The sequence below is a fragment of the Lithobates pipiens genome, unplaced genomic scaffold (genome assembly GCF_037356315.1).
Source record: "Lithobates pipiens isolate NorthernLeopardFrog02 unplaced genomic scaffold, aLitPip1_a1.2 Scaffold_16, whole genome shotgun sequence".
Lineage (NCBI taxonomy): Eukaryota > Metazoa > Chordata > Amphibia > Anura > Ranidae > Lithobates > Lithobates pipiens.
The window spans coordinates 538,041,387-538,113,475 of NW_027507748.1; the positions used below are offsets into that span (position 1 = coordinate 538,041,387).

Below are 72,089 nucleotides of genomic sequence, written 5' to 3' on the forward strand. Positions count from 1 at the left end.
TTGTCCGCCGGCGGTGGTGGGGGGGCAGTCTGGTGGGGGGGGGGACGGCTCAGAAGGTGTCGGTGACGACGGAGACGCAGACGGAGAAGGACGCCGGGGGTACTAAGCCGGGATCAGAGACGGGGGACAAGGATTTGGACAAGGTGCGTTTGGCGGATGCAGCGCGCTGTGAGGTATACGTGTGTTTTGAGGGCCCATTGGGGGCCCACTTGAAGAAGGAGGTGCGGGAAAAGATTTGGAAGGACGAGTTTGTGGAGATTTTTTCCCTGCTCCCCTTGGAGAAATTTAATTTAGATCAGGTGAAGCCGGATGAGAGTAAAAAGGATGAGGAGGAGAAGAGGAGGTATAGGTTAATCCCGCGCACATTTGCAAACTGGCTGCAGGCGTTTGCGATTTTTGCAAGTGTGATCGGGGAGAAGGCCCCGGAAAATTGCTCCGCACTGTTTTGCTATTTGGAGGCGATCAGTGAGGCGCATAGGGTTTATGGGGGTTTGGCATGGCTTCGGTATGACGAGCAGTTTCGTCAGCGGAAGGCTGTTCGCCCCTCCATCAGATGGGATCACAAAGACATTAGTCTTTGGATGAAGCTGATGACATCTTCGAGGGGGTCGGGGCAGTTTTTTCCAGGGGGGGCCGGCGGCGCTTCCTCCGCGGGATCGCCGGCCCCTAAAAAGAAAGGGGTCTGCTGGCAGTTCAATGAAGGAACTTGCCGTTTCGGCTCAGCGTGCAGATACAAGCACGAGTGCTCAGGCTGCAGCGGGAGCCACCCCTTCCTGCGTTGCTTTAAGCAGGGCAAGGGTCGGCCAGGGGACAACGCTGGAAAAAGAGATGACGCCGGTGAGTCTGTTAAGGATGCTTCCTTTTCTAAGTAGGTATCCGGACAGGGCGGCGGCGCTGTTTTTGGAGGTTGGCTTTAGGGAGGGGTTTAGGATTCCGAGTATGGTGCGGGAAGTGCCACCGCTCTCGGATAACTTGAGGTCGGCCCGTCTCCATCAGGAGGTGGTGTCGGCCAAATTGGCCAAGGAGGTGGCGTTGGGGCGGATGGCGGGCCCGTTCGTGGATCCTCCGCTGCCAGGTTTAGTTGTTTCCCCGTTGGGAGTTGTTCCAAAAAAGGAACCGGGTCAGTACAGGATGATTCATCATCTGTCCTACCCTAAGGGCGGCTCGGTTAATGATGGTATCGACCCGCAGGCATGTGCGGTTACCTATACATCATTTGATGCGGCAGTAGCGTGGGTTAGAAGATATGGTAGGGGATCTCTGATGGCGAAAACCGATGTGGAATCGGCCTTTCGTTTGTTGCCTGTACACCCCGAGAGCATGTGTTTGTTGGGTTGTTGCTGGCTGGGGGAGTACTTCGTGGATAGGTGTCTCCCGATGGGGTGTTCCATTTCTTGTGCGTATTTTGAACAGTTCAGCTCATTTTTTGACTGGGCAGTGAGGGAGGTTGCGGGGGTGAGTTCGATTATCCACTATTTGGATGATTTTTTATGCATAGGCCACCCGGATTCTCGTTGTTGCGGCATTTTGCTCGGGACGGTTCAACATTTAGCGCACAGATTTGGGATCCCCCTGGCGGCGGATAAGACCGAAGGCCCCACATCGGCCTTGGTTTTCCTGGGCATCACGATTGATTCGATGGCCATGGAGTGTAGATTGCCGGAGGACAAATTGGTGGCATTGCGGCAGGAGGTGTGTATGGCCAGCGGCAAGCGTAAGCTTCGCATGAAGGAAGTGCAGTCCTTGCTTGGCAAATTGAATTTTGCTTGCAGGATTATCCCTATGGGGCGTATTTTCTGTAGACGATTGGCGGCGGCGACGGCGGGGGTACGCATGCCGAATCATTTTGTGAGGTTGACGAGGGAGTTACAGGAAGACATGAAGATTTGGGATTCCTTTCTGGCGGAATTCAATGGGCGGGCCATTTGGCAGGTTGGGCCGGTCGGCAATGCTGATCTGGTCCTGTTCACGGACGCGGCCGGTTCGGGTGGCTATGGCGCTTACTGTCAGGGTAGGTGGAGCGCGGGTCCGTGGCCGGAGAGTTGGAGGGAAGCGGGTTTTCTCAAAAATTTAGTATTGCTGGAGTTGTTCCCCATTGTTTTAGCTGTGGAGTTGTGGGGGGAGGTCTTTGAGAACAGGAAGGTGCGATTCAATTGCGACAACATGGGGGTGGTGATGGCCATTAATAACATCTCGGCCTCTTCTCCCCCGGTGATAAGGTTGTTGCGCCACTTGGTGCTTTGCTGTTTGCGCATAAATGCGTTTATATATGCTGTGCATATCCCTGGGGTCGACAATGGCTTAGCGGATGCTTTGTCTCGTTTCCAGTGGGACACGTTTCGCAAATTGGCACCGGAGGCACGTCAGGAAGGGGAATTGTGCCCGCAGGAGCTGTGGACGGTTGCATTGGAGTCGCCGCAGGATTGATCAGACAGTCTCTCAGCGCAGGAACGTGGAAGGCTTATCAGAAAGTTTGGCAGGAATGGTTGGTCTTGGTGAATGAGGTAGGAGGTATGGGGGGCCCGGATGGGATGGAGTTGCTGGTGTTGATCTTTGTATGTGCTAATCATGCAAAGGGAGTGTCCGGGGCAGCCATCGGACGGAAGATGGCTGCGTTGGCCTTCTGGTTTCAGGTGGAAGGTAGGGTGGATGTCACGAAGGCATTTTTGGTCCGCAGGGCTCTGCGGGGGTACAGAAGGGGTTCCCAAACACGCGACTCCAGGCGCCCTGTGTCTTTTGCGGTGCTGGGGTCAGTTCTGTCAGTGTTGGGGGAGGTGTGTTCCACGGGTTACGAGGTAGTACTGTTTAAGGCGGCGTTTGTGCTGGCGTTCTTTGGGGCTTTTCGGATTGGGGAGCTGGTCTCGCCGTCCAGGAGGATGGCTGGCGGACTGCGGTGGAGTGATGTCCAATGCTCGGGAGGCAAGGTGAGGATCTGGATTAGGAAGTCGAAGATGGATCAAGAAGGAAGGGGGGCCTGGGTGGAGTTGTTTCCAGGGGTGGAGGAGCAGCTTTGTCCGGTAATGGCTCTGCAGCGGTTTTTGGCACTCCGCCCGCCGGGGGAAGGAGCATTGCTGGTGCATCGGGATGGATCCTGCCTGTCCAGGTTCCAATTTTCTGCGGTTTTTCGGAGGTGTCTGGAGGCAGCTGGTCTTCCCTCGGGTGAGTATGCTTCCCACTCGTTTCGGATAGGGGCGGCTACTGAGGCAGCTAGATGGGGACTTCCGTCGGAAGTCATTCAGAGGATTGGTCAGTGGGAATCGGCTAGGTACCGGTTATATGTTAGGCCACAACTGTTGTGCTAAATTGTTTTGTTGCTTTTGTATATTACTGATGTTGATGGGTTTGCATGGTTTTTTCTTTTCTTTTCAGATCCCCCAAGATGTCTCGTTTGGATAATGGGACATTCTTTTGTTTTTTGGGGGGCCAGGAGGGCGGATGTCAGGCCTGAAGGTAGACAACTCAGGGTGGCCAGGGAGGAAGGCACGGTCAGGTGGATTGGGATCCCGGGTATGATGTGGCATAAGGTGGTCCCCGAGGTACATCGCTTTGCTGCCTTGGATCGGTCCCCGGATATTTTGGTGCTCCATGTTGGGGGCAATGATCTGGGGATCCGACCTATGCGACAAGTGATCAAAGATATACAGTGGGATTTCTTGAGGCTCCGTACCGCTTTCCCGGACATGACGGTGGTGTGGTCGGATATAGTGGCCCGCATGTCGTGGAGAGGGGCTCGATCCTGGGAAAAACTGAATAAAACCAGGATTAAGGTCAACAAGGAGGTGGGAAGGTTTGTGGCCCGGAATGGTGGGGTGGTCATCCGTCATTGGGAGCTAGAAGTGGACACCTGGAGGTATTTGAGGGGCGACGGGGTTCATTTGAACCCTGTGGGCATTGATCTGTGGGCCTTAGGGCTGGAAGATGGTGTGCACCGGGCTTTGCTGGCGTGGCGGCGGTCACAAGTGTAAGGTTTCACACTTGTTCCGCGGTGGCGTTGGGTCCTTGGCGATTGCTATATATATATATGAAAATATATATGTAGAAATGCATGGGTCAATTGAAAAAGGTTGGGACCCATGCCAGAGATGGAGTCATTGTGTTTGGGCTGGTGTCAGTCCAGATTAATGGCTAACATATGTTGGGGGTCTGTGGTCAGTTAGTGAGTCCTCGAGGCAAGTTTGGCGGCTGGGGACAGATGCTGACGAAGTGGGGATCACAGGCTCAAAATAATAAGGGGTCGTCAGGGACCAGCCAAAAAGCACTTAGGGTCTTTTGGGTAACTGGAAGTTGTTACAAGTTTTTTGTATTATTAAAATATTTAAAATAAAGTTTAATTTTTTATTGTTATTTAAATAAAGGCCGTTGAGGCCATTTTCATCCAAGCAGGTGTCCGGGTATTTATTTAAGATTAACAGTTAAGGTTTACATGTATTGTTGGGGAAGTAAGTTATCTGGCTACCCTAGTCAAGACATGTACGGAGCTGTATTGAAAAGGAAGCGCAGGACATACATGACAGGGTGCAAGGGAATTACTGGGCTAAAGGAAAAGCAGCGTGGGGGTGGTTTAAGATGCAGGCGTACTTACCCTATTGGTGGATGGTCACAAGGGGGGAGGAGTGTGGGTCCTTCGTCCATGTGCCAGGGTGGGGCAAGTCAGCAGTTGGGGGTCAGCAAGCGAGGAGAGACGTTCCCGCCCGCCCTCCCTAATAATGGATAGTGGTTGGGTTTGGAAGGGTTATCGTTACGAGGGTGGCGTTGGGTCCTTGGCGATTGCTATATATATATATGAAAATATATATGTAGAAATGCATGGGTCAATTGAAAAAGGTTGGGACCCATGCCAGAGATGGAGTCATTGTGTTTGGGCTGGTGTCAGTCCAGATTAATGGCTAACATATGTTGGGGGTCTGTGGTCAGTTAGTGAGTCCTCGAGGCAAGTTTGGCGGCTGGGGACAGATGCTGACGAAGTGGGGATCACAGGCTCAAAATAATAAGGGGTCGTCAGGGACCAGCCAAAAAGCACTTAGGGTCTTTTGGGTAACTGGAAGTTGTTACAAGTTTTTTGTATTATTAAAATATTTAAAATAAAGTTTAATTTTTTATTGTTATTTAAATAAAGGCCGTTGAGGCCATTTTCATCCAAGCAGGTGTCCGGGTATTTATTTAAGATTAACAGTTAAGGTTTACATGTATTGTTGGGGAAGTAAGTTATCTGGCTACCCTAGTCATGCTGTTACAGTGATATATGGCAATGATCCTCTGCGTACTGCAAGGTGCACATCAGCAGACACACACCTTGCAGTACACAGAGGATCCTTACCATATATCACTGTAACAACATATCTGGGCAACAACTGCCTTTCAAATTTCTTGGATAAAAAGCTATATATTTTTTTCCAGTACAAGACCCCAATGGGACACAGATGGTGAAAACACTAGAACTGATGGTACCATGTCTTTGCATATAATACTGATGTATGAACACTAAATCTTCTTGGCAAAGGGTTCCTGTTCAAAAAACACAAGTATGGCCCACATAGTGCACACAAACAAACATATGTTGAAGCGGTAGGTCCCCTAAAGCCTATAATAAGCATACCTCCCAACATTTTGAGATGGGAACGAGGGACACCTATTAGCATAAGTATGTGGGCATAGGAGACACTGCCTGCCACGCCCCCTTAAAGGGGAATTAAACAAGAAAATATTAGCTAAAAGTGATTTTTCTTTCAACCACTACTATTCCTTTATATTGACTTTTAAAATTAACAAATGAAGCAATTTAGAAATTGGATGAAAGGTTTGGCTCTGGGGCAGTGGCGTAGCGTGGGTTGTCAGCACCCAGGGCAAGGCAAGTAATTTGCGCCCCCTAACCTGCGGACCTTTAGCACTACTGAGTCCCTTCAAATTCAGTAGTACTGACTTACCTGATTCCTATAATGACCACTACACTAACCTACTTTATTTCAACACTGACCACACTGACCACTGATTCCTTTACTGACCATTACACACTACACTGACCACTATACTATACTGTCCACTACACTGACCACTATACTATACTGTCCACTACACTGAGAACTACACTGACCACTATACTATCCACTACACTGACCACTATACTATACTGTCCACTACACTGACCACTATACTATCCACTACACTGACCACTATACTATACTGTCCACTACACTGAGAACTACACTGACCACTATACTATCCACTACACTGACCACTATACTATACTGTCTACTACACTGACCACTATACTATCCACTACACTGACCACTATACTATACTGTCCACTACACTGACCACTATACTATACTGTCCACTACACTGACCACTATACTATACTGTCCACTACACTGACCACTATACTATACTGTCCACTACACTGACCACTATACTATGCTGTCCACTACACTGACCACTATACTATACTGTCCACTACACTGACCACTATACTATACTGTCCACTACACTGAGAACTACACTGACCACTATACTATACTGTCCACTAAACTGAGAACTACACTGACCATTATACTATATTGTCCACTACACTGTCCTCTACACTGAGAACTACACTGACCACTATACTATACTGTCCACTACACTATACTGACCACTATAATGACCGCTATACTGTCCACTAGATTATACTGTCCACTACACTATACTGACCACTATATTGTCCACTATACTATACTGTCCAATACACTATACTGTCCACTACACTGACCACTATACTATACTGTCCACAACACCATACTGACCACTATACTATACTGTCCACTATACTGACCACTATACTGTCCACTACATTATACTGTCCACTACACTGTTCACCACACTATACTGTCCACTACACTGACCACTATACTGTCCACTATACTGTTCACTACACTATACTGTCCACTACACTGACCACTATACTATACTGTCCACTACACTATACTGTCCACTACACTGAGAACTACACTAACCATTATACTATACTGTCCACTACACTATACTGACCACTATACTGACCACTACATTATACTGTCCACTACACTGACCACTACACTATACTTACCACTATACTGTTCACTACACTATACTGTCTATACTAGACAGTGACCACTGACCACTATACTATACTGTCCACTACACTGACCACTACACTGTTCACTACACTATACTGTCCACTACACTGACCACTACACTACACTGTCCACTACACTGACCACTATACTATACTGTCCATTACACAGAGAACTATGCTACACTGACCATTACACTACACTGACCATTATACTACTACACTGTCCACTACACTATACTGTCCACTACACTACACTGACCACTATACTGTCCACTACACTATACTGACCACTACACTGTCCACTACACTGACCTGCCTACAGCCCCTCCCCCTGGGGCCAGTAACAAGACTCTCACTCAGCTTCCTGTCCTGGCTTGCATCGGTCCGGGAGAGGAGGAGCGGCAGCTCAGATTTTTCCTTGTCTTCCCTGCGCTCTAGCTGCCATGTTCAATGTCCGGCGGGCCCGCTGTGATTGGGCATATGGGGGGGGGGTCATGTGTGGAGGCGGAACTTCAGGAGTGATCTCGGACAGGTCAGCCCTATGCCTCACATGACCCCCATACACCCAATCACAGGGCGCCAGACACTTAACATGGCGGTCGGAGCACGGGGGACACAGGAACTTGAAATTAGGAGGAGGCTTATGCACTCTAAAGATCCAGCATACCTTGGAGGTCTCCCGCATGAATGCGTGGGAATGACGTTAGCGTGGCCTTGGCTAATCACATAGCCGGAGTGTGCGGACTCAGAAGAAAGATGGGGGGGAAGATGTAAGCCATCTCAGCGGTGACAGTACAGGGCTGGAAATCTTCTTTCCAAGGTAAGTATTTCATAATGTGCTGGTATGTGATGCATACTAGCACAATATGCCATTGCCTTGCAGAGTTTTTTTTTGTGTTTTTTTTAGTTTAATAACGGCCGTGGTTTACTATCACTTTAATGTGTGTTGAAGTGGAAGCAAGTGTAAATGAGCTCTTTAGGAGATATTCACACAGGATGCAGCTGGTGACATCACTGGGGCATGCACTCTGAAGGGGTGCATACGAGGGTTGCCAACCTCCCGCAGCATTTTCTACTGACAAAACATGGAAAATGTACTGGCGGAGCCCATTTTTTTACTGACAAAACATGGAAAATGTACTGGCGGAGCCCATTTTTTTACTAACATAACATGGAAAATGTACTGGCGGAGCCCAGTTTTTACTAACATAACATGGAAAATGTACTGGCGGAGCCCATTTTTTACTGGCCATCTGAGAAATTAGAAAACTCAGATTGAAAACTAACACAGTGAATATTTAAACAGTATAAACATGATATGGAAGCACTGGCAATACCTATAACAACGTCCTTTGCTTGATTTACACTGAAAAAGTCAACACAGCATGAAATTATCAGGCCCTGATGTTTACTGGCAGTTGTAAAAAAAAAAAACAACACAGATTTTTACAAACTGTCAGTAAATTTACTGGCAGTTGGCAACCCTGGTGCATACCGTACCTTCAGAGCTCTGTGTGCATTTGTAGGAGTGATGTCATCGCGGCCCTGGCTATTCATACAGCCGGTGATGTGTCAAATACTGTCCCCCATCGGATAGTCCCCACCCTGTACTGTGCTTGCACAGTATGGGGGACAAGGAGACGCGGAAGGTCTCCGAAGATGAATGGCACCTGCGCCGTGAGTCCGGGTTCAAGCTCCACCATCCAAGTGGACATAGCGTTAGAATAAAAAATAGCCGAGCGAAGAGAGGCCGTGCCTAAAGCGTGGCAAGCGAAGCGAGGCCGTGCCGAGCAAAGTGAGGCCGTGCCCGAAGCGTGTGAAGTGAGCCCGCGAGGAGCCCTGTTGCTATGTGCTACCGTATGTCCACTTGGATGGTGGGGCTTGCACCTAGACTCAGGCGCAGGCGCCGTTCTTCTTCTGAGACTTTCGGAGTCTCCTTCTCCTCTGTACCGCACAAGCGCTGCGTCTGTGCAGTATGGGGCGGAAAACTATCCGATGGCCGGACAGTTTTTGACAGAACAGCGGAGCCTGAGAACCCAGAGAGAATGTGTGAAGAAGCAACATTGAGCCGTGAGAGTGTAGGTAAGTCGCATGTAGGTACGTCTGTCATACCGTGCTAGTATGACGTGTATGCTTGTACATTATGACGTAAATCTGCATGGGAGGGGGGCTTTTTTAATTCATTTTTGTGGGTTTTCTACCGCTTTAAGCCCTAGAGCTAGGGAGTGTGCAGACATGACAGGTAATGGTGTGGAATGAAATCTCATGACTGAGCTCCATCTGGGAGCGCGCCCAGCTGGTTGCACAGGAGAACGGAAGCGCGCACAGCGAACAGTGGGCATGCGCAGTAAGAGCTTTGCCTCTCGGGTTGTGTATACAGGGAATGGCGAGTTTCAGGTGAGCGCCTATCATCAGGCTCCTCCCCCCTCGGTCGCCCAGCAGCGCCCTCCCCCTCTCCGCGGAGACTCAGGCAGCACAACAAAGACAGCCGGAGCCGAGCACAGCCGCTCCTCTCACACTGGGCAGACATGGTGAAACTAGCCTTTAATTCGTCTCTGGCGCAGAAGGACGCCAAGAAGGAGGATGAGAACAGCGAAGTGCTGATTATTACCGACAACAAGGTAAGAGAGGACGGGGCGCCTCCCTGCACCTCACAGCGCTCCCTTCCTTTCCTGACCGCCCGCTAGGGGGCCCCACCATGCACACCACCCACGGGGGACAATTGACATCCTCAGGGGCCCCGTGTGTGTAACATGCCAGCTCCTCTTATGAAATGCTCTGTCATCATTAGAGAGCCCCCCCTCCTCCTGTATATGTGATCCCCCTCAGGGTGTCTTCTACCTGGGCGCCGCAGGGGAATCCCCCCCTCCCAGATCCCCCCAATATCGCCGCCATAGACGGTGTCGGAGCGGGAGGCAAGGCTCATGGGATGATCCAGGAAGAGCCTTGCAGTAAAATGGAGGAAGCTGTGTGATCAGCAGTCAGCCCAGAGATAAGCTCTAGAAAATGGCTGACAGGGGAGAGCTCAGGCTGCATGGAGGAGGAGGATGATGATGAGGATGTGTATTCATACCTGATCTCCCCCTCTGTGTCCTCATCCTCTACACCCACCTACAGGGGGGGGGGGACCCATCCATGACCCCCGGGTGGGGAGTGTCCCATGGTGGGATCATACAGGACAATCCATTACATGGTTTCTCTTTTCCTGCCCTTACATGTGGAGTGACCCTAAATATTCACAAGGATGCAAATAACGCCATCCGTTCCAACCGTATTTTTCCAGCACAACTGATCAACTTCACAATCAAAACTGTCACAATCTGTGTCGCTTTTGTCTCACTCGTTCGATGTCCAGGTTGATTGTTTTGTTGACATCAGTTGCCCAAGAAAAGCTTGCGTCTAAATCTAGCCCCCCCCCCCTTGCAATGTGTGAGTGCTTTTTGCACAGCATCCTATTTGTTTTGATTGGTCCACTGTACCTGCAGGGAAAAGGTCCCCAAACCTTTATTTTACAAAAGCTAGCCGCACAGAGACGCGTGGTGCTGCGGCACCGCGTGCTTTCCCCACACCCAAGAAACACATTGCATGTTCCAATGATTGGGGTGCCTTTTAAGAATTAATGGCACCCCTGTGCATCTGCTAAAGAGTACATTTTGTCTGCAGGTCAGGAACCAGCATGATCCGCATATATGTGAAAAACGCCTAACTATTCTTAAAGCGGAGCTCCACCCAAAAGGGGAAGCTCAGCTTGTTTGCTTTCTCCCCCCTCCACTGCCACATTTTGGCACCTTAAGGGGGATGTGTAAAGGAGGGTTTCACTTAAAAAGACCAAATTGTTGCCAGTAGGGATGAGCTCAGGCATGTTCGCATGGTCCACGTACAGAGCCCGCCAGGAAGTTGGTGCAGTGCTAATTGCAGGCAGTGAGACATTGCCCGATCTCTGTAGCCGCATATCAGGGCAATGTCTCACTGCCTGTGATTAGCGCAGCAATGCGCCGACTTCTTGGCAGGCTCTGCACGTGGGGTATGCGTACATGCCTGAGCTCATCCTTAGTCGCTGACATCCCAAAAAGTAGCATTTGCAAGGAAAGAGTACCCCCCCCCCCCCCCCCCCGAGCAACATGGCGTTTTTAAGGCAACTTGATAAAGAGATCATGAAATATGTATAGAAATTAACAAAACTTTATTGAGTTATTAACTACTAGTTACATACATCACCCATTGTGATATAAATTAGAAGGGGTGGGGGAGGCAATACAGTTGGTATGGTTGAGAACTGTTGATCTTCTCCTTTTTGTGTATTTTTTTTTTCCGACACGTGTTCATTTCATCAGGGGGATTTCTTTCAGGAGAAACTAAACAAATTAACAATTGACTGGATACTGCACTTTTGCACTGCCAGTGTTTTTAAAGTGGAGTTCCGCTTAAAAAAAAAAAATGAAATCTCAGAAGCTACAAATACTGCAGCGGTTGACTTTTAATAATCGGACACTTACCTGTCCCAGGGTCCAACAATGCGTGTGATCAAAGCCCCACTCGTCTCCCCCTCCGCTCGGCTTTTTAACTGTGGGCACCCGGCTGTGGATTCACAGCCAGGCACCCACTGCGCATGTGCGAGCCGCACGGTGTGACTGGTAGCGCAATCATCTGGGACCTGTAATCTTCTTTTCTGCTCCGAGGGAAGTGGTGTCAGGAGCCCAGGCGTTGAAAGAGGCAGATTTCAAGGGACCACAAAAGGCATTATAAGGTAAGTGGGTGGAACTCCACTTTAAGTGTATACGTAGATGAATGTACACCGATGTGTAAGACTTGTACTGAAAGGACCCCCGCGTTGATAATTCAAACAACCAGATCAAAGAACTTTATGGATATAAAGTTTGGTTCTTTAAAAATTCTGAAGGTGTGTCAAAGCTGGAGTAAGTCAAGAAATTTTGACAATCAGCTTATGTTTCTGTAAGTGGGATCCGGTCCACATCAAAGGGTCCTTGCTGTCAGTTCTCAACCATAACTATTCTCCTTCCCCTTTTTTTTTTTTTCTAATTTATATCCTAATTGGTGATGTATGCACATAGTAGTTTTTAATAATACCTCCAATAAATTTCAATTTTTATACATATTTCTTGATCTCTTTATCAAGTTGCCTTAAAAGTCCCATGTTGCTGGGGGGTAGTGTTTTCTTGCAAATTAAGGGGGTGTGGGTACCTGGTTTTGACAGGTACCCACTCCAACTTCTGGGTGACTTCGCCGCAAGCAAAGTCACCCGGAAGTTTGCCGCCTCCTCCTCCTTCTCACGCCGCCGGGCCCTTCACAAAGCCCAGCGCACTTTGCGCATGCTTGGTAGGGAACTGGTTGTGAAACCACAAGGTTTCACTGCCAGTTTCCCCTACAAGAAATGGCAGCAGCAGCAACCAAGAGCCATGGCTGGGGTGAAGACAATGCTGGATTCCAGGACAGGCAAGTGTCCTAAAAAGTCAGCAGCTACAATATTTGTAGCTGCTAACTTTTTTTTATTTTTTCTGAGGAAGCCTGGAGCTCCGCTTTAAAAATGTTCCCTATCTATCCTGCATACATTAAAAAAAAAAAAAAGTTGTTCTACTTACAATTTTTAGTTTGGTCCTGTGATCCCACATCTCTGGCTCCCCTGTGTCAGTGAGTGGCTGCTGCTGCTGCAGGGGAGAAGATGGAGCACAGACAGTGGCTGGTCTGTGGATGACCTCACTGCTTCCAGAATTTCCAACCCCTGAGCTTCCTGAACCAGAGATGGAGGATCGCATGATCTGAGCAGATTCAAAATAGCCACACACCACATGCTTTTGAGACAGAAATTTATTAGGTGATAAACATGCCATGGTGTACAAGATGGTTATCAAATAGAATCTCGATTGTCTCCACATAGGGAGATATGTTTAACAATGTAGACCCAGATTTAAGCTTCCCAGCAAGGAGTCCATTGTGGAGCAGGAACCTTTTAAGAGTAGTTGGGCTTGGACTCTGCATTGTATGGTGGTTGGCAATTATAAGGCTTAATGCCCATGAATGCATTGGCCTATGTTGATGCTACATACAGCTGCCCTTAGACATGAATGGGTAAATGTTGCTGCGTGCAGATATTCTCCGCCACCTGTATGACGTGCTGTCCCAAATGCAGATGGTGTGCACTTGTGACATTACGTCTTTGTGCATGCACTACTTTATGCAAGTAGAAGGCATAGCTGCATACAGCCTCCTTCACCCATTGATGTCTATAGGCATCTGTACACAGCGCTAAGGCACCCCAAGCACCAATGTACACCAGCATGTTTACACTGTATATGCAGAAGCACCCATGTGCATGAAGCAGAGTCCATGACCATTACAATGTGACAGGGACATCAGCGGGTTAGACTTGGCAGTACAAAGGTGGACATAAACATTCTCACTTGCTGTTTGCTGATTACAGTATTGGACTTAAAGTGTATTTCCACTTTTGCAATGGATTCGGGATAATGCCTACTTTATATTCACATAAATTAACAAAATATTTACTTCTCAGTAAAACTACTTTGTACTCTCTATGCTCTACTTGTGCAGTTCAGCCGATGCATATCCTGTATCTCATATATAATATAATTTTTTTTTTTTTTATTTATTTTTTTTTTTCCAAAGAATGAAGTATCTTGGCTAATAATAAAATGCATACCTTATTTATTTATTTATTTTTTATTTTATTTTTTTCTTTCTTCTGAAAGCTGTAAAACAGATGGCCTTTTTCTAAAAGCCTGGTACACGCATTCATTTTTGTTTTGACCAGCTGACTGAAAGGGGGGGGGGGGAAACGTAGGAATCGATGTACTAACGAAGCAATGTTAGTGCAGCAATGTCTCCTGCTATGCCTTTGTGTTCTAACAGGGGCAATCTCTGCTGAACCAGACGATATTTGGACCATGTGTCTATCTCATCCCTGAGGGGCCATTGGGAAAGCTGCAAGCCTCTAATTTTTTGTGGCCATCGCAGTGGTAGCACTATCTTTTGGGTTCTGGCCAGTTCATAGAATTCCTTGGTGGGGTTTTTTTTTTTTTTTGCCGTAGAAGGCATTCTGTGACTGGTCGAGATTGAAAGGCAGTGACTTTCTGTGAATGGTTGCATTATTGCATAGACTGTTCAATGAATGGCAGTAGTTCCAAGCAAGCGACCCCCCCCTGTGTACAATGGGGCACAGAACTTGGAAAATGGTGGTGATCACTTTAATGGCACTGACTACTTCTTCCCCAGCGGTTCATCAGGTATGAGATAGGCACTTTGGATCAATCTGGACCAATGTAGTAATTATGCAATCAAGATTTTAAGAAAGGGCTCAGGCGTGTTCGCAACTCCACAAGCCCACGTGGAAGCTGACACCGCGCATCGCTAATCCTGATCTGCGGAGTGTCAGCTTCCTGGCGGACATGCAGAGTTGCAAACACGCTTGAGCCCATCCTTGGGTAGAATCATACCTGGCGTTCAGCTTTCTGGATTTGTATCCAGACAAGATTTGAACTATTTTAGCACACTAAGCCCCAGCAAAAGTTCTATTTTCTCCAGACATATCTGGTACATACTATGCAAAACTGCCTGCAGAGTTAAATGCAAATAATGCTTTGCCTATGAGCCATCAACAGATAAAAAATAAATAAAAACAACTTTCCATGTGTCAGATCACAGTACAAGGTTCTCTTGTCACATGACACAGCTCTGCTTATGGGGATCTGATTTCATGGATAAGTACTATGGCTCATTACACTGCTTTCTGTTCTCCCACGCTATGTGCTGTAAACCACATACATGTACTGACCAAGTCATCAGCCAACTACACCATGTCAATAAGAAAAGGATGGGGGCGGGGGCTCTGGTTGAGCAGGATGCAGAAGTAGGCCCATGTCAAAACATTAACAAAAAATTAACAGTTTGAGTCCCTACAGCGGTCATGCACATTCACGTGTAAGGACTGAAAAAAACTAGAAGGCAGGAGACCATTATTAGTCCCAGAATAACCAATAGTGGTTTTCCGTTCTGCACTGTGCTCTGGTGGTGATGGGTCAGGCACAGACATATCGCTTCTCCCACTAACCCCCAATGATTTTATAGCAGGGTGGGCACAGACAAGACATTTTTCTGGTGGAGGAGATGAGCTAATCTGCATGTAGTCAGAATTTTTCTTGGGTTATATTTAGCATTCGGCTGTGCCATAAGATCATATCAGTCTTGTTTTACATTCTTGTTGTTTGGCTTAATGTTGTTTACAACTGAAAATGTACAATTTTGTCTTGTGCTTGTTATCTATATCAATAGTTATGTGGCAGTGCGTTTTTTATTTACAGATTTCTTCACTTGCATTATTTAGTACAACCTGCTCTTTTTAAATGAGTCAGCCACTTAATGTATATTTAAAATTTTGGCATGAGATTTGAAAAACATACTGAAATCAGGCTTTCTAGTCTACACAATGACATATTCCATTATAACTGAGAGCCTGTAAGCAGCTCCAGTGGAGTCTGTGCATTGGGGCTCATTCACACAGGCATTGTACTCTGTATAGTGGATGGTTTATGCAGCTAAACACTCCTAGAGCTACACGCAGGCAGCCTATGTTTCTCTGTGGGGGCGGACACAACCACTCATCCTAATGTGTGCGGGGGGGGGAGGAGCCATGAATGTACTGTTTTGGGGCCGCTCCCCTCACCCCGAATGCCTGCCACATTAGGACAAGCGGCTTTGTCTATCTAGAATAAGCCCTTAGACAAACCGTAATTATGTAAGCAACCATTGTTGATCTCCTTTTAGTTGATTGACCTTTCCAGTGGCTTTAATATTTTGAGTTACTGGTTTTCAACAAGTATTAAAACAGTTTTGACCATATTCTGTCCTTTACTGGCTTTGTTGGCTCCAGTGTTAATTGTGGCAGCTAATTTCAATTTAGTTTTAGTCTTAGGACTAAAATGGCATTTTAGTTTTAGTCGATTAAATCTCCAGTACATTTTAGTCGACTAAAACTAATTTTAGTCATTTAAAACCAAGTGGGTGTAAGTAAATTGTAATGCATTAGTTTAAAATTTTTCTACAATTTCCAAATGCCTATACTGCTGGAGTGAAAAATCAAATGTTCTTTATTATAGCATTGAGTTATGAACATGCACTACAGACCAGTGTTAATTTTGAAGTCAAAATTTCAGTATTTAGGCCATTTTAGTTTTGGTCGTAATTTTAGCAATCTCAGCTTGCCATGTTTTAGTTTACTCAAATATTCATTTGGTCAACTAAAATGTTTTAGTTGACAAAATTAACACTGATTAGCTCAAGGCCTGTGCCTCTGAAAGTATGTAGAGACCAACAACCAAGAAATGGGTATTTTCAGAAGGTGGTGTGAAACTGCCATCCAACAGATTGCCTCTCAATACAGGAAAAACGTGATGCCTTCATTGGTGATCTTACAATATGAGGAAATGCTGCATGGAATTTAACAAGTTATGTGTATAGTTAACCACTTCCTGGCCGCCTCACGCCAATATAAGTAGGCAGAATTGCATACCTGTATGTTGCCCTTTAAGAGGCAGCCAGAAGCTCCATGAGTCAGGTCCTGCGGACTCTTATCAGTGCGGGGATACCCGCGATCACCTCACGGAGAGGAAGAACGGGGAGATGCTAAAGTAAACAAGCTTCTCCTTGTTCTGCCTAGCAACAGTGACACTGATCCCTGCACCCTGTGATTGGAGCAGAGATCAGTGATGTGTAAAACACAGCTACACCCCCCACAGTTAGCAACACGCCCCTAGGACACGCTTAAAGAGGAGGGCCGGTTTTAAAAAAACTAAAATTTAAAAGTCAGCAGCTGCAAACACTGTAGCTGCTGACTTTTAATAAGCACACTTACCTGTCCAGGGAGCCCGTGATGTCGGCCGCCCGGGGCTGACCCGTCCCTCGGTCTTGGGTCCCGGCGCCGCCATTTTGGCTAAGGGAAACGGGCAGTGGAGCCTTGTGGCTTCACTGCCCGTTTCCTACTGCGCATGCGCGAGTAGCGCTGCGCTTTGTGAATGGGGCGGTGGGTGTAAACACACAAGTCCATTTATATCTGCCGCTCCATAGAGGTGAATGTAAGGTCTGATTGGATCGGACTGATCGTGTGAAAGGGGCCTGAGGCTGCTTTCACACTGATGCACTAAGGTCTACCCACACTGCAGGCGCAGCACACCTGTGGCTTTCCTGCAGATAAGCTGCACTTTGTCATAGACTTCTACTATATCCTGTGGGTGTGGTGCACTTTCTGAAAGTGCACCAAACTCGGAGGTACTAACAGAAGTCTATGGCTCAGTGCTGGTAACCCGCAGACGCACTGCACCTGCGGATCAGTTTGAAAGAAGCCCAGTAACCATTGCAGAACAGATATTCCCATATATACAATGTGATTTTTAGCAATATACCTTCAATAACAGTCTTCTATTTAGGTATTGGCGGCTGTTGCTGTTCCAGGCAGAGTGCATTTGGTATCACTTTGCCTGTGACAGGAGCAGGCACTATACAGGAAGCATTGGCTTTTGTGACTCCGCTCTCTCCATAGCTGTGCTTCCTCTCCTGCCTGGCTTAATTCACAACATTGATGCTCTGGGATGGCGGGTTGGCAACCCACGATCTGGGCTTGCCAACCTGCCATCCCTGAACAGGGGGTCGCGGGCCACATCAGAGGTCTCCGCGGGCCACTGGTTGGGCACCCCTGCCTTAGACTGTCTGTGTGAGGGTTTCAAGGTCTGGTAAACCTTGAAATCCATGTGTAAGCCATTTTATTTATTTTTACTTGTATTGGTAACTTTTATATTTTAGTTCTGTTGCCTCCAAATTCATTTATTTTATTATGGGTACTTTTATAGTGTTGTCAATTTATGCAGCGCTATATATTACATTTACATGTCCCTGCCCCTCGAGGAGCTTGCATTCTAACGTTTTTTTTTTTTTTTTTTTTTTTTTTTTTTTTTTTAAATATATATATATATATATATATATATATATATATATATATATATATATATATATATATATATATATATATATATATATATATATATATATATATATATATATATATATATATATATATATATATATATATATATAATATATAATATAAAATTTATTTTGTACAGCATGCCAAGGTTGGGTCCTGGATTGGTGCTATGTAGCACCAGTATTCGGATTGTGGTCCATTTAAGGTAGTCACGGTAGACTTCAGGGGCTAACCCAGAATGGGTGAGGAATACCGGGTGTAGTCATCAGGAGAGGACTGACTCGTGGTCCTCTCTCTATATTGAGAGAGTTAGTTGGGACCCGGACTTTAGGGGCTCTGAAGTGATAATGGGGGGGGGGAAGAGCTTCCCTCCCTGACCACAGGGATTCAGCACACGGGGTTAATGGCCTCCAGGAAACCAGCTCATAAAAGACAGGAAGTAGTGAAGAGGAGGAGGAGGAGGAGTTTAACACCTGTCTGATGAGCTGTGTTGCTGTTTTGGAGGCTGCAAAAGATTTGATAAGGACTCTCAAAACTTTGGGGCGAAGACCCGGCTACAGAACTGTATGTGTTCTTTAATTTTTGCTTTTGTGCTGAAGATAAGTGGGCTTTGGTTTATATTTTGATCTGTTTCCCGAAGAAAGCCTTATTTTTGATTTACTTTTAAATAAGTCTTTTGGTTTCACCTTTGAACAATTTCACTTGGTCCCGCAGAGCTATTATCCCCAAAGCGTTATATATTTTACACACAAGCCTACTCTGTGCAATTGGTTTTGCACAGTGGCCCCCGTCCTCCTTCTGGGGTCCCTCTGCATTGCTCCTAGCTCCTTCTCGAGTGCAGGCTTGCTCCCATGTCATGCGCTGCATCCATTGACGGACCAGCAGGACTCGGCCCCTGCTCCTGTGTCATTAGATCTGATTGACAGCAGCGGGAGCCAAGGTCTGCGCTACTATTAATCTATCCAATCAGGACCAGGGACACCAGCTGGAGCTGGTGTGCTCGTCCCCGTTGCTGGAAAGACTGGGTTCAGGTAAAAGGGGGGGCTACTGCATCACAGGTTTTTCACCTTCGTGCATAGATTGCATGAAGGTGAAAAACCTTGAGGGTTTGCAACCCCTTTAACCTACTAGCATGTCTTTTTGGAGTGTGGGAGGAAGCCTACACAGGCACAGAGAGAACATGAAAACTCCAGGTATGTAGTGCCGTGATTGGTATTCAAACTGGCGACTCCAGTTCTACTAGATGGAAGCTCTAACCACTTAACCACTTTTTTTTACATAGTCCCTGCTGAGAAAGAAAATTTATTTTAGTTTAGAATATATCCGGTGTCCGGTTATAGTTATCAAATTGTGGTTTCCTGCTTTTGGGTGCAGTCCTTTCTCTAAATCAACAGTCTTAGCATTCTGCCTGCTTCTTTCAGTTCAGTAGAAGTGATAATTGCAGAATGCTATCTGTTTCATCTACTGAAAAGGTGATGACATCCTGCATAAGGTGAAAGTAGAAATTTCATGAAAATATGATTATGTAGGAATATGAAAGACCATTGCCATGAGCTTAGACTCCACCTTTTGCTGGGATGCATCTAAGCTGTAGAAAAAGCCCACTGTCAGCTGACATCAGAGCCAGTCCAGGCTCTGCAGGGATCCTGACAATAATGTTGGTATCCACTCCGATGCCTGACCAGTAGCTGGCTCAGCCTCTCAGCTGAGTGCTGGAGCCAGCTGCTCTTGCCCCTTTCACAACCCAGAGCACGGGTGAGTGGTGGAGGGACCACAATCACTGCTTTACTGAAGCAAAAGGGGACAGGCTGAATGATCTAGCAGCACTTAACTTTCTGACTATAGTTCCACTTTAAGATAAAAAAATAAATAAAAACTTTGTGGCTCTTAAACACTTACCTGAGCCCAATCTTGATTTCAACACAGTGCCTGGTTGCAGTAGCTCTTCTCCCACTGGCTCCTGCTGCTGGTAATCTAAACCAGTGAGGGGCGGGGCCAAGCCGTGCTCTGTCTATGCACTCACACAGCCCAGCTCAGAATCAAGCCTGCAAAAGTGCCGCCGTAGCAAGTGGCTTTCTATGTGGGCACTAGAAGAGCCAAGATGACCAGCGGGGGACCCTGGAAAAGGAGGTTTGGAACTTCTCTGCAAAACCACTGCCCAAGGCAGACAAGTATAACATTGCCCCAAACCCCCCCCCAAATATAGTATAATAAACACACACATTAGTGACCAACAGTGCCAATGTAAATGGAAGGTTGCGTTTTTAGCTTTTTTTTTTTTTTTTTTTTTATAAAGAGAGGTCAAGATTCAGATAACCTGTCTATATCTCTGGATTCACTGATCTTCTTGAAAGGATTTCTCTCAAAAGTGATGCTCAGTTTGACTTGCCCAGGTTTGTGACAATCATGTTACTTTAAATCTGTATTAAAAGAATATAGATGCTGCCATTACCACTCTCTGGAAAAAAAAAAATGCTAGTTGTCATGTTGACCCTGTGGCTTCAATACAAATCACTTTCTCAGTAGTGCAGAAGCTTGAATACTCCATCTGAAAAGGTTTAACCACTTCAGCCCCAGACTATTTGGCTGGCCAAAGACCGGAGCACTTCTTGCCATTCGGCATTGCGCTGTTTTAACTGACAATTGCGCGATCGTGCGACGTGACTCCCAAACAAACTGTCGTGGTTTTTTTGGTTTTTTTTTTCCCCCACAAACAGAGCTTTCTTTTGGTGGTATTTAATAATCTCTGCGTTTTTTTTATTTTTGGCGCTATAAACAAAAAAGAAATGTTTGGAAAAAAAAAACACATTATTTAATTTTTGCTATAATAAATATCCCCAAAAAATATATAAAAACCTTTTTTTTTTCTCCCTCAATTTAGGCCAATACGTATTCTTCTAATACCTTTTTTTTTTTTTTTGGTATAAAAAAAATCGCAGTAAGAGTAATATTGATTGGTTTGCTCAAAAGTTATAGCGTCTACAAAATGGGGGATAGTTTTATGGCATTAATTTTTTTATTTTTTTTTTTTTTTTTATCGTGACCTGCGACATTATGGCAGACACATTTTTGGGACCATTCACATTGTATACACTTTACCTGTAGGAAAAGTGAATTTCTCCTAAACTCGCAGTCTTTAGGATATATTCACACGTCACTAGCACATGCTTGCTGAATAAACTGTATTCACAAATGCTGCTTCTCTGAAAAGTGATCCAAGGTGATGGGTGGTGAGAAGGCGCTATATTGCTTTCTCTCCACCTGACACAGTAGTACAGGAATTGGAGGTTTAAATCGGGTGTGAGGCGGTGACACTGTGCCCAGTGATATTTGACTTCTCCAGTGTTGTTCAGGTACATCTCCAGCTCTTTAAGGTTGCCCACCCCTGACCTAAAGTATTTACCTACTTTGAAAAGGCAATAAAGCACTCTAATAACGGGTCATCATGTAGCTATGTGTTGACGAAATTCAACATCAAGGTGAAATCATTACTATTTTTCCTAATATTTTCTGTTGCTGCAGAATCTTGGCAGCCTGTAAACAATCTGCAGATATTCCTTAGCAAAACTTGTTCTGTTGTGATTTTTTTTTTTTTGTGAGGATGGTGTACTTCATCATACATACAGCTAGAAAGGTCAGGGATGCTTGTTCTACTGCTTGGGAAAGGCTCGTGCACAAAAGTGACAACGCCTTGGTTTTTAGGCATTCAGGTGTGTTTATTTTGTTTCTAATCTGAATGCAGCCCATTGCTTTCAATATGATCTGTACTCACAGGGTGCAAAAATATCAATAAACTATTGCCACAATTGGATCGGGGGGGGGGGGGATATATATGGTGTAGTGTCCCTTTTGGGACACTGCTTCTATGCCAGTTGAAATCTTAGGTCCTTTAAGCAGGAACCAACCCAGTAGTCCTTTAGGTAGAAGAGAAGAATGTCCCCTAATAAAGGGGTACTTCAGCTGAAAAATATTCTGCCAGGCAAACAAACTATTTAGTAAGTTGGGGCATTTTCCAGCAAAGCATTCAGTAAATGTATGTAAGGCTGGATTCACACCTATGCAGTTTTAGTGCTTTTTGCATTTTGCAGATTTGCACTACAGTCTATTTAACCTGGATTCCTATGGAACACGTTCTGTAGTGCAAATATGCAAAACACTAAAAATGCATAGGTGTGAATCCAGCCTAAGAGTTTGGACAGCCATATGATGCATACAATTCACTTTCTTCAAGTCTGATTTAGCATTAGGCCTATGTGGCATAATGCAGTATATTGTACTAGATCCTCCCGATGTGCCTGTAACTTTTAAGACCATGACATTGCTGATCAGCATCAGTAAGTTACTTTTTTATAATATCCATAAACGCATTTTATTGTACAAAAACTTAAATTGTTCATTAAAAAGGAACTGTACCAAACTCCAAGGTAAACCGCCGCTCTGTGCTAGACTGGTTTTCCTTTCACTTTCCAAAATCGCAAACGGAGAATCGTATTCCTGAGTATGTAGTATCACCAGCTCTCTGAAGCATTCCCCTCATACACGAGGCAAATTTTAGTAGACTTCTTCTTGTGGGTCAATGTGTATAACTACATTACTTCAGTCTGGAAGATTTTGCAAACATTTAGCATAATTGCATAGTGATGGACTGTTCAGAGCCAGGAATGAGACAAGAGGACTGTAACAAGAGACCATAAATGTAGACTACTACCAGTCTGTGACCTAATTCATTCCAGTTTACAGGCTTCGGGTACATAAAGTGGAATAGGAAGCTGTACAAGTGAATGCATATCAGTGACTAACTGGCGTGTAGGTGTACTTAACAGGTTTTTCATAGATCTACTGTCAAACCTCTTTCCCAAGCAAATTCATTTTTTTTTTTTTGCTTTATACGCCTTCAGTTACTGTTCCTTTTTTGATAAGAATCTATTTAAAGATTTATTTATTTTTTGAGCAAATTGTTTTAAACATTTTTTCACACTCGCTAACCTGTGAGGCCACAGGATGTGTGCTATAAACTGTATGTAGCTGTGGCTACATACATCATGCTGTACTGTGTTTGGGGTGAGAACCAAGACTTGCTTTCTTAAACCCGCAAGAGTTCATCACAGCCAGCGCTCAGCAACTCAGAGCAAGCAATGTATTCTAGCAATGAATACAAAGCTTCCTCTGGTTGAGTAAGAGGTTGTGACATCAGCCTGCCTCTCTGACTCGGCCAGTCAGAGAGAGATTTGTATTCATTGGTAGAATACATTGCTTACTCTGAGCACCGCAGCAGTAGGCACATCTGATTCGGGTGTAACAGTCTCGGCTTGAACCCAGTGTGGTAGGCTGTATGTAGCTGCATCTACATAGTTTATGCAACACATCCAGTGGCCTCACAGGTTAGTGAGGGACACAGTTCATTTGGGCCAGCTTGTAAAGTGTGTGGGGGGGGGGGGGGGGGAAATGGAGTTCTTTAAATGTAATTTTTAACCCTGAGTTCTGCATTGCACTTGAGGAATATTCACCAGTATCCTCCCAGTTGGTACAAAAAAGTCTTACCAGTCCATGCATGCATACTTGTTAAAGTGGAGCTGCTTCCTTTTATATTATTCAAGGCAAACAAACTTGCCCATCCATCAGCGTCTCCATGATTTTTATTTTGTTGAGAAACTTGGCTCTACTTCAATGGATCACAGGAGTGCAGTTTGTTCTGCACTCTTTCAACCCCTTTTCTGCAGACAGCAGGCTGAAGTCTGCTGACATCACACAGCCGGTCTAGGCTCGGGAAAGATTGCAACCATATAGTCGGGATCCACCCACATGTCTGGACTGGCATCCGGCTCAACCTTAAAGGCGAGCAGCTAAGAGTCTGAGCCGGCCGCTTTCAGACTATCTCCCCTGCAGTGTTTTTAATTGATTTGGTCCTTGGCCTTAGAGCCAGCGGGGCACAGATGCAGCATCCACCTAGGTAAGTATGATTTTAAAATAAAAATCCCATACTTCTCAAGTACTACAAAAGCCGGACAGATCAGCAGGTTCCCATGGTGTCAGGAATAAGAACTGTAGTGACGAGTACCTTTACATCGTGCTTGATTGATGGATAGATATTTAGGTGCAGCAGTGGGTGATCACATACATAGAAATGATGCCCTGCCACCCTCCATGTTGCCAGTGTTAATGAAAAAGTTATGTGAGTTGTAATCTGCCCACTGACACTGCTCAATCCCATTATGAATTACCGATCCTTAGAAATGCCTGACAACCTACTTGATCCCGCTACTGAGAGGGTCTGGTCCTGGGTTTTGCAGTTCTGCCCCTGTTTTCATCTGCATGTAAAAAATTTCCCTACCCATGTTATGATGCGCCCTTTTCATCACTGCAGGCCACCTGCAATGTGTGTCTTAAAGGTACAAAAACACACCAGAAGCCCAGACTCTCAAGGCAGCTAAAGATAGTGTTTGTACCAAATCCAACAACGTCAAAATGGCAGCCACTTGGATTCATTTATTGAACTGGCCGTCAGAAAGGCGCACGTGGGCAGGGCAATCCGTAAGACACAAGTTCCCTAGTTTTGTGGATTGCCTTGCCGTGCACCTTTCCTCTTTACGATCTATAAACCAATGTGAGCTATTGCTATTTGTGCTTTGTTCACATCCTCCTCCACCTTTCACCAAGTCCTTACCCTGGGTTCATACTAGTGCATTCCTGTGCACATCACATTTGATATCTTATTTGAGCCAAGTCACATTGCATCTGCACCACAATGGTGCAGGGCCACTTTTATTTTTTTAATGTTGTTTGTTTTTTCATTATATATATATATATTATATATTTTTTTTTTTTTTCCCCTGCACCTTGTTCACACCCATGCGATCAGATTCTGGCAATGCATTCTGTGAGCTGTTTGGGGATGTTAACCCCCCCTGACGGTATTCCCGAGTCTGACTCGGGGTGGATTTTTCATACCAAAAGCGGTATCCCCGAGCCAGACTCGGGACTGCATCGCTGTATCCAGGAGGAGGTTTACTCACCTTCTCCCTCGGATCCAGCGTTGTCTCCCCGCTGTACAAGCGAGCCGTGTCTCGCTCGATGCATTACATCGCCGATCTCCGTGCCCTGCGAGCGTTGCGACGCACGGGCACGGAGATCGGCGCCAAATTCAAAAAGTGAAACAAACAGTAAACATACAGTATAATGTAATCTTACAGATTACATTGCTGTATGTAAATATTTCACATCCCCGTTGTCCCTAGTGGTCTGCCCAGTGTCCTGCATGCAGTTTTATATAATAAAAACTGTTCTTTATGCCTGGAAACTGGAGATTGCCCATAGCAACCAAAACTGTCACTGTACATCAAAAATGATTTTAGACCAGCTAGAAAACAGCGATAATAAATTAGAATCACTCGCAGAATTGAGCGATAGCGATTTGTGGGGAGATCCGTCATCAAATACTGAAAAGTAATGATAGTGACAATTCTGCAACTGAGCAAATTTCAGTGTTTTTGATTACATTATTGAATAATTTTTATTATTGTTATATTATTATTTGGTACAATTATTTATAATTATTATATTATAATTTATGATTTAATTTTTCAAACTTTATCATACCCGGGATGTCTGCTAGACTCTGGTTTGGACAGATTTAAGAGAGTTATTCCTAAGAATTGCAGGACTACAATATAAAACGCCAAATTTTCATGCAAAATAATGGTACCGCTTTTAGCACCTAAAATCCGAAATAATCGTACCGCCAGGGAGGTTAATCTAACACTGACACCTGCAGCAGATCGCATGGATGCTGTGTGATTGCAATTCGGTGCTGGAAACGCACAGGATTCGCTGTTTTTCCGGCATCACATCAGTTTCAGCCACCAGGGCTTAAAGAGGAAGTAAACCCCTTCAAACCACTTTGACCTACAGGTAAGCCTAGATTAAGGCTTACCTGTAGGTCCAAGTAATATCTCCTAAACCTATATGGTTTAGGAGATATTTGCCCGAAAATGGGCACCGCTGTCTACGGCGCATGCGCCGTAGACAGCGGCGCGCAGGCGCACTAAATGCGGCAAATCCAAGAATGGATTTGCCTAATTTGTCAACTCCCGTGCGCAAGCGCGGGAGTGACGTCATCGTGGCTTCGCCGAATGGCAGAGGCGGAGCTGCGAGACGCGACTCCCGTGCGCATGCGCGGGAGTGACGTCATCGCGGCTTCGCCGCTGTCATTGGTCGGAGCTGCGAGACTCCACCAGCAAGATGGATGCGGTGGACTACAGGGATCAGCGGCGACTTCGCTGGCTCCTGTGTCAGGTAAGTGACACATAATGAGCTACTATGCGATGCATAGTAGTCCATTATGCTTTACCTTTGCAGGGAAAAAAAGAGGAAGTAAACCCATCAGGGTTTACTTCCTCTTTAAAGTGATTGTAAAATCTTACCTTCTATGTGCAGTGGTTTTGCACAGGGCAGCCCAGATCCTCTTGCCAGGGTCCCTCTCTCCTGTCGAGTTCCCTGACAGCAAGCAGCTTGCTATGGGGGCACCCAAGCTGCGCCACCCTACAGCCCTCTCCTCCTGATTGGCTAACTGACTTAGACAACTGTGGGAGGCCCGAACCCATACTTCTCCTTTTTAACTTTTCACATTAACAGGCTGGTGATTGGTTGCTAGGATAGCCCGGCATCCAATCGCCTACTGTTTGTTTTGTTTAAAAGTTAATATTGCAGCCCAGTCCAGTGAAGAAGAGGGAAATGTCCACAAGCCAGGTGCCCATGAATTCATGATGGGCCGGACGTTTAGTGGTGGCGGACCTGGTGCAGTCTGTGGACCATAGGTTGCCGACCCCTGCCGTATGTATGTGCTCCAGCCGCTGTCTCTCTCCTCATTGGACAGTTTGGTCCTAGGGTTTACAAACCCTTTAAGCTGGCCATAGAATGCATCATCTCAGCCGGTTCAGCAGGAACTGGCTGAGAATTAAATCTGAGATTAAGGCTGGTTGTACTGAAGTCATTCCATCAATCGACTTGGGAATAACCAGCATGCTGGATTGTTATTGCAATTCTTGCCAGTGGCTATAGCTGCTAGCAATAATCGGTGTGTTCTCCCAGCAGGGGTGGCATAAATGTGATCTGAGCTCAGATCACATTATCTGCTGGGGGGAGGGGGGGCGGCATTTATGACAGCAGAGACCACTAGGGTCTCTTCTGTTGTAAAATCCACTGACAGGCAAGGTGTTTATCTTTTTGTTTTGTTTTTAATATTTCATAACTTTACCACTTTACGGCAGGATAAGACCATAATTAATAGACAGTCTATCTTAAAACATCTTATAGAAAAAAAATCTTATTTAGGAAATGTGTCTTTTTATTAGCGGTTTCTTCTTCTAAAATTAAACCTATATAGTTTAATTATGACAGTAAACAGAAATGCAGATGCTTACCTAGTAAAGCTGTGCATCGCTGCAGACCACCCTACATCTTGCAGCTGCAGCTTCTTAAAATAAATCTGTCATCACAGGACTGCAAGTCCAGCCTTAGCCTCTTCTGGTCTCTTGCAACTGTATGCTTTATCTGTGACGTAATCTATACTAAGGCATATTTATAGATAAGGCTAAATGAAACCCTGCTCTACTTGCCGCGTAGGTGCTAAAGGCCATGAAAATAGAATGCTTCAAATGTACAGTGTAAGGATTAATGCCAGGTTTACCATTATATCTCTAGAGATTTTGTTAATACATATGCAATTAAAGTAGAATTCAAAATGTTTGAGGTTCTTACCTAGTAGTCATCTGGTTCACACAGAGTTAGTGACTGTCAATCACTCAGGGATTGACAGTCAGTCAGCAGCTCTCTGCTCGGGGAGCCATCGGCGATGTTTGATCGCTCTGTTCTCAGTGTAGAGGCGCTGGGGGGCTGATGCTGCATCATCCTAGGCAAGTATAATTGAGGGAAAACCCCCAAACCCATACTTCTCTTATGGTGAAAAACCTCCTATGGTGCAGCCATTCAGTGGACGCAGCGGCATGACTCGAGAGCATGTGCACACAAGTGCCCCCATGGAAAGTGCTCTCTATGGGGCACTCGAGGAGGGGGAGGCGCACCATGAGGGAACCCCAGGAAAGGATCTGGCCACTCTGTGCAAAACCCTTACACAGAGGAGGCAAGTATAACGTGTGTATGTGTGTATATATATATGTATATATATATATATAATTTTCTCTAAGCTTTACAATCGCTTGAAGGCTTCCATATTAACCGCTTGCCACCCGCCTATAGTAGTTGCACTGTGAGCAGATGGTAGCTCCAGGTCGGGTGACGTACCTGTACAGCGCGGCCATTCTTGTGGTGCACTTGTGCTCTCCTCATCAACCTGTGCAGTGATTGGACACCACACAAGTTTAGCAGCTGATTTTAGCCAATCGGCTGAGGCCAATGACGCACAGTTCTGTGTTTACAAAAACGCATCTCTGTATTGTGAACAGCGACTGGCAGGGGGAAAAAAAACAAAGTAAAGAAAAAGCAACGCATTTCTCATTCGTACAGTGACAGTATTGGGGCACTTTCGCACTGGGGCGGGGGTGGGTTGTCGACAGTAAACACCGCTTCTAAACCCCCTTAAAGATGCTGTTTGCAGGACTTTTTCTAAAGTCACGCAAATGCACCGCCCCAGTCTGAAAGCACTCAGGCTTTCACACTGGAGTGACAGGAACTTTACAGGTGCTAGTTTTGGCACTAAAACGCCTTTAAAGCATCTCCGTGTGACAGTAGCCTTAAGTCCCATACACACGATCAGAAATTCTGCCAGTAAAAGTCGGATGTGAGTTTTTGGTCAGAAATTCCAACCATGTGTATGCTCCATTGGACTTTTGCTAGCAGAATTCCAGCCAGCAAAAGATTGAGAGCAGGTTCTCTATTTTTTGGTCGGAAAAAGTTCTGATAATCTGTACAAATTCCTACGCATGGTCAGAAGCATTGAACTTAATTTTCTTGGCTTGTCGTAGTGTTATACATCACCGCGTTCTTGGCGGTCGAAAGTTCAGAGAACTTTTGTGTGACTGTGTCTATGCAAGCCAAGCTTGAGCGGAATTCTTGGATGTTTTTTCCGATGGAAAATACGCTTGTGTTTTTACAAGGCATTAGTGTCACTGTTTATGTCCAGTGAGCGCACCTCCCGGCCAGCGTCGGCTAGCCTGCCACACTATTGCAGTCCTAGTATGTCGCTGATGACTGCTATTGCCAGTATAGTGTCTGTTGCATAAAAAAAAATATATATATATATATATATATATATATATATATATATATATATATATATATATATATATATATATATATATATATATTTACACTGCCGTTTTGTAGACGCTACACCTTTTTTAACTTTTGCACAAACCAATTTAATATACACTCATTGGGTTTGGGTTTCTATTTTTACCAAAACCTGTTGCAGAATACTTTTTGGCCTAAATTTAAGAAGAATATTTTTTTTATTGCAGAGTGCAAAATCTGGTGCAGCTCTGCATGATGGCCATCAGCTTCTAACTTCTGCCTGTCAAAAAAACAGAAGCTGATTTGGTTTCTATGTAGAATTGCACCAGACTTTGCACTCTCCAGTTTTAGTATATCATCCTCCATATTTACTGGCAGCTCTGCGTGCCAATTCACCACTTTGTGATGAAGATTAACATGCCAAGATTAGCGTCTTGTGATCGATTGGAGCATTATGCAATAATGTGATATTGATTGTTGCTATGTGCTACTTGTGTGGCCTACTTCATTGAGAGCTACTTGTTCAGTCTGGGGGTCTCTTTAGCATTTAATCGCTAGTTGTTTTAGAAGCAAGACTGATCTACTAAATATCTTCTGTGTAACTCCAGGCTAATAAGATGACTGCTAGCAGGTGGTTAAATATCTCATTAGCAAGATTAACCCATCTAGCTTAACCTTAAGTAGCATGTTTTTGCTTGGTTGGACAGTACTGAGAGAGGGTGGATTTTATTTATTTTTTATTGTCTGTGTGTGTAGCTTTCTTTTTGGCTTGGTAGTAACCTCACTTAGTACTCTTGGTGTGTGTGATGGGTTTGTGAATAGCCTACTTTGAATAATAGTCATGTTGGATACACAGAGATTCATCTTCATCTAATACTAGGCATCTTTGGACAAACCTCTGCATTCTAGCATGCTATCACAGCTTCAGAGCCTTTGCTTTGATGAGATAATCGTGGAGATAGCTTGCTTGCTGTAATTCTGCTAATGCTTTCATATTTCACATTTGGCCTGCTTGCAAGCTGACTTTCTATTGATAATGTGAAATCTCTACAGTAAAGCAGCCCATAGATTATACCACTAGTGGAAGCAAAGAAAATAGCTTGATGACCCTATCAACAGTTAGTGTTGATGGGGGGAATCCCCCACAGCCCTATTGCGTCCTGTTGGTGGTGGAATGTGGGGAGCCTTGCCTGCCGGCAGAAGACTATGGTAGCTAGAGCTGCTTGTATTTTTATTTAAAAAAAAATCTGACACGCTGGTTGTACTGAAGTCTATTTTGGTGATTTGCGTTCAGTTTAACCAGCCTACCCAGAGATGGATTGCATCTCAGCCAGCTCAGCAGGGACTGGCTGAGATCTGATCCATTTATGGCCGTCTTAAAGGAACACTCTTGATAAGAAATGGTACAATAAAAGAATAGATATCTAATAAAAAACGACCAGTATTTGTGCGATAATGTATTTGCGTCGAGAATGCTATTGTGCTGTAGTCTGAAGGCACTAGTACTTTAGTACGGCAAATTGGATATGGATTTCTGTCTTTACAATAGGCATATCTGCAGTATTTTTTATTTTATTTTTTCCCCTTCCTTTTCACTCTAGAGTACCAGGCAACTTTTGTGCTTCAATTCTCTATAGGAATCAGTATCCCGGCCGCCAAGAACTGTTTCAGTGTTTGAAATTATGTAGGCCAGATCTCCTTATATATATATATGTATGTATGATATTTTTTTTCTAGTTTTACCCATTCTAATACCTAACCCAACCATGACACTACCTGCCCGGAGTTTGCATATTCTTTCTGTGCCTGCGTGGTCTTATGGGCACTGTGCCCTGTAAAATCTGGTTGCTAAAAAAAAAAAACAATTTGCAGTGGGGTTGTTTGGGTTTTAATAGTATTGTCTTATTTTGTTGTAGTTTTTACTTCCTTCTCCAAAGACCTTTTTTATACAGTATCTGTCCATAGAATTACTATTCGCGGTGCGTTCTGTAACCGTTACGGATACCAACCACATTGTCTTAATGATTCAGGCTTGAAGGGCATTTCTGCCTGAATTTAACTTGTTTTGAATTCCTGCAGTGACCTTCATCCCAACTATTGTTTTGATTTCGGCATTTATTTTATTTTTTTCATTTTTATTTTGTAACTTTTTGAAATATTTTATTTTATTTTTTCACATTAAAAGTGAAATAATGGCACCCTGGACCACCAACATTCTGGTGATTGCAGTGGATTTTTTGTTCAAAAGGAGCATGATGGGATGTGAAAACTGCAAGCAGCCATTGCTGCCTTTGTGAAGATACATGGCCCGGACCATCCTTATCTCCATACCCCCGCATTCGTTTGCTATTCTTTGTATTGGTCTGTTCTATAGCTTGAAGAAGCATTGTCATGGTGAGAATATCATGTTTTATTGCTTAACAGCAGTGAGTGAATCATCTATTCAGAAATCCAGGATGTGATCATACCTTAGCTCTTTGCGGATGAAAATTGACCATCACAAAGTCAAATATTTTACCTGCAGCCCTAAAATGGTGATACGCATTGTAAAGGTTCAAAATCTGTATAGTGTTTACATATAATGTCAAAATGAACTTGCCATGAAAGGTATAGAGCAGTGATGGCGAATCTGGACATCTCAGATGTTTTGGAACTACATTTCCCATGATGCTCATGCACTCTGCAGTGTAGATTGAACATCATGGGAAATCCCAAAAATTCTGGGGTGCCAAGGTTAGTCATCACTGGTATAGAGCATCTTGCCTGGCAGCTCAGTCTATTTCTCCTGGCACCATCTTCATGTGACCTTCTGTCCTTTGATAAAAAAGGGGAAACATCCCGCAGATGCTCAGTGTGTTCACTGGAGCCTGGTGAGATTTGTCTGCACTATCCTGCAGTCATCCCTGAATGCCATAGGATGCATTAAGACACAAAAAACACGAGGGTTTACAACCCCTTGTAATGGTACTGCTTCATCCTAAACAAATCCTAATGTTTTGCATCCAGCAGAACTTTCAGAATTGAGCATTACTCCCATCCAGCCTAGCTCTTGTTTTTTAGCTGTAGATGTTGTACCCCCACAGATGTCAGTATGAGAATTGACGCAATTTTTTTTTTTTTTTTTTGGTGTACAATAGAACACGATTAATGTAGTATTTTCACTTGTTTCATAATGTACCATAATGATGGTTATTGATGGGCTTCTGCTATGTGGCACCCATCAATATGAGGACTAACTTTCTCTGCAGATTTGTCATCTAATGAAAACTAATTTATTCAGGGAAGCCTATCCCACCTAACTGTCCCCGAGCCACCCCCATCAAATCATTCCCTGCAGCTATTACCTTTTGTACCACCACCCCCTCCCTTTATAATGTAAGCTCTACGAGCAGGGCCCTCCTGTACCTTTTGTATTGTACAATAATTGTGTTGTCCCCCCCCCCCCCTATACATTTTAAAGCACTGCATAAACTGTTGGCGCTATATAAATCGTGAATAATAATAATCTAATAAAGTCCTCTTGTCATCTTTTGGGAACGGATCTGTACAAGTTTAGCCATAAATGTTTGTCTGTCTTTGCAGGAGGTGGAAGAAGTTGTACCACTTGGACAGAGACGAGCTTGGTGTTGGTGCATGTGCTTTGGATTGGCCTTTATGTTGGCTGGTATCGTGCTAGGTGGTGCATACCTCTACAGATATTTTGTGTCACAGGTAAGCTTATCTTGGAATATAACACATTTCAGAAAAATAGAATTGAAAACCAAGTTTCGTACAGTTATTGGCTCACGGTAGTAGAGAAAAATGTAACCAAGCCTTAGACTATAAATGTTGGAAGCTCAGTAGACTTTGGCACAACGTGAATAACTTGCTGTCTAAATTTGGGGGTCTGCTGTCCTACAAGACCAGCAGTGCTAACCAGGAGCAGTTACAGAGGTTTATTATAACCGGGCAGCTTAAGAAGGGAGGAAAAAAAAAGCTTTGGCTATACTTGTGGGGCGCAGGAGTGCTGCCAATTCTCACTGGTCCTTGGTCAAATCGCACAGCAGCCAGAATAATTCAGTGCTCCAGCCACTCTCCATTGCCAACTGGCTATGGGACGACAGTGTGGCGCATGATTTTATTTTTTTATTTTTTTCCCCTTTAATTCTTAAATTCCCCTGCTGCTCTAAAGTAGCACTATGACAGAATAATACTTGCCACTGACCACATCTTAATTGTGCATCTGTTTAGGATGAAAATATGTCTCCTCTAGTGGTAATTCGATTTTACAATCTGTGAAAATTAGGTTTAGTTGGCTGCCCAGAATTCCAAGCGCAAGGGTTACAAATTTTCAACTTGCTGTAAATGCAAGGAGTAAAGCTGGGTACGCACTGATTGAATGTCGGGAGACAACAGCAGGTTAAAAAAGCAAACAGCCGACATTCGGCCCGTGTGTATGTTAGTCTGGAAAACCAGCATCCGATCAGCGCACTCAACCAATGGCAGAGAGCACTGATTGTGGTGTTCTGTCGGGGGGGGGGGGGGGGGGAACACAAAAAAAGCTCAGCGGGGAGATTGCTGTACTAACCTTGCATGGTGGTTAGTACAGCGAGTAGCCACACTTAAAACTGAGCTCAGATTGCCTGTTCAAAATAACGTGGATTCATCACAAGGAGTGCTGAATAGTGGGTTTTATCTTCAAATTAAACTTTTACCTTGAAAGTATAAGAAATGAGCATCAAAAAAAAAATTGTCACCTGCTATATCAGGAAGTCTAAATATTGCATAATTTTATTGTTTATATTCACACTGTCAAAGATATGCTTACATTTATTGTAAACTGCATTATATAGTAATGAATACCTGTTTTGTTGTATCTTACCTGATTATTATAAAAAAAAAAAAAAAATGTATAAAAATAGACATAAGCGATACATTTGGATGTTGCACTTCTAGAAAATGGCTGCTATATTGGAAGGGTTCCTTAATAATGGAGGTGGTGGCTATCTCAGGCTTTGGCTTCCATCTTCCTCTCAGTCCAGAATTGTGCATTTCCTTCCCCTCCTTTCCGCCCCCCTCCTCTGTACAGAGCCCCCACGGGGGACTGACTGGTCTCTACAGGCTGCACTGTGGAAGGGGAAGTGGGCAGAGAGCCCAGAAACATCAGGCTGCAGCAGCCAAGCTGACATAGGACGCCACGCCAAAAAAGTATTCAGTTGGCTGAAGAACACTGACATCTGTAGTGGAGTGCAGCAGTATTGTTGAACCCAGTGCCCTCTCTAGTAGATGCATATAGTTGGTATTTATCAGAATTCTAGCAATATTTACCTTCTCCCCCCCCCCCCCCCCCCCCCCCTTTTTTTTTTTTCCCCCTCTTTTAATAGCGCGGAGTTTACTTCTGTGGAATAAGATACACGGATGATGATATGATGCTTGCTGAGCCTTACGCAGACTCTTCCCGTATTCGATACCACTCATTTAAGGAGAGAATTCAGATTCTGGAAGATGAAGAAGTTGAACTGATCAATGTGCCCGTCCCGGAATTTGCTGATAGTGACCCTGCTGACATTGTACACGATTTTCACAGGGTAAGCTCCATTTTTCTTATAACTTGAATGCGCTAAATGTGCTTCCGATGGCTAGTTTAGGGACAGCAGTCACTTATAGTAGTAATTTGTGGTGGTTTCTTATTTTTTTTTTTTTGGGGGGGGGGTGTTTATTTATTTTGAACAGATAGGTCCACGAACAGTGGTATTGAATAACCCTGGCCTCTTGGCTCTCTGGGGGTTTTAAGGAAGATGCCTTTTCCAGTTGTATTAATTGTGTGTCCACCTTCATAGCTGCCCCCCCCCCTTCATAGCTGCAGTTCAGCTGTTTGATTGCTTTTATATTATAGGCAGCGGGAGGGGACGTCTTCTAGACCCCCACATCTCTCCATAAAGAGGACCTGTCCTGCCCTATCCCAAGGGACTTGCATTCTTTGCGATAGTAATAAAAGTGGTCAACTTTTATTTATTTTTTATTTTTTTTAAGGAAAAGTGTTAAAAATAAAATAAAAATTAAAGTGCCCCGACATCACGTGCTCGCGCGCATACTTATCCCATGTTTGGTATTTCTGCTAACTTTAGCGCAAGAACAATTCTAGCCTCATACCTCCTCTGTATCTCTAAACAGGTAAACCTTTTTTAAAGCGTTGCCTATGGAGATTTTTTTGTACTGACGTTTAGGGCCATTCCATGAGTGTGCAATTTTTTAAAGCGTGACATGTTGGGTATTTATTTACTTGGCGTAACGTCATCTTTCACATTATACAAAAAATGCTAACTTTAGTGTTTTGTGCTTTTAGTTCCCCCCCCCCCCCCCCCTTGCACATCAAGCCTGCTCACTCGCAGATCAAGATGAAGACCCAATCGCTGCAGCTCTTTACCATGTTATCTTTGTCTAATAACAGCTGATGGCATTGTAAACAGGCTTGCTGGTTATTGGCAATACTTTGCGCTGTCACAGCATGTGGAAAGCAGAGCCAGTAATTAGTGCTATCAGTGCCCATCAATGCAGCCTCATCAAATTGCTTATTTGCAAAATCTTCGCACACAAATTTAAGAATTGTCATGTGGGTCGCCCAACCCCCCCCCCCCCAAATCAAGACCAATTTGCAGCTTTCAGCTTTGACGCGGTGATACAACACTGTACCCAAATTTAATTTTTAGCTTCCCCCCCCCCAAATAGAGGTTTCTTTTGTATTTGATCACCCTTTTTTTTTTTTTTTTTTTATTTATTTTTTTTTTTAATTTGTAGTGCAAAAAATAAAAAGCCCAATGGTGAAGAAAATATCACCATAAGAAAGCTCTGTGAGGGGAAAAAAAATTATAAATATTGTTTAGGTACAGTGTTGAATGACCTTTTCGGGTCCCTTCTATTCTAAAAACCCTGCCTGTCAGCGGGTTTTTACAAAAGGCAGTTTACTACAGCTTTAAAGCTCATTGATATAATTCTTCACTCTTCCTGAAAAGTGAGGAAATTATAAGTCTTAAATAGTCTCTTGTATACCTTGTGTGCCCTTGGTATGTCATAAAGTAAAGCAAAGAAGGTGTGAAAAGAGATAAATTGTTACATATTCTAAAAAGGCCCTGAAAAATTAGTTGGTCCCCGTAGAAAAGCTCATCAATGGATCAAAGTGATATGTCAAATGTTTGATGTAATTTTAGTATCGCGCACTTTGTTTTGTAATGAGCCAGTCAGCCTATTTACTCTGCTTTTTGATATTTTATTATGCACCCCACTGAACATGAACCAGAGCAGGCAAGCGAGTGTTGTATTAAAGTGGAACTTTATCACTAAATTAACATTTGTTAGCACTGTACACTAAGCTGCCGAGATGAATGCATATGTGGAAAAGTGACATCTCAGCCTGGCTAAAGATCTGAACATAGCAGCAAGGACCATATTGTTGGAGTGGAGGTGAGCGTAGTTCCACTTTAAGATGCCATAAAGAGATATTATTGACCAGCATGTTAACCTTTGAAACGTGGAGCATGCTTGGTTCTGTCTTGGGGTTGCTTCCAGCACAGAGTGCTTGAACCTGTGCAGGGCACAATGAAATATCAAGGAATTCTGGAGCAACCTACTGTTAAAGTCTGAAAGCAGTCATGGGTCATTAGCCTGTTGGAGGACCCAAACACATGCTAAAAGCATCCAAGAATGACAGAGCCCTGATCTGCATCTTACATCTATGGAAAGACCTGAAGCATGCAATGTGGCGAAGGCACCCTTTAAGTCTGAGACGACTGGAGCAGTTTGTTCAAGAAGTATGAGCCTACTTGTTAGCAGGTGCAAACGTGTCAGGGCTACAGAAATATACAGTATTACTTCAAAAGGTTGTGGAACAAGATATTAGGTTAAAGTAAATACAAATTAATATTTTTAAAGTGGTTCTAAAGGCATACATTCTGTGCATGGAGGTAAAAAATCTTCTGTTTGCCGCAACCCCCTCAATACTTTTCTGAGCCCCGTCACGATCCAGGGATGCCCATGAGAGCCTTGCCTGTCCGGGAACTTGCCCTTCTGATTGGCTTTTGACAACAATAGGAGCCATTGGCTCTCGCTGTCAATCGCAACCAGTGAGCCAATTGGGAGACTGAGGGGGTGGGCCCAAGTTGCTGCTTCGTGTGGAAATGGACACAGTGCTGCGGCTCGGGAGCATGCCTGCTTGGGTGCCCCCACAGCAAGCTGCTTTCTGTGGGGCGTCAGGCAGGCAGGAGGGGCCGGTAGTGTCGGCATGGGACCCAAGAAGAGGAGGATCTGGATTCATAGGGTGCAACATAGAGCTGCACAATTGTTAACATTGTGATCTCGATTCACCCCCCCCCCCCCCCCCATCTTGATTTAACCCCCTTGATGATCTTCATTGCAGAGTTTGCCAATTCTTTCATATAACAAGTGGAGAGGCTTATCTGTCAAAAGAAAACGTTGGGCAGTCTGCTAAGTTTTTAACATGAAACATTGTAACTAACCCTCCTTGGATCAAAGGGATACGTTTGTGTGTGTGTGTGTAAAGAAAAAATCCCTAGGCCTTAAGCACACTGTGCTTAAACTCCTCTGCTTTTACAGGTGTTTTGACGTGTTTTATTTTTGTTTTGTTTTGCCTGTAAAAGCACTTCTGTGTTGGCCAGTGTCCATGCACATAGGCGTTTTACAGGCAGGAAAAAAGAAATCGCGAAGGAACCGAAGAGCAGAGAAACCTGCTGAAGACACACGTTTAGGCGAGTTTGAGCATTTAATTAGTTCCAATAGCCAGAATAAATTCTTGCATTGTATGTTAATGAGAACTGACTTTGGGGTAGACTCACTCTAACAATGTTCAAAAAAAATTACAGCCAGCCATAACCTACTACTGAGACTACCTGAGAGGAGAAATATTTATTTAAAAAATATATATAATTTTAGGCATGTTGTGTGAATGGGAACAAACCGCAAACATGTAGTGGGCTTGTCTCAAATTTGACTGCAGAAGTGGAAATATGCTTTAACCCAGTGCTCGACAAAACCTGGTCGCCAGGTCGCATTGGCGACTAGAATCAGCGACCTTGCGCCTGGGGCAGCATAGCTGGGGGTATCCCGTCTCCGTGGACCCCCCCCCCCCCACGCGATCGCGTAGGGCCGCGCCGCAGGCGGCCGGTAATTGAGCCCCCGGCTTTGAGGCCTTCTGTGATCCTATGGTTCCTTCTGGAATCTGGCGCCCTCTTGTGGTGGCCATTGGAATTACAACCAACAATGCTAATGGGCCAGTCTTTCTCCATCCCTTTACTTAGAACCCCTAAACAAAACAAAAATATATAAATATATATATATATATATATATATATATATATATATTTTTTTTTTATTATTTATTCTAACACCCTAGAGAGTAAAATGGTGGTCATTGCAATACTGTCTGTCACACCATATTTGCACAGCGGACTTACAAGCGCACTTTTTTTGGGGAAATTTTTTTTATTTAATTTAAAAAAAAAAGACAACAGTAAAGTTAGCCCAATTTTTTTTTTTTTTATATTGTGAAAGATAATGTTACGCCGAGTAAATCGATACCCAACATGTCACGCTTCAAAATTGCGCCCGCTCATGGAATGGCGACAAACTTTTACCCTTTAAAATCTCCATAGGCGACGTTTAAAAAATTCTTCAGGTTGCACGTTTTGAGTTACAGAGGAGGTCTGGGGCTAGAATTATTGCTCTTACTCTACCGATCGCAGCGATACCTCACATGTGTGGTTTGAACACCGCTTTCATATATGCGTTCGCTTCTGCACACAAGCTTGGCAAGACAGGGCGCATTTAAAACAATTTTTTTTTCATATTTTAACTTTTATTTTTATTTTTTTCACTGTTCTTTTAAAAAAAAAAAAATGTGTGTCACTTTTATTCCTATTACAAGGAATGTAAAAATCCCTTGTAATAGAAAAAAGCATGACAGGTCCTCTTTTATATATGAGATCTGGGGTCAGAGAGACCTCACATCTCATATTTACACTAAAATGCAATTTAAAAATGTCCCTCTAAGAGCTATGGGCAATGACTTGGAGACAGGTGGGGGGCTGGGGGCTATCTTCCCCTCACTCGTCTCCATGTCAGGCCAGGGACAGGTCCAGATCGCCGTCACGGACCTGGCTCCTAACTTTTTTAGCTGGCTCCTAGATTCCAAGCAAATTTGTCAACCCCTGCTTTAACCACATGCTGCCCAGGACATGTATATGTACAGTGGGCTGCAAGTGGTTATACCAGGATCTTGGGTAAACTGAAGTACAGAATCCTCCCTATAGGCACAGTAAAATCTGGCTTTTACTGTAAGCCTATATTGAGCACTAATATTTTAGAGTCTGTCTGCTGAGTTGCTATTTTGCAATTTACAAAATCAATATTTAGTGTCGCTATCCTTTATGGCTTTAAACCAGCATCAGTTCTTCCACTTGCAAGTCGGATTTTGTAGGATTGGACTCCGTTGTATATTTAAGCAATAATACCAAGCAGGTGTTAATGATCATCAATTTTATATGTAGGTGGAAACAGCTGTGTAGGAGACTTAAAACTGTTTGTGGCATAGCCAAACTCTGCTACCAAGGTGAGGTTTATGTGGTTATACAGTTTCATGTCACAGGTCACACACCGTGGCAAGACTGAGCACAATAGCAAGGCTTAAGTCAGTTATATTGCATCAGAAAGGTCTCTCCCGGGCAAAGATTTCAAAGCAGGCTGGGGTTTGAAGATGTGCTGTTCAAGCTCTTTTGAAGAAGCACAAAGAAACGGGCAACGTTGAGGACCGTAGACCAGTGGTCAGCCAAGGAAACTTCACGCATCAGATGAAAGAAGTGTCATGCCTCCCTTTCAACCTCAATTGCCCAGCAGTGCCATCAACATAGAACTAGCGCAAACCAGTGAGACGTAGGGACACCCATCTACTGTCTGGAGAAGTCTGGCCTAACGTTGTCTTCATGGAAGAATTGTGGCCAAAAAAGCTATACCCCGACATGGAAACGAGGCTAGGTGACTCAACTGTGCACGAAAACTTAGAAACTGGGGGTGTAGAAAATGGCAGCAGGTGCTCTGGACCGATAATTCAAAATATTAAATATTTGGCTGTAGCACGAGGCAGTTTGTTCACAGAAGGATTGGAGAGTGGTACAATGAGTGTCTGCAGGCAACAGTGAAGCATAGTGGAGGTTCCAAATGGAGTTGGTCAGAATCAATGGTGTCCTCAATACTGAGAAATACAGGCAGATACTTCATCATGCCATACCATCAGGGTGGTGTGTGATTGGCCCCAAATTTATTCTGCAGCAGGACAACAACTCCAAACATACAGCCAATGAAGAACAAGGACTCCTGGAAGTGATGGTTTCACCCCCACAGAGCCCTGATCTCAACATGGAAAGTAAATGAACAGAAGAGAATGTCAAATAAATGTTTGTTTAGACCACCCTTTGCCTTCAAAACACCATTATTCCTAGGTACACTTGCACACCGTTTTTGAAGGAACTTGGCAGGTAGGTTGTTCAAAACCTCTCAGAACTAACCACAGATCTTCTATGGATGTAGGTTGCCCCAAATCCTTGAAATATTTGGCTGTAGCAGGAAGCAGTTTTCCCTGATCTCAACATCATCGAATCTGTCTGGGATTACATGAAGAGACCTGTTCCTTCAAAAGCTGTGTGCAAGTGTACCTAGAAGAATCTCTGCTGTTTTGAAGACAAAGGATGGTCATGCCAAATATTGATTTCATATGGAAATCTCTTCTGTTTACGTTCCATTTTGTTAATTGATAAAAAAAAAAAAAACGCTTCTATTTCTCAAAGCATTCTTAATTTTTTTTTTTTTTTCCCCCCCCCCCCACACCTGCCTAAAATCTTTGCACAGTACTGTCTGATGCCCTAAATACAGACAAACTATTTCTGAATATAAAACTAGTAAATGGCTCAGGCTAGTTTATTGCTAAAATCAGTTTCCCAGATCCAAAAATATATATTGTATATCATTTTCTCATAATAATTTTAATTTATGTGATGTCAAGATGGTTTGCTCTAACTAGTCGTGTGTTTTTTGTTTTGTTCCCCCCCCCCCCCCCCCCCCCACAGAAACTCACTGCTTACCTCGATCTCAGCCTGAACAAATGCTATGTTATCCCTCTGAACACCTCAATTGTTATGCCCCCAAAGAATTTCTTGGAGCTGCTCGTCAACATCAAGGTATGTTTGAGTGACAGAGTGATTGGTATGATTACTACTGTGAATTGTGTTACAGAATTTCATTTTAATTAGATTTCTTGCAATGTTGATGTAAAATCTATAATGTTATAAACCACAAGCCTTTTGCTGTAGGCCGGTATAAACTTCACACTGTTGGATAATGCCTGCATAGCTTGGTAGAAAGTCTGTCCCTCCCAGGGCGCCCATGAAACCCTTGAACCAGGGCTCGACAAATCCCAGGCGCCAGGTCGCCGTTGCGACTAGAAATTGTGCCCTGGCGCCTGGGTTTTTGTCACTGACAGGTGCCTCTGTTGCTCTGTGTCTGGTGCCTCCAGACACAGAGCACTGTCTGGTAGTTGGGATGGAGCAGGAAGAGAGCAGCTCAGCAGCCGCTGACATCCTCCTCCCTTCTCCACACACTGTTGGCAGAGCAGCGCCGCAGTGTATGTAGAGAGGAGCTGTCAAAATTGAGGCTGAATGGCGGGGCCCAGCTTTCCAACATCAGCCAATGGGATGAGATCTGGGCGGGCCGATGCGTGTATGTGACCCCTCCCCTTTCTTAAGCAGCCCAATCATTGGCTGGATAGCTGCCGGTCCCGCCCACCTCTGACATCATGCTGAATGTGTCAGCTCCTCTCTCTCCATACAGTTTCACACAGTGCAGCACTGCAGGGAGCATTCAGTTTCACAGTTACACTATCGGCTGTGAAACCTGCCAGTGCAATCCAGTGGCACTTGCCAATCAGTGCCAACCTGTGCCAGTGCCACCTGCCAATGCCAGTTAGTGCCAATGCCCTCTGCCAGTGTCACTTGCCAGTGCCAGTTGGTGCCACCTGCCAGGGCCAGTTGGTGCCACCTGCCAGGGCCAGTTGGTGCCACCTGCCAGGGCCAGTTGGTGCCACCTGCCAGGGCCAGTTGGTGCCACCTGCCAGGGCCAGTTGGTGCCACCTGCCAGGGCCAGTTGGTGCCACCTGCCAGGGCCAGTTGGTGCCACCTGCCAGGGCCAGTTGGTGCCACCTGCCAGGGCCAGTTAGTGCCACCTGCCAATCTGTGACACCCATTGCCACCTGCCAGTGCAATCCAGTGCCAACCGGTGCCACCTGCCAGTTAGTGCCACCTGCCAGTGCCAAGCAGTGCCACCTGCCAGTGCAAATCCAGTGCCACAGACCAATGCCAGTTAGTGCCATCCAGTGCCATCTACCAATGCCACCTGCCAGTGCCATCTACCAATGCCATCCAGTGCCACTTGCCAATCTGTGCCACCCATTTCCACCTGCCATTGCCACCTGCCAATGCCAGTTAGTGCCACCTGCCAGTTGGTGCAATCCACTTGCCACCTGCCAGTTCCCATTAGTGGCACCTCAGTGCTGCCTATTGGTGCCCATCAGTTCCAAACGCAATGCCACCCCATCAGTGTCCATTAGTGCAGCCTATCAAAGCACATCAGTGAAGGAAAAAAAAATATTTTTGGCAAAATCTTATAACAAAAACAAAAATGTTTTTTTTTTTTTTTTTTTTAAATATGGTCTTTCTGGCATCAGGTATGAGCAATTCTTATTGTCCGATGAACCAGACATGCCGTTCTGGGCGATGGGCAGATGATTTAAATCAACTGGCTCCTAACTTTTTCATCTGGCTCCTAGATTCTAAGCAAATTTGTCAAGTCCTGCCTTGAACAAATGGTTACCTGCAGTATGTGACTGATTTCACCAGCAGTACTGCTGGTAAATGCACCCCAGGGCAATGTGCTCGCTCAATGGCTTTTTGAGGTCTGCGTTGCATGTGGTATATTCTAAGAGCCGTCTCTTGCAGACTTTCTTCTAAAAATGTTGGCTGCATGGCTGGTAAGTTAACTTATTGACTTTAAATGTGAGTTACTGACTGACAAGTATGCAGGTCAGGAAAGTTGGAGTAAAGTCAGATCACTATCTGCATACTACTTTCATGTCGGTGACTAATGAAGCCAAGAGGGGCTAGTATTTTTCAGAAGAGGTCTGCAAAAGCAGCCTTGTTTCTTTAATAGCATGTTTCCTAGAACATTTTTGTGCAGTTCACAAACATTTCTTAAATCTGCCTGGTTTATGTGGTGTGCCTAATTGGGTGAGTGCACACAATGAGACTTTGAGTTTGTTTTTTTTTGTTTTATATATCCTTTGCATCATGGCATGTTTTAAACCACTTTGGAAGATGAAATCAGTATTCCAGATATACAACCCTTCTGAAAAATCTTTCCAATTTTAGGCTGGAACATACCTTCCCCAGTCCTACTTAATTCATGAACAGATGGTGGTCACAGATCGCATTGAGAATGTAGACCAGCTGGGTGTCTTTATTCGCCGTCTCTGCCAGGACAAGGAGACCTACAAACTTCAGCGCAGAGAGCCAGTTCGAGGTAACTTTTTCAAACTAGTTTTGTCAGAATGTATAAACAAAGGTAAAACTTTGTGTAAATTGTTTCCTAATCGCTTATTAACCACTTGCAGACCGGACCATTTTGCTGGTCAAAGACCAGACCACTTTTTGCGATTCGGCACTGCGTCGTTTTAACTGACAATTGTGCGGTCGTGCGACGTGGCTCCCAAACAAAATTGACGTCATTTTTTTCCCACAAATAGAGCTTTCTTTTGGTGGTATTTGATCACCCCTGCGGTTTTTATTTTTTGCGCTATAAACAAAAATAGAGCGACAATTTTGAAGAAAACGCATTATTTTTTACTTTTTGTTATAATAAATATCCCCCAAAAATATATTTTAAAAAAACATTTTTTTTCTCTGTTTAGGCCGATACGTATTCTTCTACATATTTTTGGTTAAAAAAAACACAATAGGGATAGTTTTATAGCCTTTTTATTTATTTTTTTACTAGTAATGGCAGCGATCAGCGTTTTTTTTTTTTTTATTTTTTATTTATTGCGACTGCGACATTGTGGGGGACCCATCGGACATTTTTGACACATTTTTGGGACCAGTGTCATTTATACAGTAATCACTGCTATATAAATGCAGTTATACCTGTGTAAATGACACTGGCAGTGAAGGGGTTAACCAGTGGGTGGCAGTGTAGGGGTTAAGTGTTCCTAGTAACACACCCCTACACTGCGCTCCCGATGGCAGGGCGGCATTAAATATTGGACGTACCTGTACGCCAATATGCCTGCCCGTGCCATTCTGTCGATGTACATCGTCGTGCGCTGGTCGGGAAGTGGTTAAGGGACACAGGATGAAGTATAGAGGTATATTGGGTTATGCGGCTGCGTTCAGGACATTGGTAAACAAAGGTGAAAAGGGGAGCTCAATTATAACCTCTTCTACTTCCAGCAAGCCTCAGTGTCCTCAAGGGGCGTGACACTGATAGCCTAGATCACTGTTCCCTGTCCTTGCCATAGCACCCCTGCGGGGCAAACTCCTTCTGTTCCTAATTTAGGGAGGTATGCTCTTCTACTATGTCTTAAGGATACCATCTCAGTCCTTAATGATGTAGTCTGCACATGCCTATACTTGGAGCTACCTTGCTCAGCTATACCCAAAGTTAATAGTCTGGACTCTCTGAAAAGCACCCAGCACCTGTAAAAATGTTTCCCGTACATTCCCTACTGGCTGCTGTCTTGTATTGTGATTGGCTTAATCTGGATAGTCTTTGGTCTGCCTAAACGGTTTACCCAGCAATGCCCTATGGAAGAGGGGTTCCTAGAAGTGGACTGTCCTAATGGTGGACCCAACTATTTTTCATCTTAGGATTCTAACTGTGGATATCCCTGTGTTTTAAATGGCTAGCATTCTTTTCTAAGACTTTATTCTCACCTACCCTGCCATTCAGCCTGGCATTGTAAACATGTCCATTTCCCAGACTTCAGCCATCAGATCTAAGATCATGTCCTGGGATCCTCGATCTATCCTAATAGATCCCGGATGTATCCTAATCCTCCTGTCCTTCAGTAGCTGGAGCTCGTGCCTGTGGCCCTACTCCTTCCTTTTTTCTTTTTTTTTTTCCTTTCTTGTGTTGATTGATTAGCAAATATTAAATACAAACTATCTACAATGAGTTTCTTTTTGCAAACCTTCCAAAAACCTGTTGGCTCACAGAGCATTCGTGCAAAAAAAAAAGCATCTTGTGAATGCCTTTTGATGGGTAACACCTCTTTGGGGAATCCCTGGACAACGTTACCAGGGAGAAGGTTACCTTTTTGCTCCAGAAAGTCATCCTCATATTAAAGAGGCACCGCCACTTGTCAGTGGGTGATCATGTGTTTACCTTTTGGGGTCATCTGGTTCCAGCACATTTCAGACTGGCAGACCTTCACCCTGCTTTGGCGCGCAGCTCCTTTATCAATGGGTCAAAGGAAACGGTGTGATGTTCCAGATTTTTGTTTCCAGCCAGTTCACTATCCCCAAGGCAAAAGGGGCCGTTGGGGCCATACTGGATCTAAAGATTCTCTACACTCACTTCCAGGTACAAAAGTTTTTTTGCATGGAATCTGCCAGATCAGTCATTGTTTCCATCTGGGAGACCTTCTCCCTCTGTGGACTTTAAGGATGTACCCATCTTTCTGGCGCATCAACACTACCTAATATTTTGCTGTGAGCACTCAACATTGATTTGTTACCCTTCCCTTTGATCCATCCAATGCACCCCAGGCCTTCACAAAGGTGTTAGTCCCAGTTCTTGCTCTGCTTTGCTCTCAGGGCATAGCTGGATATCTAGAGGACGTTTTTCTGTGGGTAACTCTGGCTCTGTCAGACTGCGTGTATCTTAAATCTCCAGAAATCAGCACTGCAACTATCTCATCACTTTGGCATATCAGGGCCTAATCTGAGATACAGCCCTATTCCAGGGTTTTATTTATCCCTCCCCCTACCCCAGGCAAACTCTAGCACTCCAAAGTTGAGACTCTACAGTCAGGAACCAGCCAACCCTCTGCTTTTCCTTGAGGGTTTTGTGCCTGATTGGGTCCTTGTTTAAGGCAGTCGCATGTCTGCTTTCATTTCAGCTCATTCAACACTCTGGTAGTGTAGGACAAGAGGGTACAGCCTCTGGATCCCATACACCTGATTACGGAGACCAGGCTTGCTCTGGAATGGTGGGTCAAAAGTTTGCCTCTGTATTTGGGAAGGTATCCTTCCTCCCAATGCTTTGGAAAGTCCTTGTGTTGGCTGCTGGCCTACTGCACTGGGGAGGAATCCTGGATATTCTCGCAGTTCAAGAGACTTGGTTGTCAGAAGAAGATGGTCTCTTAATCGGTTTTCTTGACCTTGTCTGCGAAGTCGTATGACCAAGATTTAGTCTGAGAGTGCCATGCCAGTGGCTTACATCAGCCATCGGGGAGTAACCAGAAGTCTCGCTGCTCAGAGAGAAGTAGATTTGATACTGGCTTGGGTGGAACTTTTGCATTCCAACCCTGTTTTCTGTGCACACCCGAGGGGGAAAAAATTGTCAGGTGAAATTCCTCCATTGTAGGCATGTGGACCTTGGAGAATGGTCTCTTTAAGAGGTTGGTATTGCCATGATGTGAATCCCCATTTCTGTGTTCAGCAACGAATTAAGTAGGTTTGGCTCCAGACGTAGGACTCCTCTAGCCTTTGCAGTGGCTGGCCTAGTGACTTTGGTGATTGGTTCAGCCTGTTCTATGCCAATCAGACAGCTGCTGTAGCCGGCAGGAGGAGGGAGAGCTGGCCAGCAGCTGCAATGAGGCGGGGAATGCTGAAGGGGGGGCGGGTGGTCAGAACATCTTTTTGGACAAGTAACCCAAAGCAGACAGGAGAGAAGCTGGCAGCAGTAGGGTAGCCTCAATGGGATTGGTTTTGCAAGGGGTGGGGGAGGTGTTGAAGCAGCAGGGAGAAGGAAGCATTGGCGTGGGGCATTGTAGATGTCAACAAACGTGGGTGGAGGGATGGGCGATACAGAGCAGAGGAGCGAGGGGGGGGGGGTTCACATTTCAAATCGCTTATCAGTCACTGATCAGAGCTATCAGTTCAGAGTCTGCTGAACCCGTTTTCTTAAAAGTTCATGGTCACTGAAGTGGCCGTGAACTTATAGCAGGAGAAGTGCAGCACTGGAAGCAGTGCTGTAGAGGGGGTAGTGAAAAAGTTAACCAGTTCCTGCCCAGCCAATTGCAGATTAACAGCCGGTGGACTTCATATGACGTCCCACCGGGAAGCACCGATCATGACACAGCCGATGAACGATCAGGCTGCCGGTACCATGTAATCGTCGTATACAATGGCTGGCTTCCTTTCATGCAAATGCAAGGGTCTGTCAGGAATTCATGAACTTGACCTTTGACACATGCGCGCACTACAAGCAAACAGATCACAGGTGAGGATGGTTACCTTTAATAGCCATTCAAACCCCTTTGTGTCAACTTGTGTGCATGTTATCAGGCCAAAATCACTAGGATATGTGAACTTTTTGGTCAGGGTCATTTGGGTAGTTTCTGTTGCCATTATGATTTTAAAAAGAGTAAACCTAGTTGATAGATGGTTTCAGCCAAAAACTAACCACGACAAATTTTTTTTTTCATTATTTTTTGAATAATGGCCAAGAAATCGTAAATTCTGCCAGGGTATATAAACTTATGAGCACAACTGTAAATGGTTCTGGCCAAACACCGCTAATGAAAACAGAGTGTATTACCTTATATTTTTTCAATGTTAAACCTAATTTGCCATGCAGTAGCCCATTCCATTAATTTATTCCTCTTGTAAAGTTTCTATATCCTGCTGTCTAATTGCCCTGCATATTTTTGTGTTGTCAACAAACACTGAGATTAAAGCTATTTGTCCCATCCTCTATATCACACACACACACTCACACACTCACACACTTATCACTTACACAACGGTAGTAACTTTAAGTATTTGATACCGTCTGCATTCAGAACTGCAGTTTTTCTGTTTCAATATGTTTAAGTTTCAAGAGTATAACAAGCCATGGTTTGCCTACACAGGGGCAATATTGAACAGGCACATACAAAAAACAGCGTATGCACAGAGAATGATTAAAGGAAAAGTATGGGAATGCAAAAATAGGTAGTACATGCTACCCTCATACCTGCATTGCATTTCTTACCTTCCTCAGCCCTTCTGGTTTTTGCAGAATAGTCTTTTTGAAGATTCCAGAATTGGCCTCTAACTGTTCTTTCTCAGTTAAAATTTTTTTGCAGGGGGTGGAAATGGCTCCATAATTCAGCCACTCCTTCACTCCCTCCCGGAGGTCATGTGGGTGTGTTGGTGAAGAGGTGAACACCCTGGCTGCTATCTAGAACGAGCACGCACTTCACGTGCCTCTGTTTCCATGGCAGCGCGTCCCCAGCTAAAACTCGGAAGTAGTGTGACGAAAGCAGTGAAGTCCTCACCTTAACAGCTTTCATTTCACATTGCCGTGTTCCCGGCCACTCGCTGTCAGATACAGACCCTCCTCCTGGTCCCGGGACTTTGATAGACAGATCACCTGTCCAATACCAGTGGCTGGTTATCTGTCTGTCAATCAAGCCCCCCCCCCCCCCCCCCCCCGGGCCAGGGGGCGGAGCTGTATATGACTTTGCACGGCGGGAACACGGCGATTGAAATGAAAGCTGTTATTGCTGTGTTCCCTGTGCTGCGCTCTGAACACCTGGGCGACTCTCCTGTTCCTCTCTTCCCCTGCAGAAGGCTGCATTGGTGGGCACTGGGCACAAGGCAACAGAGGAAGACGGACAGGACAAGAGGGGCAGGTGAATTTACACTTTAATTGCCACTGGAGCAATAAAAAAAAAATCAATTTATTTAAATAGGCAGAGGGATTTGGGATAATGCACAGGTAACTTTCTCCTTTGTTTTTTGTTGTGTGTATTTGGACAGGAGTACAGGGCTTAATATTGTATATTTGTATGCATTTTATACCCATTGTCAGGATATATAAAGTGATGTGTGGTTATAGCTATATTATAATCTTTCTCTAATTGCATTTTATAATTGGCCCCCTACTTTTGTCCGTGTTCCCCCCTCCCCCCTTAAATATGAAAGCTGGAGACGCCACTGCTATCACCACCACTGCCACTGATGTCATCCCTATCCTCACCATGTAGGCAATGCTGACAAAAGCCAGTGCTGGATTTTACTTAATGTGTTCTTTTCATTATAATTTTACCAGGAGAGTAGAATTATAATATACAGAGCACTGCCAGTGATTTCTGCACTCATTGAAGTCTGTTGCTTTGCTGAACGTGTGCTTAGATCTTTCTCTGTATGCAAAAGGGAGGGGGGCTGGGAGAGGAGGAAGGAGAAGGGAGGGGGAGCGCAGCTCTGTGTGTTGTGTGAAGTCTTGGAACAAGTGGAGAGCCGACAATCAAGCAAGATGACAGGGAAGTGGGTGGATCCAAACTCGGTATGACGCTGTATAAAAAGTCTGTAACCCTCCCACAGATAATTAACTCTGTTTTAACAGAAACTGGGCACTTCTCAGAGAGCAAAGATTTGTAGATACTAGCAGCTCATAAGGATTAGGATTAAGCAATAAAAGGAAACCATTACTTCACTTTTAACGTAACTGTAACAGAACTGCAATTTTCACATGAAAATATTTTACTTGAAGGTTCTTCAAAACAATTTTCTTATTTTTATCTTGACAGGGAGACAGAAACGGGATCTTCAGGGATGCTCCAAAATTAATCACTTTGAAAACAAGTTTGCGGTGGAAACAATAATTTGCCATTAAAGGGTACTTTGATACATTGTCAGCCCTTTATCGACAGTATAGCCCTGCCCTTTTGTTGTGTGTAGTTTTATTACTTTAAGGGAAGGTTTTGTTATTAGTGGCCAGACCTTTGCACAGTAAATTCACTTTCATCTCATTTGATTTTTCATCAAAATTTTGTTTTATTTTTCCTTCAACTACTAAGTGTGGTATTTTATATTTAAATATATGGAAATTGTCATTTAAATAAGAGATGCTAGACAAATTTTCATTCCTGCTGATTTAGTGTAAGACTTTTTAAAACTTTTTACATAGAAATGTCACTGCATTTACTATATATACTGCACTGTTACTCCATAACAACGCTTAAAGAAGCTAAACAAACTATATGCATTCATTTGCGTCAAGCTTGTTAATAATGCATGTTCATTCACCTAAAATAGACCTCCCATATATGTATACATATTTTCTGGAAAGCTCAGGACTAACTAAAGTTGTTGTTTTTTTAGTAATACGGATAAAGAATATAAAAACAAAGAAATATGATAGGCTTTAGTGATCAGTGGCACTTCCACTGATGATTACCCACAACTTGCAGCTGGAAATGCTTTCTGTAGTTTGTATTTGAAAGTCAAGTCTTTCAGCTCTGGTATTCTTTTAAATAGAAGTGCTGTCTAAGAGTAAACATGACGAAGCTCAACTTTTGTTGGCTAAGGAGAACTCCTTTTTGTGTGCTCGTCTGACCCTGTGGTCTCTTTCACGTTAACTTCCCTGACTTCTTGGCTAAGCTGCATCACAAGTTCATTCTTGTCTAGTGGAAATGGCCAAAAGAGCACGCTCATTAAACTAGGGGAGAGCGAGTGGTGCTTGGCCCAGAAATCGGGGTAGTAGTGGCCTTGGTAACCAAGTAAAACAGGGGTTCGATAATCCCAACGCACACTTTCCTGTAGAAATGGTTGTGCATCAAATTGGGTGCTGTAGCGACCAAGGGCTGGAACCGTGTCAAAGCAAAAAAATGTCACCAGCACACCAAGGAACTCCACAGTGGAGTCCAAAGCTTTATTCAGCAATCACATCATTACAGCAGATAGCAACGTTTCAGAGCCACGCAGGGCCCCTTCATCAGGCAAGTGACCAACAGGTCTGAGGGGCACACAGGAAAGGCTGGTTATTACACTACTAGCACCTTTTCACGTGTGTTCTTAGTCAGGATTTTTATTTTGGAAGGTTTAAAATGACTGACGGGTTCACTTTAACAGGGTGCCTCCTTCTGTTTTAAGTTTTTACTTTGACCAATTTGATTACTTTTGGCCTTAAGTATCAAAACATTTGAGGGAAGAACTGCTATTAATACATGCAGCGTGTACTTCCATGAGAGGATAGAAGGGTGTGCTTGGTTGCTGTGAAAAACCTTTCTTCATACACAGTCCAAAAGTACCTGAATTACCTGTTTTTTGTTTTCTAGGGGGGAAAAATGGAGGCTGATTTGTGGCTTCCAGCAACAGTTTGACTTTCATGCACTTAGATTAAAGAGGCCCATTGTGGCCATCAAGACTGTGAGGGAAAACATAACAAAGGAGAACTGCATTTTGTTGGTCCTGCAAAGACTGTTCAGAACTTGAAGTCTCCTATGCAGAATAGCCACTAAAACACACACAAATTTTGTTTTAAACAAGGCACTTATCAAGTGAGAGGATTTACAAATGAATGTCTGTTCTCTCATCTATGTAAATTAGAATAAGGATATTATGAGCTTTGCTGTCATTTGGCTTAGATAACAGTGATAGCTGGAGTCTCTCCTTAAATTGACAAAGGCAGCTTATACCTTCTGCAAGCTGACTGTATTGTAAGGCAGGATGGATACTTCTCAGTATAGCCTCTTAGAATGTATCTTTTTTTTTATTCATTTAGTTCTTGTAAACCCTGTGTTGTGCAGAGCACATCTGAGGGAACACATTGAACAACCTGCTTGTTTTACAGAATGGAGGTTATGAGGAATCAAAGAACTGGAATGACTTCATCAGCATCTCATATAGCTGGTAAAGGTGATGCGATATGGGATCCATGAAGCTTTAATGTTAAGTTTTTGCTGAAAATGTATATAAATATTTAGGACACTGTCTCTGTGCATATAGGCATACAAATACTTATGGGAGCATTTGTGTACATACATATAGACATACTTGCTTTATGGAAAATATTATGGTCTTAGCATTTGCATTGCACCTTTTTGAAGATGTCTGTGTTGGTAAGTAACCTGACCTCCAGCTCTATTCCATTGGAAAGCCTTTACACGTGTGCATTTCCAACTTCTAAGAAAATGCAATTATTTTTTTCTGTGTTACTGTTTTTTGTTTTGTTTTTAAGCTTTTTCTTAAATCTGTTTTTAACTGGTTGATGGTTTGCTATGCCCTCTTATTTTAAAAACAGGAGTGTCAATAAAAGAATTAGATGGTAACATGTGTTACTAATTTGTATATAATCGTACTTGTAAAGGAATAAAACTTATACCACCTGTTTAAACTGTTAGTCTTGTGTTTTTTATTTGGCTTTCATTTTGTGTTATTTGTATTTAATAAAAATAAACCTTTGCAGGGGATGTTTTGTTCTGACCTCTTTCTGAGTATTAAGACTGGCTGTTAGGGCTCATTCACACAAGCGGCCAGTGGGTGGTAAAGCAGATGGTTAAGCACTTGCCAACTCTGGTTGCCCATCTAAACAAGGACCTGCAGACAGTACTAATGCAGAATGTGGCCACGCTGCAACTATGTCTAATGCACTTGGTTGCAGTTCAGTCTTTTTCAGAGTCAGAATAGGTGGTGAACATCGCCTCCTAGCCACCTGTCACACGTCCTCTGAAAAAACAATCCACTGTGGATCCCTTTTTTATTTTTTGAGGTTCAGCAAGTTCTGAACAAACCCTTTGGATGTCAGCGACGCAGCTAGCATGTTTAAAGGATAAGTTCACATTTTTAACATGTATATCTGCTATCTTCAGCTGTATATATCCTTTAGAAGGTGCACATTGTGTTACAGGTTTTTCGCTTTCTGTTCAGCACTGGGAGTAGATTATTGACATACAGCTGATTGGAGGAAAGGCACACACACCCTTCCCCTCCACATAGGCGAAGGAAGTAATGTACAGAGCTCTGCTGTGAGAAGGCAAGCAATCTGCTTATCTATTCATAGCAACCTCCCACAACATTATTAGAGAGAACAATTTTGTTGAAAATTATGGACTTTGTAGGCATAACACACAAGTTTTTAAAGATTTTAACAAAATTTATTTACAAAGTAAAAAATACTACATGCAAAAAACATAGAGATTTGCATAAAACACTAATTGCCTCCCACAACAGAAATTCAGGCTGCTTTTATCTCCTGTGTCAAAACTTTTCAGATGTTATGCTGAGAACAGAGCTATGGAGCAGGGGAAAGCCACAGAACTGTGCTTGGGCGGGAGAGAGATGAGAAAACATTGCAGATAGGGGTGCCCAGCTCAGATTTCATGAATCTGGTTTACATCCACTTTTAAGGGCCTTTTATTTTTAAATATGAACGTTTATCGATGCGTTAATGCACCCATCTTAACGTGGGTCATGGCGTGTGTTGACATTGGGTTGTGTTAGAGTGGCCCATTAATTTGCGCACAGCATAGTTGTAGATTGGACTCTAATGTACAATATATCGCAGTGCCCATAGAGCATGTGTGTTTTGCAGACATTGTTACAACACACAAGTGTGAATGGGATCTAGGAGCAGGATATTCAATCTGCCACTAATTTGGTCAAAAGTTAAAGGGGTTGTAAAGGTAAATTGTTTTTTTTCACCTTAATGCATTAAGGTGAAAAAACATCTCGCACTGCTGTCGCCCCCAGTCCCCCCATTTTTTACCTACTGACCCCTCAAAAATCCTGCGCTCGCCCGTAGTCCTCTTCGCCGCTCAGCCTGGCCACTGATTGGCTGGAGTGGATGGATTGAAAGCAGTGCAGCCATTGGCTCGCGCTGCTGTCAATCGCATCCAATGATGCAGCGTGCCGGGGGGCGGGGCCGTGTGATACAGCCGGCGGCTATAGCTGCTCGCTGTATCATGGGAGCGCACCCTCAGGTGCTTCTCACCATGCGAGGGAGCTTGCATGAACGTGAGAAGTACCTGCGGGAGGAAGCAGAGGTAGCCGGAGAGGGACCCCAGAAGAGCGGGTTTGGGGCCATTCTGTGCAAAACGAGCTGCACAGTGGAGGCAAGTATAACATGTTTGTTTAAAAAAAAAAAATTTACTTTACAATCCCTTTAACCTGGCCTTTTTTTATGGATGGACAGCTGTCAAAGCTGGTTTGTTTGCAGTTGCTATTCTGTCCCTTAGTTTCTTTTAATGTTTAAATTAAAACTATGTCAAGCTTTTTAAGTGCTCAAAGTTGTGGCACACAGAAGGCAGGCAGACCATCAATATTCGGTTGAGCCAAATCTGTTTTGGTCACAAAACAGACCCAAAATGCCTTCCTAACATTTTGGCATGTAAATTGCACCAAAATGAATAGATGACTGCTTTAATGAATGTCTCCATATGTATATTAGGTTAGAGTAAAAACAAAGGCCTTGTTTACATAGAGGGTGGCAAAAAAAAAAACTAGGCAGTTGAGCCACAGTTGTACTGCGGCCCAGCTACATGGCTAGTGTTCGGCAGCCATTCAAGGGAATGGGCCTTCACTGCAAGCGCAAGACTCAAGCTTAGGTCACAGTTGCAGTATTCGTATTCAGCTGCAAAAAAAACAAAACTTCAGGAGGTGACTCTATTGTCTCCTGTATGTCAAGGATGAGGCTCAACAGCACAAAGTCCATATTCACTAAAGAGAAATTAGCTTTTTCAGGTCAATATAGTTCCAGTAAGGCCTTGCAATTTAGAGGAAGGTACAAATCCACATCTGAGTTTTTATTTATTTTTTTTTCCTGTTTCTCCTCAAGCTGCAAGGGCAGCCTAAGGGGTTGTGTGTGTGTGTGTGTGTGTGTGTGTGTATAATGGAAAATGTATATCCAATACTTACCGTAATTTTCCTTTCCTGATGGCCTGCATGGTAGCCTATGTATGGGTTAATCCCACCTCTCATACCTCATAGGACCCCACTCCAATAAATCTTTGCTCCTAATCGGAGACCGTGTGCCATAACTTGGCCTACTCCAGCAAGTGGGAGTGAACTCCTGCTGCCATGGAGTCCATCAGGAAAGGAAAATTACGGTAAGTATTTGATATAAATATTCCTGACAGACTCCATGGCAGCCTACGTATGGGAAATAACTAGCCATACACACCCGGGTGGGCACAAATTGCTGGTTTAACAAAAGGAAAGGTTTTAATTAGCGCCGTTCAAACAGAACATTTAAACCGAAATTAACAGGAAAGAGCCACTGGCTCAATACAATAGTGGTTCATGAAAGTATTTATCGATGACCATGAAGCTGCCTTGCAGATTACTTCTGCCGATACGTGTCAGGAAGCTGCCCATGACGTCGATACGCCTCTAGTAGAATGAGCAATCACGGCCTCTGGAGGAGCCAGCCCCTTGGCCTTATACGCCCTTTGGATAGTCTGTACGATCCAGCCCGCAATGGTTCTAGAGGTAGCACGTGATCCCCTGTTTTTTTTTTTCCCATTAAAAATAGACAAACAGATGATCTGACTTCCTGAAAGATGCTGTAGCTTCCAAATAGTACTTCAAAATTTCCCCAACATCCAGAGGATGGGCAATTGAAGAATCAACTGACTGAAAAGTTGGAAGAACAATCTCTTGATTCTCGTGGAATACCGATGTCACTTTAGGATTTGATCCTAACATTGGGATCAGAACCACTCGATCCGGGAAGAAGGTAAGGCTCCTTAGAACCCAAGGCACTGATCTCCGAAACTCTCTTAGCCGATGTTATGGCCACTAAAAACGCTGTTTTAAGAGAAATGTCTTTCATAGATAGCTGATCCACTTGTTGAAAAGATTCTTTTGAGAGGAAATCCAAAACAAGGGGAACATCCCATTTGGAGAACTTTGGCTTTCTCTGGGGCCTAAGTCTTGATGCTCCTCTAAAGAATTGCCTGGTAAGAGGATGTCTTGCCCAAGAGATACCAGTAAAGGCAGAGATTGCGGAAACCTGGACCCGCAGAGAACTTGGACAATGGCAGATCCAAACCTGATTGGAGAAAACCTAAAACATCCTTTATTTTTGGGTTGTTACAACAACCACCAGAAGATGAGACAGTCCATAAATTTAGACCAGATTCTCTGGTAAAATTTATTCGTACCCTGTCTTCTGGCATTTAACAAGGTAGCCAATGCTGAACTTTGGCGTCCTAACGCCTCCAGCCTCTTCCTCTCAACCACCAGACCATCAGATGGAGATGAGATGGGCATGGATGAAGGGATGTTCCCTGTAGAAGAAGATCCGGTCTGGAAGGGAGCGGAACTGGGTCCCGGTAACTCAGTTGTAACAGGAGAGGAAACCATGGCCTGTTGGGCCAATATGGGATGATTGCCACTATTTCGGCTACTTCCTGTCTGTGCCTCCAAAGAAACCGAAGAATGAGCGGGACTGGAGGAAAAGCATGCGCCTTGTGGAATCTCCACTGATCCGTGAGAGCGTCTACTCCGATGGCTTGGGGACAATGACCCCTCATATAATATATCTTCATTTTGGCATTGTAGGGGGATGCTAACAGATCCACCTCCGGAATCATTCCCAACGACAGGATCCAGTCGAAAACTTCCATGTGGAGAGACCACTTGTTGTCTAAGGCGGTTCTCGAAAGGAAATCCGCCTGAACATTTTGAACTACAGGAAGATACACTGCCGTCCGGTCCGTCAAGTTCGCCTTGGCCCAGGACATGATTGGACTCGCCTCCTTCAGAAGGGAGAGACTGCGAGTGCCCCCTTGTCTTTTGATATACGATACTGCTATCGTATTGCCAATGTCATGAGAACTGAGGCCCCCGATGTCACATGGAGGAAAGCCCAAAGGGCCTGGAAGGCAGCTCGAAGCTCCAATACGTTCAAAACCACCCCTGAGGTGGTAAATCCCACCTGCCCTGGGCTACCTCTGACAGACAGAGAGCGCCCCAGCCCCTGTTGCTGGCATCTGTTGTTACCGTTATCCAAGACACTGGAGCTATCGAATGGCAGTTGAGAAGATTCTTCCACTGCAACCACCAGGGGAGACTTTCCCCGCATAGAAGGAGTTATTCGAATCAGGTGCACTTGCAACTCCGGATTCCATTGTTGAAGGAAACCCTTCTGAAAAGGTTGCATCCTCCATTGCGCCCACTTCACCATAGGGGCTGTGGCCACCATGGTGCCTATTATCCTGAGGCACCGAGAAGCCCTGAGAATGGGAGCTGAAATTGCCAGATGAATTCTGTCTCGGACTACCGAGATCTTTTCCAGAGGGAGAGAGATCGTACTCTTCGCAGTGTCGAACTGCGCCCCGAGAAACACTAGAGACTGTGTTGGCTCCAGGTGACTTTTCTCCCTGTTCAACAGCCAACTGAACCCTATCAGGGTAGAGATGACTTGATCTCGGTGCGACAGCAACTGCTCCTTGTCCTGTGACAGCAGGAGGAGGTCGTCCAAATGATGTAATCGGATATCTTTGACTCTGATCAAGGCGACCACCGCCAGTAAGAGCTTTGAAAACGCCCACGGCGATGTTCTAAGCCCGAACGGGCTGGAGATGTCTTTGGTTCACTGAGAATCTGAGATATTTCTGGAAGTCCTTCGCGATTGGGATGTGAAAGTATTCGTCTTTCAGATCTATCGAAACTAACCAATCGCCTAGTTTTATTGTCTGTCATATAGTCAGTAATGTTTCCATCTTGAATTTCTCCTTTTTTTTATAAAGGAATTCAGGTAAGTCAAGTCGATGACTGGTCTCCAAGACCCGCTCTTTTTGAGGACCATAAAAAGAGGGGAATAGATCCCTTGAAATTTTTCCTCTGTTGGGACCAAAATGGGCGCACCTTGAGCGATAAGGGAATCCGTGTAAGCCAGGAGAACTTCTCTCTTTTCTTCTGAATGAGGAAGACTCGTGGGAACAAAGCGATGTATGGGTGGACTGCTGAATACCCAGGCATGCCCTAGGGAAACAGTTTTTTTTTTTTTTTTTTAATCAATAACGTTTTATTGAAAGATATTCGACATACAGTTGAAGTGCAAGGGTCTTCCAATCAACAAGGGAAACTGTTTTGATGATCCAAAAGTCCTGTATTGCGGCTGCCCAGACATGGCAGAAACTGAGTAGAGGGGCCCCTACCTGCTCCGCCTGGAGAGCCTCTATATCAAAAAGATTTAACAGCTTCTCGACTCCCGGAAGATGTTGTTTTCAAAGGCTTCTGACCAGAGAGCTGGTTTCTCCTCCAGTTCTTCCTAAATTCACGTCCTGGCCTGTAACGGCGTGCATCCCTAGCACGTTCCGTATCTTGTCTGGCTTGGGTCCTCTTCTGACCTAAAAACCGGCGATCCTGAGGTAAGAATCCAGACCCCCCCCCCGGTAGCATGTGTGATGGCTGAATCAAGCTTATTCCCAAAGAGGGAGGTGCCCTCAAAGGGAATTTTGCACCAAGCCTGTTTAGAGGCCGGATCCGTCACCCAAGGGCGTAACCATAAGGCCCGTTTAGCTGTAACAGAAGACAGCATGACACGTGCTACTAGGCGGGTAATGTCCAGAGATGCCTCACCCAGAAACGGTGACACCATCTTCATCTCGTGTATTGGAGAATTCTTGAATGCATCCTCAGAAATGCTTCTCAAAGTCGCACCCATATCATCAGTCCAGCACTCCATAGCTTTAGATAATGCTGCCAATGGTAATGCTGGCTTACAGGCCATCCCAGCCGTAATATATAGATACGCTTCAAATCTATATTGATTTTCCTTTCAAGACCATCCTTTAAAGAGACGGTGTCTTCCAGAGGGAGCGTGACATGTCTCACCAGCCTCATCAAAGCCGCATCAATAAGAGGAGCAGACTCCAAATGCTTCACCTCCGCACCCTTAAATGGGTACATTCTTGCCACTTTGGAGATCAAAGAATTCTTCCTCTCGACCTTGCTCCATTCATCCGAGATGATTTCACCTAGATCCCCCAAAAAGGGAAATTTTGAGCGCTCTTTTTTAAGATGCTTAAAGTACTTCCTCTGTTTAGAGGGTGCTTCCACCGGCTCCTCCCATCTTAGTGCGTCTTTGACTGCTCTGACCAGATGAGGAACCAGGGAAAAAATCAAACCCTGCATTAGAATCATCCACTTCAGCCTCGCTGTCAGAGGAACCACTGAAGGAACAACTTTCACGGGAGGGACCCAGAACCTTAAAGTGGAAGTAAACTCCCCTATTGTTTTCAGCCAAGGAAGCTGCCATCTTTGCCTCTGTTTAATCTTCAACTGCTATGGTGCTGCACATGTGATTCGTTATGACACCAGCCATTGGATGGTTTGATAGTTTGGCTGAGAGCACAGCCAATGTGCAGTTAGCATTCCCGGCATGCATTTTTTTTTTTAACTGTTTAAATCGATGGGTTTACTTCCACTTTAAGGTCTTCCATCTCAACCACTGAAGTTGGTACAGAGGGAGGAACGGCCGCATGCGTGGAATCTGATTTACTCAAAGACCCTTGAACCACCTTCCTGACCAAGGCCTCCACTTGCTGGTCTTTAGCATCCCTTTCTTTTGTGGCTCGAGAAAAACATAAATCGCACATCGATTTATCTTCTGGAAATTTAGCTCTACAACCCCAATGGGATTTTCTTTCCGAGCGACCAGAATGGTGGTGGGAATAGACCCGAACCTTGACTTGTCAGAGCGGTGTCTGGAAGAGGACTTATGACGTCCAGAATTTGATCTTGAATGGCCACGACGTGACCCAGACTGAGCATTATCTTTGCATGCTGACGAACGAAGATCCGTTACGGAAGGGCTAAAATAAATTAGGAAAAAAATATATATATTTTTTTTTTAATTAACTGCTATCCCCAGACCAACCTAACAAACAGGCAGAAAGGAACAATAAAATTCCATCCTACCTGCGGCGCAAGGGCTGGCCACAAGGGGGTGAAGAGACATCCATAGTAATAGATTCAGACAAGCTGCCACTAAGTCAATAGCAAAAAGATAAATTAATGAATGACACAATACCATCTAGTGTTCAAAATCAATCAGCCAATACAGAGTTAATTCAGCAAGGATTAAGCATAAAAATTCTTACCCCCGAATTACACAGAGCAAGTAGTGAATGTTCCTCTTTTTTTTTTTTGTGAAGGTGAAGCAGCAAACCTGTCTGAATCTGACAGGTTTTTAAAACTGCCGCCGGATGACGTTATGACGCTGGCAGCGTTGTCTCCACGGCGCTCGTGCGCATGCGCAGTCGCTGCCACATCGACTGTACTGTGCAGGCGCAAACCAAGCCTCGATCTCAATCGAGGCTTGCAGCTGTGCAATACAGGACCAGAGCGGCGAGCTGAAATGCATTTGCGCTTCAGCCGCCATCCCCCCACCAAATGACTGACACAGGACAAAAAGACATACGCAGGCTGCCATACAATACCACTCCAGCATGCCGACCATCCGACCTGGCTCCCATCCATAGGCACGATCTTGGGGATCATTTAAGGGGAAAGGACTCCCGCTAGTAGCTAGGACGAATGGCCATACTGCCGCTTGCCAGCCAGTGGCTGGATAGTAAGCTCTTCATGGTAGCGCACTTCATCCCCATGTCCTCCCTGCTAGTAGCTGGGATACTGGAATACAGACACCAGAAAATTCCATCATGCGTGCGAACTGCGAACAGGAACCAGAACTGGATTCACGACTCCTTCAGGTAAGAACTACCCCTTTGGTCCTTAAGGAGGAGGACAAAAAAGGAACACGGTCTCTGATTAGGAGCAAAGATTTATGGGAGTGGGGTTCTATGAGGTATGAGAGGCGGGATTTACCCATACGTAGGTTGCCATGGAGTCTGTCAGGAAATAAAATTTATTGTGTGTGGCAAAATGTATCCCAATTGTTGTGTTCAACTATTCCGCACCTCGGGAGTGGAGCTTTCTAACTTTTACAGTGCCTTGAGAAAAAAAAATATTCATACCCCTTGAAATTTTCCACATTATCATGTTCCAACCCAAAAGATAAATGGATTTTATGTGATAGACCAACACAAAGTGGCACATAATTGTAAAGTGGAAGAAAAATGATAAATGGTTTTTACATTTTTTCTTTTTTCTTTTTTTTTTTTTTTTTTTTAAACAATTATCTGTAAAGTGCAGCGTGCATTTGTATTCAGCCCTTTTAGTCTGATGTAACAAATTAGTACCAATTGCCTTTAGAAGTCACCTAATTAGTAAATAGATTCTACTGCTGTATAATTTAATCTCAGTATAAATACAGCTGTTCTGTGAAGCCCTCATAGGTTTGGAGAGCCTTGGCGAACAAACGGAAACATGGGAGCCAAGGAACAAACCAGACAGGTCAGGGATAAAGTTGTAAAGACGTTTAAAGCAGGGTTAGGTTATTAAAAAAAAAAAAATATCCCAAGCTTTGAACATCTCACAGAGCACTGTTCGATCCATCATCCGAAAATGGAAAGAGTATCGCAGAACTGCAAACCTACTAAGACATGGCCGTCCACCTAAACTAAAGTTAAGGGGAAAACACTGCGCTAAAGTTAAACATATAACAAAGCGGCCTCAATAGCCAAAAACAGCAGCTAACACTAAAAACAAACAAAGTTCAGCATACAAAGGAAAAAATTTGTGTAGCGCTTCAATATTAATAAGTGTAATCAACATAGATTATAGAATAATCAAATACAAAAATTCATATAATTAATAATTTGAGAAAAGAGTCCATAAGATGGGCACCAATTTCACAATGAAGCTGGTATGGAGATGACTGGACCGTCATAAAGCAAAAACGGGTCACTAGGCAGATATATTCATGTAGGCCAGCTTGTCTGTAAACGTCAAAAGAGGGTAGATAAATACTTCTTACCGGCTCTGTTGGACTCACAAAGTCATATGACAGTTGAGTCTGAAAAGGCTTGAGGTCTCACTCTGGGACCAGAGAGTATATGGAGGGAGGTCCGTTAGACTGGTGGAGGAACTTCAAACAGCTGTGTACTCAATGGCGTGTTTCACAAATGGAACATCGAGGTAGTTTGGAATCCAGCTCAGACACGGTCCATTACACCAATACTCCAATCACCCCAAGTGGGGAGGGAAATGTTTGGGGGTTTAAACCACACAGAAGGGAAAAAAGAAAAAAGAGCTCCACATGGTGCGGGTCAAACGATATAAAATGCGGATTTATTGAAGTCAAAAAGTTATTAATGACTTAGTGATCACAAAAATAGAGTAAAATAAAGTTAAAAGCAATGTAGGGTGCCAACAGCTAGCCCAACGCGTTTCGACATAAATGTCTTCGACAGGGGCATGTCCCTGTCGAAGACATTTATGTCGAAACGCGTTGGGCTAGCTGTTGGCACCCTACATTGCTTTTAACTTTATTTTACTCTATTTTTGTGATCACTAAGTCATTAATAACTTTTTGACTTCAATAAATCCGCATTTTATATCGTTTGACCCGCACCATGTGGAGCTCTTTTTTCTTTTTTCCCTTCTGTGTGGTTTAAACCCCCAAACATTTCCCTCCCCACTTGGGGTGATTGGAGTATTGGTGTAATGGACTGTGTCTGAGCTGGATTCCAAACTACCTCGATGTTCCATTTGTGAAACACGCCATTGAGTACACAGCTGTTTGAAGTTCCTCCACCAGTCTAACGGACCTCCCTCCATATACTCTCTGGTCCCAGAGTGAGACCTCAAGCCTTTTCAGACTCAACTGTCATATGACTTTGTGAGTCCAACAGAGCCGGTAAGAAGTATTTATCTACCCTCTTTTGACGTTTACAGACAAGCTGGCCTACATGAATATATCTGCCTAGTGACCCGTTTTTGCTTTATGACGGTCCAGTCATCTCCATACCAGCTTCATTGTGAAATTGGTGCCCATCTTATGGACTCTTTTCTCAAATTATTAATTATATGAATTTTTGTATTTGATTATTCTATAATCTATGTTGATTACACTTATTAATATTGAAGCGCTACACAAATTTTTTCCTTCGTCCACCTAAACTGACAGGCTGGGCAAGGAGAGCATTAATCAAAGAAGCAGCCAAGAGGCCCATGGTAACTCTGGAGGAGCTGCAGAGATCCACAGCTCAGGTGGGAGACTCTGTCCACAGGACAACGATTAGTCGCGCACTCCACAAATCTGTTGAAAGAAAGCCATAAGGGGGCGTGGCCTGAGCATGGCCGGATAGGGAGGCATTTTTCCTGAGCTCCCGGCTTGCGAAGCCTACTCTGCTCCCCAAGCCTTAGATCAGTCCCAGGGATTGCACCCTTCAAAGCGGAGAACCAGGGGGCAGAGCGGCTTGTCTAAAAAGCGGAGTCCCAGCGGAGCGCTGGATCATTTCCTCACACAGCGGGGTAGCGGTCCCCCAGAGGGCAGTATGGCGGCATCAAGTTGGGACACGAGCAGTGCGCCACTACAGGCGGACCGGCCGGTATCCCCATCTCCCTCCATGGAGTCAATCTATCAGACACTCCAACGGCACTACAAATGGGCTCTGGGTAACCCCCCGAATGTACCCGTAAGCCTGACTGGGAACACAGAACTGTGGGCTCTCCTCCGTGCTCTCCCCACTAAGGATTACATTGAATCCCTTATATGTCGTATAGAACTGCAGCATAAGAGAGACATGCAGGAAGTTAGAGGAGGGAGACCTCAGTGACAGATTTGAAGCACAGGGTGACTGCGTTAGAGAGCCTTCAGGATGCACATATCGATGCGACCACGATGCTGCAGCTGCACATGGAGGAGATGGAAGACAGGAGCAGGAGGAACAACCTCCGCCTGTGGGGTCTCGTGGCCACAGCAGCAGCTATATTCCGCAGGCTTCTGGGCGAACCTTTACCCCCAGATATCAGATTCAATAGGATACATAGGGCGCTGGGGCCGCGCTCCACTGACCCTAATAGACCTAGAGACGTTATCTGCCGCCTCCACCACTACTCCTGTAAGGAAACCATCACCCGTAGAGCATGGGAAGCAGGTGACGTAGATTTTGACGGAGCAACTGTGAAAATCCTCCCTGACGTCTCCTGGGCGACCCTACAGAGGAGAGCCATGCTCTACCCAGTACTCAAGCTAGCCCGATGGAGAGCTGCTACCTATCGGTGGGGATATCCACTAGCAGTGACCTTTAAAAGGGAGCAACACTTTTTTACTCTCCGATCCCCGAGAGACCTGCCAAACCTGTTAACCTTCTTGGAAACAGACCCCATCAGAGTTCCAAACTGGCTGCAGTTCATCCCCCACATGGGTGGTCGGACCAATCAGCAATCCTTACAGAGGCACTCCTTGCCTCGCCCGCAGAGAAAACGCTGGAGGTCCCGGGCACCGTCACCAGAAGGATCACGTGAGTTGTAATGGCTAATGACCCCCCCCCCCCTCTCTGCTCGTTGACAACTTCTGACACAGACACCCTTAGTAGAATAAAAATATTACAGCGCACACATGCAAAACTAACATTTACCTCCAGCAAGGCTTTTTAAAAACACCTAGACATTCTCAAAAAATATGGGGATTTGTTCACACCATATTACGGTGCTTAGGCCCACTTACTGCGACAAAGTACCCCATAATCAGTGGGTCCTACACTATCCATAGACTAGGAGATCCTGCTTCTCTGAACCATGGGAGCTATACTCCTCTATATGGGAGAAAATGAGGTCTCCACCATGACACAGTGAGGTGGAGTACTCCCTCAGTAAGTACCTCTCGTTAGTGACCACCTGTGTCATGGTGGAGACCTCATGTTCTCCCATATAGAGGAGTATAGCTCCCATGGTTCAGAGAAGCAGGTGCAGGTGCTATGCTGGGCCTCTGACCCATTGGATTGAGAACTCACCACCAAATTAGACACAGAAGGGTGATTCACATTTCTTAAGGGTTCAGTGGGCGACGTGCGGCTGACCTTAGCGACCATCTACGGCCCGAACGCGGGCCAAGACACTTTTATATGACGCACGCTTTCACAACTGTCTAAGTTTAAAGACGGCCAGCTTATTCTGGGAGGAGATTTCAATACTCCTTTGATACCTAGAGTGGATAAGTCCCCAGGCAAGTCTTCTCTACCGGCGGGGGGCTGCAAACGTATCATTAAGGAACTCGAAGCACAATTGATAGATGTGTGGCGCCTCCAACATTCTGGCGAAAGGGACTACACCTTTTATTCCACACCTCACAAGTTGTATTCGAGGATCGACTAATTCCTAGTTTCACATGGTCAGCTGCACGCCATACATGACTCTCGGATAGGCCTCAGGACATGGTCAGATCATGCCCCTATCACCAGGACTTACAAGCTCTCGGATAACCCCTCCTCCATGATGCGCTTTTGGCGACTAAATGGAAGTCTTTTGCTACTTCCAGTCCAACACCTCAGGGGAATCTGCCCCTGGGGCGAAATGGGAGGAGCATAAGGCAGTAGTAAGGGGAATCTTCATAAAACACAGTGCACGCATCAAAAGAGAGAGGGGAGAGCGACTGGAAAAACGACTAGCCCTCCTTCACTCCACTGAAACACGACACAAGACCATGCCAGACCCCCTATTCGAAGCAGAGCTGGCCTCAATACAAAACCAAATTAATGAGATCTTGAATTTTAGAGCAAAAGCAGCATTACAGAAGTGTAGGCTCATTTCTTACTAGTCAGGGAATAAATGTGGACGTATCCTAGCTAGAGCGACTAAAGAGATCAGAATGCGGACATACGTACCCCAAATTAAGACGGCGACTGGCTTGATGATTAATTTACCACGGCACATCGCCAATACTTTTAAAGAATATTACTCTAATCTCTATAATATTCCGAGCCCTTTCAACAATCACTAATTGAAAGCTACTTATCCTCGGCCCACATCCCCTCGCTGACTCCCGAAAACATAGCTGAGCCAATAACGACGGATGAACTGGACCTAGCACTAGCCTCCACTAAGCCGGGCAAAGCTCCCGGGCTGGACGGTCTTACCTTACAGTACTACAAATCGATGCTCCCATCCCTTAGCTCCCATATGGTGTCCTACAATAAGCTAGGAGAAACGGCGACCCTTTTTAATGATACCCTGCGAGCACATATTACGGTGATACCGAAAGAGGGTAAGGACCCCACAGTGTGCAGCAGTTACTGGCCGATTTCACTTCTTAACATAGAGCTTAAGTTATTCACCAAGATCTTAGTGACACGTCTAGCCGGCCATTTGCAATCCTTAATTTACCTAGACCAAGTAGGTTTCATCCCCACCAGAGAAGCTAGGAACAGCACAATTAAAGTGCTGAACCTGATACACATAGCCAATAAGACACACATAGTAAAAAAGTGCTAATGCGCTTCACCTCACTCAAAAAGTGTCAACAAAAAAGGTGTGTAAAGTGAATATATGTACACTTAAAAAAAACAATTTTTTTATATGTATAAAAAAATATATATAATGAATAAGTGGAAGCAGCCAAGCAAAAAATAGTAATCTCAGTACTACATAAAATATAAGTGTTAATAATAAATGCGGCGCTGCCAGCAAGCTAAACTAAAATATTCCAAAAAACCCTAGGCAAATAACCCAGTGAAAAAAGTGAATCCACCTCACAAAGTGTTCCAATGTGCAATATAAGGCAATACACTAGGAAAAATGAAAATTGTGCGTATATAAAACAATCATGTGAAAATAAATATATAAATAGCACAATCAAAAAATATTAAAAGTGGCTGAAATAAAATGTGCAAATAAATGCAGTAAACAATACAACGTGTCGACTTATTATAAGTCCATATAATTGCTTTGTGAGCATATATTAAAGTCCATGCAAAAAACGTGACTTCCAAGCAAGTGATATTCCAGCAAACAACTTCAGTGCCAAACAGGTGCACCACCAGTTTCCCCCAGCCTCTCATCTCAAGAGCTTAGTAAGCAGACTCTGTATGAAACCAAAAAGCTATTCCATCCTCCTCCATCCAGCAGATAGTATATAACTGTACATTCCTTTCTCAGACTCTTCACATATCTCCCAGTACAGTGTGCGGTACATAGAGTATGAAATAAAAGGACAGGGGGGCTCTCATGTGTAGTAATTCAAATAGATCATTTAATATGATAACTGGTCACTTACATAAAGGCTGAGAACAGCAGATAGCGTCGTACGAACCGAACTTCCGGTCTCGGCCGCGACCGGAAGTGACAAGTGTAACACCACAGCTCCTTCCCTGACGCGTTGCGTCACACCCTCGTGACTTTCTCAAAGGGTTATGGGAGTTGTGGTGTTCGATGGAGCTTATATGTGGTCAGCGCCGTCGCCATGGTAACCACGGCGGCGCCGCCACAAATACATAATAGATGCGAACAGTATTAACATTCGATGGTGGTAATCATAGTCTACATAAAATATGAAAGGCATGTGGAAAGTAATCACAATACAGATATAACCCATAACTTTCAAACACAGATACTAATGTATGTAAATAAATATAAATCGACATCTAATATATATAAATAAATATAGAGCGACATCTAGTGGTAAAATCCCGAATCTCTTCCTCTAATGCAATATAAACATTCAGAATAATAAATATAAGTAAGAAATATAAGTAAAAAATAACTATACATCTTTATATTAGTGTTAGATAATAAAATAAAATAAATATCCTTTTAATATGTAATGCAAAAAAAATTATCTAAAAATAGATTAATAAACCCTAAAAGTAAAAATAAAAATGCTAATTAAAAATAGATCTAAAAAAGATCTAAAAAGGAATAAGGAACAAGGAACTTTCTATTGTCTTCCCCCATTTTCACTACCATCAATTATTAGAGGGGGGGGGGGGGGGCCCTTAGACTAAGACTCTTGTAAAACTATACAGTACCAAATGTAAAAAATGTGTAAAAAATAGGAATATAAAATATTATAATATGGGTGCGGTGTCAATAAAAAATATGAATATATAACTACCGCAAAGCTTAAAACCCACATAAATAAAAAATTAAAAATTAGAGATGAAACAATTAAGATCAAATTCAACATTGTGGCCCAAAGGTGTCAAAGTGCGAAGTTCATGTATCCAGCGGGATTCGGCCTGGCTAATTTTGATCACCTTATTGTCACCCCTCCAGTGTGGCTTGTACTTCTGAATGCCACAAATGATTAATGATGAAGGATCTTTTTGATGGAATTTGGCGTAATGTCTAGACAAGCTATGTTTGTCGAAACCTTTTTTGATGTTCTGAACATGTTCCCGAAGTCTTTTCCATAGCTGTCTTTTTGTCCTCCCCACATATTGAATGTGGCATGGAGATTCTAAAACATAAACCACCCCTTCACTGTAACAGGTGATAAGATCATCAATTATATATTCTTTTTTAGTTACTGTAGATATAAAAGACTTCTTTTTCTTTTTTTCTTTTACATGTCTACATGCATAGCACCTTTTGCATGGAAAGAAACCTTTTCCTTCAAAAAAAGAAAAAGGTTTTTTAGGGGGATCTAGGACATTTTTGGCCAAACTGTCCCTCAAAGTAGGAGATCTCCTATAAACAAACTTAGGTACCTCTGGTAAAATGTCTCGGAGATGACGATCCATTTTGATAATCCCCCAATGTTTTTTTATAATCTTTTCTATCTGTTTGTACTGAATGTTATAATCCATAATGATGGATACCCTATCCTGTTTTTCTGAAATGGTGGTATTATCCTGTATTAATTTCTCCCTATCTAGTAGTGCCACACTTTTTATTTGTTCTTCAACAAAGTCAGTGTGGTACCCTTTCTGGACAAATCTCTCACCAATTCGTTTGGCTTGTGCAAGGAACATTGACTCATTAGAACAATTGCGTCTTAATCTAATCATCTGTCCCCTGGGTATATTGTCAAGCCATCTATGATGATGGCAACTATCCAGAGGCAGGTAACTATTTCTGTCCACTGTTTTAAAATGGGTAAAAGTATTCAATGTATTACCTTCCTTTTCAATCACTAGATCTAAAAAGTTAATTTTTTCTTCATTGATATCCCATACTAGCTTAATATTTTTCTCATTCATATTAAGATTAAAACAGAAGTCATTAAGACTATCTCTATCACCTGACCAGATAAGGATAATATCATCGATGTATCTTTTATACAATGTAACTTGTTTGGGTAGGTTTTTATATAACACCTCCTCTTCCCACTGTGCCATATACAGGTTCGCTACGCTGGGTGCGTATTTCGCTCCCATAGCGATACCACATATTTGTTTAAAGTAGCAATTATCAAACCAAAAATAGTTCGACTCTAAACCAAAACGTAAACAGTCAGTAACAAACTTTCTTTGTTTACATTTAAGGCTACTTAGATTTCTTAGGCCCCATTTAGTAGCTTCTATTGCCTCCTCGTGATTAATAATGGTGTATAAAGAGGTCACATCGGCAGTGACTAAGTAGGTGGGGCCATTGTCCAATCTGATATCCCTTAGTAGTTGGATGAGATGTTTAGTATCTCTTAGGAACGATTTTGTCTCTTTTACAATGGGTTGCAGAAAGAAATCAATATATTCCCCTAGTCTGGAGCACACAGAATTAATACCATTCACTATAGGCCGACCAGGTGGTTTTGTCTCATTTTTGTGTATTTTGGGAATGGTATATATAACAGGCACCCTGCAAGTATTTGGCACTAAATATTTCGCTTCTTTTTTATTTAATAATCCTTTATCGAGGCCTTTCTGTATAATTTTGGATAAATCCTTCTTATACCGTAGGGTGGGGTTATTAAGTAGTTTTAAATATGTAGTATCGTCTCTTAGCTGTCTATTTAACTCCTCATTATAGTCATCTTTGGACTGTATCACAATGGCACCTCCTTTATCGGCCTGCCTTATAACGATGTCCTTTCTGGATTCTAGTTGTCTTATACCCTTTCGGATGTCTACAGGATCATGTATCTTCTTCGTTTTCAATTCTTGTATATCATTTAAGACCATTCTTTTAAATACTTCAATGTGACCGTCATTTGCCACTGATGGATTAAAGAGGGATTTATTTCGTAAATTTGTGTATTGTATACCGTTCTGTTCTGGGAGTTTTGTTCCTCTTCCGATTCCTGAATCGGTTAGCATGTATTTCTTGATATTCATGCTCCTTATGAATTTGTTGATATCAACATAGGTATTAAACTTATTCCAATTTCTTTTTGGGGCAAATTTAAGCCCTTTATCTAATACTTTAATTTCTTCCTTTGTCAGAACAGCTCCACTTAAATTTATGATACCCTCTCCTATCTTTCTCTTTTTCTTTTGCTTTTTGACTCCGGCTCTACACCCTCTTCTCGTTTTTCGTTTTTTCTTCTGTCCTGTTTTTCTGGTGATCTTCTGGGCGTTTTGTTGACTTGCGGGTCTTCTTTTTCCTTGTTTTTCTGATAGTCCTGTTTTCTGGGGCTCCTGTTTTCCCTGGATATTGGAGAATATCTGTCTGGTCTCCAAGGGGTCACATTGTGATCGTAATAGCGAGGGGGATCCCACCGACGTTGGTCTAAAAAATGGTACGGCGTCTTCTCATATTTCTGTCTTTCAGACTGGTGATTCTGACGCATAGGAGTCCTATCATCTTCATAACGTCTTTCATCGTCATATTTCCTTAATTGTTCATATCTATTGTGAACAGGTACTGTATAGTAATCATTTTGAGGAGATCTTTCTCTTCGTCTTACATGTTGATGGTAGTGATTTTGAGGAGATCTCTCTCTTCTATCATACTGGGGTGTGTATCCTCTTGTTTCTTCCCTTCTTCTTTGATCTGCGTATTGATGTCCATTAAAATTCTCATCACGGTACCTCCTTGGGGGAGAGGGTGATCTTCTCCCATAATGTGGGGGTCTCCATGTTTTCCCTTTATCTTTAAAATTGTTGTTGTTGTGGCCATTCCTTTTCCAGAAAGGTTTTTTCCAATTTTTTTCGATTCCCGTTCCAACCATATCTTTTATTCGGTGTATCGTATCTTATATGGGTGGGTTGTACAGGGAGTACTTCCTCTATTTTTGTTCTTTTTATTTCATTTTTAACTGGAGAACTATTGTTTGAGCTAATGACAGGAACTTCTGTTTTTTTCTGCCATTTAAATACCAAATCGTCCTCAAAATCTTTTATATCCCTTTGGTACTTCCTCTTCTTTCTTGTAGCTGTCTCATTGTCCTTCTGTTCTAAATCGTTATTCAGTTGTTTAGATAATGTGCTAAACTCGGGGAGGTCTTTGAATGGCTCAAGATTAGTTCTAATGTCTCCCACCATTTTATCTATTATCCTGATCTTTTTCTGTTTACGTTTTATTAAAAAATTCAACAACTCTAAACCTTTATCGTTAAAAAAGTGGAACCACTCATCTGTGGACTCTTTGTCCGTTAGGCCATCATTCATGGGAACATCCCATCTAAGCCTTCTCGGGACTATCTTATCTTTAATATATTTTTCATGAGTCACAATGTCCCACCATGCATTAATTTTCTTTTCCATTAAGTGTCCCATTTTTCTAAATGAATTTTCAATTGACCCTACATTGTTCACTTCTTGTTTCTCAAAAAATTCATCTACATTGATGGTTCTACTATTTAGAAAATTAAATACTTCCATGGTGTGCTGCACTAGGCAAAGAGATAATGTGCAAATATAGTAAAAAAGTGCTAATGCGCTTCACCTCACTCAAAAAGTGTCAACAAAAAAGGTGTGTAAAGTGAATA

The 72,089-nt window shown here is 43.8% G+C and overlaps 1 protein-coding gene across 1 annotated transcript; it reads left to right on the forward strand.

Moving 5' to 3' along the window:
• Nucleotides 1–9,472: 9,472 nt before the first annotated feature.
• Nucleotides 9,473–52,763, forward strand: ITM2B (integral membrane protein 2B). Its single transcript, XM_077483262.1, has 6 exons — nt 9,473–9,711; nt 32,931–33,059; nt 34,712–34,915; nt 41,459–41,569; nt 43,811–43,961; nt 50,176–52,763. The coding sequence occupies exons 1-6, from the start codon at nt 9,619–9,621 to the stop codon at nt 50,259–50,261; spliced, it is 774 nt and encodes a 257-aa protein (XP_077339388.1). The 5' UTR covers nt 9,473–9,618; the 3' UTR covers nt 50,262–52,763.
• The last annotated feature ends 19,326 nt before the right edge of the window (nt 52,764–72,089 follow it).

Excerpts from the sequence above, each read along its gene's own strand:
- ITM2B (XM_077483262.1), top strand. The coding sequence starts at position 9,619 with ATGGTGAAACTAGCCTTTAATTCGTCTCTGGCGCAGAAGGACGCCAAG. Across the intron at positions 41,570-43,810 it reads AGCTGCTCGTCAACATCAAG|GCTGGAACATACCTTCCCCA; the intron begins GTATGTTTGAGT and ends TTCCAATTTTAG. Across the intron at positions 43,962-50,175 it reads GCGCAGAGAGCCAGTTCGAG|GGAGACAGAAACGGGATCTT; the intron begins GTAACTTTTTCA and ends TTATCTTGACAG.